This window comes from Pararge aegeria, chromosome Z (assembly GCF_905163445.1).
Source record: "Pararge aegeria chromosome Z, ilParAegt1.1, whole genome shotgun sequence".
In the NCBI taxonomy this organism is placed as follows: domain Eukaryota; kingdom Metazoa; phylum Arthropoda; class Insecta; order Lepidoptera; family Nymphalidae; genus Pararge; species Pararge aegeria.
This window is the reverse complement of record NC_053208.1, coordinates 26433842-26505930: the sequence shown is the minus strand read 5'-3', so window position 1 is coordinate 26505930 and position 72089 is coordinate 26433842. Positions and strand designations below refer to the sequence as shown.

General features: G+C 36.6%; 1 protein-coding gene across 1 annotated transcript; it reads left to right on the top strand.

The window, feature by feature from the left end:
* The first annotated feature begins 39809 nt into the window (after positions 1 to 39809).
* LOC120635971 (LIM/homeobox protein Awh) lies at positions 39810 to 71133 on the top strand. Its single transcript, XM_039907183.1, has 6 exons — positions 39810 to 39950; positions 43963 to 44144; positions 68586 to 68803; positions 69274 to 69516; positions 70078 to 70173; positions 71054 to 71133. Exons 1-6 carry the CDS (start codon positions 39810 to 39812, stop codon positions 71131 to 71133), a joined length of 960 nt encoding a protein of 319 aa, XP_039763117.1.
* Positions 71134 to 72089: the final 956 nt, after the last annotated feature.

The window sequence follows — 72089 nt, the reverse complement described above, 5'->3', positions numbered from 1 at the left end:
CGCAATTTCGTTAATATACAACGTGTGTCTGTGACTCATCTGTGAAACCGAAAACATAATAGTTTTTAAGCAAATCACTGCCATAGTTTTTACTGTAAGAAATCAGGTACAGCCCTCACATCCCAGTAGGTACTATGCGCGTGTCGGTCTATTATCTTTAATAGGGCTGTCATAAGTTAGACTATGTTAAATTCGTTTGTTTGGAAAAATAAATATGCTTCTTTGGATTTCATATTTTTACAGTGATTTCTTATAAAATATTCTTATGAATCCTTAAACGTTATTTCGTAATTCGGTTACACGTTGTATACTATTAACTAGCAGAACTCTGACACGCTCTGCTAAGGCTCAGCATGATATTAGTTAGTTTAGTACAAAGACACAAGACACATATAATAACTAACAAAAAGCAGTAAAAGAGACCTGTGTCTGTGTGCGAGTTGAACTACAGCATGCTTATTTCTGCCGCAAAGCTTCTTTGTTGCAATGCTGTGTTCCCGTCTGAAAGGTTGGTTTGCCGGTGTGATTGCAGGCAAATAAGGCTTAACATCGCGTTGCACGATGTGTTTCTATCATGCCCTGTTTAGTTTTGGCCTGTTTTATAGTCAATGGTTTTCCATTTACCATCAGGTGGGCCATCTGCCTGGGCATTTATGACTATAAAAAAAGTCAGTAATAACGAGAAATACCTATTAATGACAATTGACATTCAACTTTTTCATATTAAATTATATTTTCGACATAAGATGCTACTGTGGCTTAGGTAGAGAGATACGAGTAGGGGATGGTTTCAACATTTTTTTTTAAATCTAAAGATTAATTTAATTGGTGTTCATCTATTTTATACCTATCTAGTGGACGATATAGTCACAGCATATCGCTCGGTAGAGCTTTTTCTTCGAGGTTCATTTACAAAAAAATATTATATCAGACTGAAATTAAACTTTATAAAATAGTTAGTAAAAAGCTTGAGTTACTTCTAGATTAAGCTCACTGCGATTACTACAAACGGTTCAGTAGATTCGAATGTTAATTACAAACAAACAAACTAAACTGTGGACTAGTAGACCAATTTGGATTGTGTTAAACTGTATTAAATTACTTGTAACACATTATCTAAATTAAGCTTAATTTGCTATACTCCGCGAAAAGCAGGAGAATCTGTGTGGTGTAATTTATAATTTCTTCAATCCTTATACTCCACACCAAACAAAACGGCAATACACCCTCTACGCACGTTTCGCTCCGAAACCGGAGCATCATGGACGGATGTTGACTTTAAAATGAATAATTGTTATAAATTACACCACACAGATTCTCCTGCTTTTCGCGGAGTATAGCAAATTAAGCTTAATTTTGATAATATATCATGGATTTCCGCAAAGTAACGCCTGCTTCTATACAATACTTCTAACACAGTTTAACACAACTAGTTTGTTATAAACAAAAATATAAAGTTATAAATTTCACAATTCAAATAATGTTTCATAAATTAAAACATGGGTAATTAAATAAAACGGTCTTGACGCAATTAACTCTTTCTTCACGAAGTGACAAATGAAACCGTTTATTTCAAGATCATTGAAGCCTTCAAATGAATACATTTAAAAACTTAAATCATATTTCCTTACAGAATATATAAAACACCTAAATCAATTTCTGTCTTTAACTGTACCTATCAGTAATACTTGTAAATATTTAATGGCGGAAATATAAATTAGGTATCCATACCATAAACTTGTATGGACATTTCTAGTTCAAAAGCGAGTCTTTTTAAATAAATTAAAAAGAAAACTTGATCCCGTTTCATAACTCAAATTAATTGCTACGCGGCACGAACCTTTAAGAACATCGGTTAATAATTTGTCGTTAATTACTTTTCTATGTAAATAACCTTGTCTAAATGTGAATTTTTATCCTAGGGCCTCGTTACGTAATATAATAAATATAATTTAAAAAATAATTGCACGCTGTTTACGAAAATAGTAAAATTCACGTAATAAAAAAGTTTTATTTCTTATTGTTATTTCAAAAGATACACAAACTATGAAAATAACATTTCTTAAAGTATATTTAGAGGTTTCATTTCATTTAGGATTCACGATTATTTACCTGTTATTCAAACTGGGTAACATTTGAAATAACAGGTATTGTGTTATATATCTAATAATGATTTGATAAATGTAAGGGACATTTATCAGATCATTATTATATAAAACAGATATTCTAGGTACTACTACTCATAGATTTTGCATTATGTAGAGGTAGACGATGCGTTGTAGGTAAGTTTCATTTAAAAATACAAAAAGTTCAAAACAAAACATCAATAACACAAAAAAAAAACAAAAAACAGCCTCGCATATCATCTAGCGATATCTGCCAGATGACTTTGAGATTATGAAAACATGAGGAAAACAGACCGCAGGTGGTTTTTATTAACATGCATTTGAATAACTACATACATAAACCAGATTGCACACGATAGTATTATTGTAGGTACCTACAGAAGTATACTTCGACTTTCGTCATCTGCGAAAGAGGAGCTCAAAGGTATAAGAAGATATTTTCGAAGTTATACTTCTATTGGCGCGTTAGGGAAAAATGATGAGAGTAAATTTAACGATACGCGCGCACACCGTCACGAAAAACCAACACCCTGAACAAATTTTAAGGATGAAACTTGGTTTTCCTATGATGAGATTACTAGATAGCGAGATAACTAGATAATGCGTTGTAATAAATCTTTCAATGTATTCAATACCTGTTTCTATTGTTAGAGTAGTTTTTTCTACAAACGCAAAATAAGGCGAAAGATAAAATTTTGAAAAGATTTTTATCTTGTTTCGCCAAAGAAGTGTAACTTCTAACGCGTGTACATAAGTACACACACGTTATTTTAGAAACTAAGAAGGCCAACATACTTAACTAACTATATACTTAACGAGTTATTTACGGTTGGTTAAAAGGTATAAGAACAGGTTCATTTCTATGTTAATCATACCTTAATTGTAATTGTATCTGTATATTAGCAATGTTCTGTATTAATAACTAACTGTTTCATACGATAAGGTTCATTTTTGTTTCGATTCTTTACGATTCGCGATAGCGCGGAAACTATGCGTAGATATTTGTCAATATTATCATATGACCTTCCGCACGGTGCGATATGTTAACTAAATGTACTATATGGGAGCGATTTAAAGTTGTTTTTTGAGGTGTTAACAGTTGAAAATTATAGACATCTTAAGAAGATTTAGAATTACGGAGAGTGAGAGCTAAGCTATCTGAAGAATCAGAGTAACCGAGACAGCGCTAATAGTGCGAAACTTATTGACAAGGTTGGGAAGAATCGGCTTTGTTTTCGTCACACATATTATAAATAAAAGTTAGATAGCCATCTATGACAAAGTAATAACAAAAGTATTACCTCTTCCGGGTATGGTGACCGATCTGCCTCTTTATATTGCTGGACTAAACCGGTTACATAAGCGCCAGTTCTTGGGTAAGAATGAAGAAAGTTTCAGTTTGAGGGTGAGAGATGGACAGTGAACCAGGACAGGGGTCACTCCAGCCGCGCTCGAGTGTTGACCCGTCCGCGTCAAGAGATCGCTCGAACAAGACATTCGCACTCGTCCGCGCGGTGATACATGCGGATCATTAATATCGGCATTGAGCCGGTGGCAGCACTGCGGGACTCCGGCCCGACTCGCCGCTTTAAATAACATATTAGCCTATAAAGCGGCCGCCGCTATATTTCTCCATGTATCGAATATTTTTCGGTAAACCGGGACATAACGAATCGCTGACGACAGGCGGCGCGGGTGACGATTTATCGAGCGCACCCGATTCAAATGTAATCGGATTGCGCCGTTGCGGCGTGGATTACCGACCGACACTCCGGCCGCGTCCATCCCTCTTAGTGGCATTGTGTTTTACTAATGGGCGATGCTCAGGGCCAGCGTCGCACAGGCGATTGTATCGTATTCTTGAGGTATGATTTGTGATAGCTAGTGCGAAAGTCCTAGCATCCATTGACTTTTGATAAGTTCAGAAACCAACCGGCTAAGTTCGTTATGGAAGACCCAGACCAGGGAGCGTTTGGAATCGTAGATATTTGTTTTAGGTGTCACCAATGTAGTCACCAACAGCTAACTACCATGTGCACATTTTTTTTCGTAATGTACCAATAAAAAATGTCATCTGTGAGCCTCTTTGAATCAAGAACTATTTGATTTTGACTTTATAAGTTCTTGCGGCCTAATCAACATAAACATTTCAGTAACAGTGTTCTCATGTTTTATCTGGCAAAAAACAGTTAAATTGTTGTGATAAAGGATTTAGCAATGATTGTCCAGTCAATATCTGAATAACCTCCTTTGCAGTCATTTGGCTTTTACGATATTCCTAGCTGGTTTCCACCAGGTACCCATCGATAAGCGGATATTGAAATGAACAACGTTCTATATTTGTTCCATGTTCGCGGCCGCATCAATTAAACGCCTGAATGTTGAATGATGATGAATTAATTTCCTTATGACAGCGTTGGTTATGATGTTGAAGATCACAACAATTCTAGAAGTGTTATCGTCAACACCTTGTCGAAACTGATCTGATTCAGCAAGCACCGTTACGTCCTTAGGGCGACCGACTAAAAATAGGATTCGATTTATAAGCCATAAAATACCTGTACGACTAAAGGCATAAATTGATAAATTACCACGATCCCGACGTTTAATCTTTGAGAAATAAGTTCTTACACGAGGATTACAGAATAGGTATATTGCCTCCCTTCAAGGCTTCACTATCGGGGGGGTTATGATGTATGGAGTCCCATTGTTGAGACCTCGGGGCCATTTGTAAGCATACAGAGGTTCTGTGTTAGTCTAATAGGAAATTGGTAGTGAGAAATGTGTGATCAGCGTGTTGATAAGGTAGTTATGGTAATGAGGGATTTTTCTGTATCCCCTGGAACGTGGCGACGTTTCCATAATATTTTTCCCGCGCTATTAGTATGCGAGCCTTTCAATGATTATGTTAGAATAAAAAATGAAAACTTTTCATATTCAAATAAGCTTTATAGGTTCGTCGTTGTTTTTTCTATTGGTAATAAATCTACTTTTATGTTCGGATTGATGTGAGAGGTTACTACGTGGGAAAATGTTGTTGTACAATATATGTTTGTATGTACAGTATATATTTAATGACTTATCTCCAACTTTAGCCAAATTTTAGGGCAATTTCATCCTGAGTGTTTCGTTAGGAAAATGGGAAACTTTCCCGGAAAATATAGCTGGAAGTACAGCTGTAAAGGTGGTTGTAGTCGACTTTTAATGATGCTCTATTATCTATTACTTAAGAACAAGAGTGTACTATCGAAAACTTAAGAACTATAACTACAGACTGGTTCATCAGATGTATAATTTCTTTAATAACATTCACGGGAAAAAGTCCCGCAACCAGATCGTACATAAGTTTCAGCTTTTACAGTCGCGCGTTTTTTACCTGTCTTAAAAACACCCTCGACAGGCAAGGTATCTCTATGCCAAATTACATTCTGGTAAACTTACTATTTAATTATGGAGCCTAATAACTGTTACTATAACTATATTACCTAATCTATACTAATATTGTAAAGAGTCAACATTTTTATGTGTGTTTGCTTGTACCCGATAGGCTCCGAAAGTACTGCGCCGATTTTAACCATTTCTTCAGCTAAACTATCACAAAGTAACATAGGCTATAATTTATTAAAAAAAAAATAGCAGTCCCTTAAGGAAACTGCAATAATATAACCCAACATAGCAATTTTCTAGAAGATTCATTATTTGTCGTGCGCTGAGAAAACCACTGATGATACATAAAAATTATGTTCTACATAGTTAAAGTTTTTACCTACAATAAAATCTGGGAGAGATTATATCTAACTATCATAGTTAAGTAGCAATAGCAGATCGCGCATGGTATTTTATCTTGCTTGGTTTACTTGCATTTGTTATAACGTTAGTATAGAATTAAATATAAAAATATTAGTATGGGCGTTAACTCTATCCTATCCTACTTTTGCTACTATCCTACTAAAACATGTAAAAGCTTGTGATGATTTATGGACGTTTTTTATTCTTTCTAAAATAAATACCGACGGCTTTTACTGAAATTTGTAATGGAGATACCTTTATATAGACTGAATTGAAACAGGTTATTTTTGACCCGGAAATATTTACATAATGTTCGCGCGATTTGCGAAAAACTGAATTTCACGTCGACGAGCTAAAACCATAGCTATAATTTGTCGTTACAGATTTCCACAAAATTAGAATTATACTAGCGCGCCTCGGGGAGTTCTTCAAGAAATTACGTGTACACACTTATTCACCGCGGGTAACGCCACAGGGTGCAGCTAGTATTGAATAAATAGTATATACCTATTAGTTTTTTACTACATATTTTATATATAAGTTTCAATGTGGATTTTAGGTTCCTAGATCCGTTTCGATGTTCCTGTCGACTAATATCATATAGTAGGTACATTCTCAATACCAGTTTGGAATTAAAAATAGTTGGTTATATACAAGCCCCTCTCTCGGAGAACACGTTAAACCGTAGGATGCAGATATTAATAGGATCACTTAGATGTGATAATAGTTGTTAAAGCCCGCCAATTCGTTTTACAGCTGCATGGAGGGCTAGAGCTCTGATTGCCTCTTTCTTATGAAAGAGCTGGTGTTCTGCAATGGGATACTAATAGGCTGAGTGAATAAAGTAAGGGTAATTATCAGTTTTTCCCGCTGCAGCTTATGAAATGAACCTCCTTTAAAATCATCCGCGACAATGACGCCCGGGTTTTGTCGCCTCGTATAGAGTCGCAAGATTTATCGCCCATTTTATACGAATAACGTAACTCGAATACGGATAACACAACTTTAATAATACACTCTCCACTCCATTGGCGGTTAATAACGGAATATATTAAGGTTATAATGAAATTATTGGGCTATATTACCTTTTAATATAATAGAATTTATATATCATTGAAAACGCTACTAAATCAGGCCAGACTTAAGATTAGTGGTGTAAGTTATTTAAAACAGCCTGTAATTATGTATCTACTTGAACCCGTTTCCATTTTTTGAATGTTTCAGGTGTATGTAGTTAAAAATTAGCCAATAAAACCAATAGGCTATAAAATTGAAATATATTATAAGTGAGACATGAGTAAGAATGAAAACAAAGTAGACTTGGTCAGAATCCAATGGCGTAGTTACACCGTTCATGACTATAAGTTGTGCATAGCCTAAAGTAAATTTTAGTAAATGGTATGGGAAGATGATTTTTCAATTTAATACAATATGTCTGCTTTGCACGCCACCCGACATAAGTCTGTTATAATTCACACAGCCTCGCTTAGTATCCTCGCACACCTCAGAAAAAATAATACGGTTCGGCCGAAACACCGCAGTGAAAGATGACGAATGACTGACTGGTATTGATAATATTGTTAAAAAATTTACGCGCAACATTTATCTCCTATTATAACAGCGTTCGAATACGAAAAAAATATATAACCCGAACAAACGTCACAGGTCGCGGTCGACCAGTGTGCCCGGAGTGAAATATGTTATGTTTTCACTCCCTAACCGTCAAGAGAGTTTTTTTGTGACGTAACAAATGCTTTGTATCGGCAACTCGATGCTCCGTCAGTGTATTGAGGACTATTAATATCGGAGGCATCTGTTTGATGAAATATTAATGGGGTGAGATTCCTCGGGGCGAGTATAAAGGCGACTTTCCACCAGTACGACTAGCGTGGGCAGAAGACATTTTTCTTCCCTGGGAAAGGTTACAATAACACCGAACAAGGGATAAATCGGTTATTATCCTAATAATAAACGTGGTTAAACTCTTTTTATTCCGTAGTCCTATAAAAGCCGTGCAGGAAGATGCCACGTTCAAAATCTATTCGAAATTCACTAATAGCATCTGTAATACGGATATTATACTTTAGCCCTTAAAGATTTGCTCGCTCGTAATCGAGGAGTCATTTTCGAGTGTGGAAATACTTGAACATCGGAGTAAAATGGATTTCATTTGTATTATGCTAAAGCTCAAATTTGCCTACATTAAATAAACTAGAGCTTTTGCCAGAGCGTTTGTGAAACAAAAATCATAAGGACAGAAAGTTTTTTACTCTGAGGATACAGAGTAAACTCTGTATATGCGAAAATGACTTCTCGATTGCGAGCGAGCAAATATTTTACTAAGTGTCTGACAGGTCTTATATACTAGTCGCGAAGGGAAACTGAACCAGCTCAAAGAAAACACTTAACAATACAAAGATCTTTTATCAAACTAGCTTTAGGTCCTCACGAGGAAGCCGCACGTCTTCTGGCAAGGCCAAACTGTGGTGTCCAAGCTGGTCTGTAGTGACAAACAACCAATCAAAAGGTGTGCGCGCGCACGGCGCAAGTTTGGAAGCCGCTAGAGACTCAGTTTGGATGCGGCTGTGTGGCTCTGTTTTCCTCGCACCGCGCGGCTCTCTTTCTGGCTTCAGTGGACACGCGTCCTGACGTTCGGCGACCGCGCTCTAATTTATCACGCGGCCCATAAGACCCGGCGCAGCTCTCGAGGTGTTAATATTTACAAAGGTTCAAAATAAACCTCCTTCAAATATTAAATCCGATGATGCTGAGGCTGTTCAACTTATAAGTGGATATACATATGAAGTAACTTGAAGCGTAAGTAGCGTCAATCAATGCAACGAGAAGAGTCTTACTTAGGTATATTTTACTTTGCGGACACTCGCAACTGTAGTGGGACAGATCAAAGGTTTTTTTTCAAAGCACACCTTAAAGATTGTTGCAATGAAAATATAATTTTGAAAGTGGGATAAGTCTTGCAGAGTTAATAAACTCAATGATATTATTATTTAATATCACGCCTAGTTCGCCTTGTGGTTAGTATGTTCAGCTTCTGATTAGGAGGTCCCGAGTTCTATCCCGGACCTACACCTTTAGTTGATGGGCACAGGGCGGCACTTGGTGAAACGTTATCCTCGCATGTTCTGCTATTCATATGTTTCCCACTTACCATAATAATATCCATCCACCATCTGCGTAGTGCATTAATTATTACTGTGCAAATGAAACCTCTGAAAGTCCCATCAATATCGGTTGAGTCGTTTCTTAGATTGGACCAGAGATAACAGAAGCATTTTGAAAATATTAGGTCTTTTAAAGATTGAGTAATTTCGAAATCAAAGCCATACTTTTAATTTTATTTATTCGTTGAAATCGGACGAGCTCACGTAGCGTTGAAGTTTTTTGTTAGTAAAACTATAAATGGTTATTACTACGTATAGTGGGAATTATTTCCAGTCATGGAATACTATCATTACATACTATTTTATAGCAGACACAGCGAGGTGAGGTCTTACAACATATTTTGATGATATTTTGTATGAAGATATAACTAATAATAACTGGGCTGACATAATATAAGTAAAAAAGGGATTTTTATGCTTATCATGAACATTTTTGTGGGTAAAGCACTATGAAAAGACAGCAAAGAGAGCATAAAACTACTCTCTTAATTGGTTATTTCGAGGTTTATCAGTAACTGTATCAATGAACTAATATCAAATAGAAATAAAGAAACGTTAAACTAAACTTATTTAAAATTGAAAGGAGTGTATTTCTTGTGAACTCTGTACAACCTCTAGTAATTTTACTACAGGAGGTTTCCGCTGTGGCTAGTCCCTACCCTTCCTAGAAATCGTACCACCAGGTGTATTCCAGTACGATGTCGGATGGAAATCGATCGGGTGTCACATAACCTTAGCTTGTTGCATCACTTGCTATTAAGTGAGATCGCAGTCAAAATACTACCTTGCAAAATCAAAAAATATATATATCTAATCAATACTACTCGAAAATCGTTATATCTTTTTATTCAATTGTGTTCTCGCAATGGTTCTTTTAATTTTAATAAACGATTAGTCACGTCTGTCCATCTTCGGCCGATAATCTCAGATTACTATACCTACCGAACACCGATCATGTCCGTTTATAAATGCGAAGAACAATACACAGTATTATACAAATAATAAAATAAAAAGAAGTGAAAAACTTCTGTTGTACTAATATTTTGTCTGTTCAACTAAAGTTCAATACCTTTGAGTAACAATTATGGGCCCAATATAAAAAACAATATATATTTAGATAATTTTAAACCAATAATTTACAGATACACACACTGCTCCGATTATAGATGACGATTACAATATTTTGAACAAAACAAACCGCATTGAAATCAGTACATAGGCTTCTGGCTTTTCGTCTATATTGAATCAAATAGTTTGTTATGCCATTGGCCCCGGTTATTATAACCATGTGCTATAATAGTAAACACTTTGAGACACTCCTCGTTGGTGCTATGCTCCTATTGGTCTTAACATGAAATATGATATGTATCCCATAGCTTTCCTCGTTAAATGGGTATATCCAACACTTATTATTTTTTTTTAAATCGGACCAGTCATTCCTGAGATCTATACTATTACTATTACTATTATATCTATACGATTTATACTAATATAAATAGCTGAAGAGTTTCTTTAGCTATTTATATTAGTATAAAATAAGTAGGTAAATAGAAACATTATTACAAGATAAAAACACTATTCAATCACTTAGCTGCACGTCTCCGCTGGTAGAGTTGTAACTAGTATCGGCTGAAGCCGCAGACTAAAACTAGTGAGTCTACTGAACTAAGAATGAATGAATGAATGAATACACTTTTATTGTACACCAAAGAAAAAAAAGTAGTTACAAAGATATAAATACATAACAAGAGAGTACAATTTGGTGGCCTTATCGCTACATAGCAATTTCTCTAGGCAACCAATGGCGTAAAAGGAAAAAACATAGAAAAGAGGTGGTGCAATAAATAAGATTTAAAAATTATACAAATATATAAATACAAATAAAATATATATAAATATAACTATAATATATATATATATATATATATATATAAATATATTACATATAAATACAAATAAAATATATAACATAAATATCTATATAAATATATAACATATAACATCCTCAATTTGTATGAAATACATAAATAATTCAAATTACACACTTAAAATGATTCGCTTCAGCGATGTTCGGCTGAAAGATACAAATAATGATCCTTCACTAGTTTCTTGAAGGTCCCAGTCGATTGTGCCTCACGGATATCTAACGGCAAGGCGTTCCATAATTTAATAGCCTGAACCGTAAATGATCCGTAGAAGAAGGAGGTTTTGTGACCAGGCACCTTCAAGATTAACTTCCTCGTAAAACGAAGTTCATCTGGGAGTCCTACAAATTGAAACCTCTCTTTCAGGTAAAGAGGAGTAGAAGGATGAAATAAAACACAGTACAGAATAGAAACAATGTGCAAATTCCGGCGAAGTCTGATAGGTAACCACTTGAGACGAGACCGAAATTGAGAAATATGATCATATTTGCGCAACCCAAATATGAAACGAATGCTAGAATTGTGGAGTCTCTCAAGTTTATTTAACTGATCTTCAGTTAAGTTAACATAGCTTGCGTCAGCGTAGTCAAGAATGGGAAGGAGTAGAGTCTGTGCGAGCATAATTTTGGTAGGTATAGGAAGTAAATACCGAAGACGACGCAAAGAGCCTAGAGCTGCAAATGTCTTTCTGCTGATCTCATTAACATGGTACGTCCAACTTAAGGTTCGGTCAAAATAAATGCCCAAGTTTTTTACAATTTCACAGTATGGGACTGTGACACTATCAAACTCAATGGGGGGGAGGGAAAACCAGTCAATCCTTGAAATCTGCCTTCGACTGCCAATAACAATAGCTTGAGTTTTTTTCGGATTTACGTTAAGGCCATGCGCTTTACTCCAATTTGAAATAACGCGCAAGTCTTTGTTAATGCTAGCTATTGCGATTGGAAGATTATCAAAGGTTGACTGGGTGTAAATTTGGACATCGTCAGCATACATAAGAACTAATTGTTATAAGGAAAACATCTTTAAGTGAAGGGCCTTTCTTGTAAGAGTTCTCAAGGAAAAAACATTTACGTCTTACATTCTTAATTATTAATTTTCAAATAGACAACGACCAGGAATCGTATTCGATACCTATCACTTAAAATGCCAAAGTGCCCATACAGTATGATATAAATTATTAACCTATGAATAGTTTCCATAAGTCACTAAAATTATTGTTTTATATTGCATTCGTTCTTTACATAAATAGGTAAGTACGTAACTTAGGGCCTTGATATGGGTAAGCCTTTTGAAGGTTCCTCAATGAAATACTTTTTTTTATAATAACTAAAAAAATAGAGTTTTTTACATTTGGTTTCTTATACTAGCTACTGAGTACGCCATGAAGATAAAAAGTGTGTATGATGACACGCAGAAGAGGGTTCCGTAATGTAACCATAAAAATTATCGCGTTAATATCCAAATTCGATACAGTAACAAAGTACTCAAGACGGTAGGGACTTTCGGAAAATAATAGATTGAGGGCTGAAAAAAAATAAACAAGCGAGTCAATGTGGTAATCTTTAATATTATAGTAAGTTTTAAATAAATGTTTCAAATCTTTAAAGCTATAAAACAAAACATTAATCTTGATAAAAAAGAGATATCAGCATATCGTCTTACGAAGGCACAGAAACCCTTTGTAGGGCTGAGTATACGCTTTTATAACATGATACCGAAGGTAACATCAGATTTACCATTACATAAGTTTAAAGAATGTATAAAAAAGTGGATTGTAAATTTTTCAGTACAATACCACACTTTGAATGATCTTTCATTTAAGGTCCCCTGTTTTCGGAGCAGATACACAGATAGATACTTATAATACCCCTTATTTTGATTTGGGGATTAAACACTTCCATGATAGATAAACAGAAACCAAGGTAAATTTGGATTGTTTGTTAGTCAACGGAACCCTAGAAATGATAAAAAGGGTTGACAAGGGACAGACGTAGATGGGCAGGAGGGCAGGATGGGTGTTTATTAAATAAACAGAGAGATCCGTGCTGCGGGCGGCTGAGCTATTGTGAGATGATGACGGGTACTTTTTTACTCTCACCGAACGGGGATCCGCGATTGGATATAACGGACTACTTTTTTATTAATATCTAGCATCTACTTTCTGTTTTCCCGTTTCCCGCGGACATTAAGATAATTAATATAATCATTAATATATAATTAGCCTTAGAACATTCCCTGGAAAGCTCTATTCGCTTGACCTGACTAATAAAACTAGGAGTAATTTGTTTTCCTCCGAACGCCAGGTATATTTGACCCTTGCTAAAGGTCTATTTTAAAAGTCCCGTTAAAATGAGTTCAAGCCTTCCATATAATTGCTAAAACAAACAGAAAGATTATATTTTTCGGTTTCAAAAGGATATTATTATAAAAATAAATAGAGATCATCCTCATTATCACATCAACCCGTTACCGTCTGACGTCTGACGTCAGAGCACGGGTTTCCTCACGGGTATGGGCCCTAGTCCACCACGCTGGCCCAGTGCGGATTTGTGGACTTCACACACCTTTGAGAACATTATGTAGGACTCTCAGATATGTAAGTTCAAGTTATTGGTCGATACGTCCTTGGATACGATATCTTCCTGGGATTCGAACTCAGCCACCGAAAGTGAAGTCGGGTAGCCACTGGGCTATCACCGCTCTATATGCTAGTGCCTAGTATGTTTATTTAGTATTTAAAATAAATAATTATTAAATGTATGATTATAGCTTCGAAACTGACTAGGGTGAGTTATGTTTAGGTTTATAAAAACATCTCTCTTAAAATCTCTATCTTAAATGTTTTTTTTCAACCGTGCTACATTATTTATGATGCGTACGGACACATCTGAATGTAAGTGAATATAATACCTGTATATTTTATTAGTATTAGATGTGGAACTATCTCATCGCGGCGAACCAAAGTAAACCGATGTTGACTCAAGCTAAAGCGAATTCAAACCAACACAATATACTTGATCGCCACACAAACATACGTCGTTCAATATCCAGAAACCTTACGCCACTTGCACTCTAAATTATCCCTTATGACCTGTTAACAAAGCTCGTTATACCTTGAAGAGTTACGCCGCGTGTTACCTTAAGATAATGTTTCAATCACTGAAAGCATTGACACAAGTGAGTCAAGAATACAATCTGTGTATACAATTACTACTTTTGTTATTATAAGCTCTATTTCTTTTTTTTATTAAGTCGCAGTTTCTTTGATGGCTGCTAGATTTTATGATATTTCGAAGATGAGAGGATCTGTAATATAGATGTCAAAGGCCGCAGACGTTAGTTTGCATTTCACACGTTATCGTTTCGATTACCTACTTGACCGACCTAAATACCTCGAAAGCTTTACTTGACTTAAGTTAAAATTATAACCTATGTGTGTCAATCGTTTTTCTTGTACATTTCCCATTATCAAGGAACTCTAGGGCACTGAATCTCTTTTGGGATATAGATAGTCGCAGAAAGTACCAACTGGCACTCATTACTAAATATCTACATCATTCGTTAAGTAATATGACGATGGCTTATACATATCAATAATATAAAAGCGTGACTGCTTGTATATTTGTTCAGTTCCACAACTGTAGTACAACAACTGTATTGGGCCGGTAATCGGTGGATATGATGATGTTTACTATAATAGTACAATTGCCGTGTGGTGACAGCATACCAAATTACAGTTGCCACCAACTGGTCCCGCGAGTCTCGTACGAGGCGAGTAAGGCAATATAACAGAGAACGGACAGCAGCGTCCTCGGTGCTTCTGCTTCCAGTAGAAGCACCGAGGTCTTCAGGTTTGATTAGTCTACTGCGATAATTAACCCAACTACCCAGCTTTGTGATTATAGGCTAACCCTCTCGTCGTGAAATTCTTTAGACCAGCAGTGGAATGTTATAGGCAATTTGAAGATAATAATGATATTAGTTCAATGGGCTTAAATCAAATACATATTATGTGCCGCTTCAAATGGGGACAAAAGTTCAGGTGTCATTTGTAAAAAGTCACCCAGTCCAGTATTCAATAAAGGTCAGTGTATCGTACTAAGTTAGTATATCATATTACAAACAATTGAAACACAATGTAGAAATGCAAACATTTTAATTGTCTGACGTTAAAATTTATATCCTCTTTCACATTAACGTTCTCTGCGCTATAAATTATCTGGAGACTGCCGATATTGCTGTCAGTATTCGGTTTTAGTTTTTATAGTTATCAATAAAAGAGTATTATATTTGTTTTTTATCATGATTCCTAACCCGCAAGAGATTAGGACTTGTAAATTCTAAAATTTATGATTTGTAAATACTTACCAGCTGCATTTTGTAACATTTTGTACTAGAAGCTTTATTTTAATAACAGGTCCTTATATAACGTATGTTATAATTTAAACCTTTCAAGGAAAAAATCCTTTAATGACCACGTTTGGACACATGCTTCCTCTCTCATGCGTGATAGAGAATTACTATTAGATTAATAAATACATATGTTACTAACTATTACACTGAAAGCAAGTATTTGCGGTTGGTCGTTAAAAATAATTAAAGTTATACATTTAGATTTAAAAAAAGTATTAGCAATGATGTAAAGATAAGTAATTATAATAATAAGTTTTTCTCATTTAGCAGTTACACAGTAAATTAAAAGTAATACAAAATAAGGCAAACATAAGGTATCATTTAACACAAATTCGATATTACTGCTATAAAGTAATACTGCTGCATGATCTGTCTAGACTAGATTTAATTTAAGATTGTACTTAAAAGATGCGCGCGTGTGTGTAAGTATTTAGTGTGTGTGGTAAATGGATTTCAAATAAATATGAGGAGTAATATATCTTTTAAAATCTTCATCGAATATAACTGTGTTTCCTGCCACGTATAATTTAAGTACCTTCAAGGCTAGAGTGAATAGGCTTTTTCTAGGCAAGCGTGCTCCAACCTAGACCTCATCATTGCTTTCTAACGGGCATGATTGTCATCAAACGCTGGCCTATCGTTAATAAAAAAAAAAAAAAGACCTTAATAACAAAACAGTATGCCTCGTCGTTTCAATGTCGATATCGAAATACGTTTTTTTTATTTCGTTCAAAAATTGGCGGCGTCGCTTCGTTCCGCTCATTACGATTAACATGACGGGATATTAAATGACTATGGGTCTCATAAGAAGGCTTAGGATCACTCAGCGGGTGATGGAGAGAGCTGTGCTTAGAGTATCTCTACATGACCTAATCAGGAGATTCGCAGAAGTCCGACGTAGCTCAAAGAATCGCTAAGCTTAAGTGGCAGTGGGCGTGGATGGGTGAGTAGCAGAGAGCCGCTGGACCAAAGCGGTACCAGACTGTTAAATTCAGATTCAAAATTAATTTGTTTCTAGTAGGCACTTTTGACACGTCAAGTCCGTCTATTTGTAGTGACTCTACCACCGGTTCGGAACGCAAATTGTTTTATCTGGATCTCCAGTCCAGCAGTGGATGTCCATTGGTTGACTATGATGAAGATGATAATAAGCCTCGTTAAAATCAACCCGCATTGGGTTTATGCTTGGTGGGTTTATGCTCTAAAGCCCTCTCTTCTATAGGAGAGGAAGGAAAAGGATTGTAGGTAATAGATTAGTATGGCCCAAAGTAAACCTCACTTTACATAAAAGAAATGTTTATTGTATGGCAATAACAATTTATAACAAATTACCAAATACTTTAATTGACATACCTCTGCCTCAAGATTAAAGTTATTGAATGGCTCATGCTTCATCAATTTTATTCAGTAGACGAATATCTAAAATCAAAGGCTTAAATTATTGTATTTCTAGGTTTATATTTTGGTTTAGTTTACATTATTTAATTTTAAGTTGACATTGTAATTTAATTTCACAATTTTTGATACCTTAATTTTCTAACATTTTGTATAAATTGGAAAAATAATTATATAATTAAGGTGTTATTATAATTTGCATGCCATAGAATGGCAGATTATAGGACGTAACTTGTTATGTTTTATTATAAGACCAAATATGTTAACCTGCAATCACGCAAATAAAGATTTGAATTTGAGAGAGAGGTATGTGGCCAGCAGTGGGATATTAAAAGCCTGATGATGATTACAATATATTATTTTAACAGGAGATCAGTTTCTTGATGCTAGAGGTTTGGATATCAATCTCTTTGTAATTGCAATATCATACTTTAAAAAAAGTAAAGCCGAATTCACATTGGTCCTATGTATGGAGTCTTGACGCGTGGGTAGACATAACAACGCAGTTGGCATCAGCACGTCACGCAAGTCTAGTGTCTCCTCTATACGCGATGTATGACTCCAACCTACCCACGTGTCACGACACCACACTTAAGACTAATGCGGTTTGGGCTTAACCCAGTGCTTATATTGTATTTTGTTATTACTTAAAGTATTTACTTCAAAGATTTATGGGTAAAACCTTATTCATCATTAAAAGCCTATAACAGTGCTCTCAGTCCATCAGACTGAGAGCTTCACCCGACGGGAGGTTTCTTCCACAATCACATTTCTGAAATTGGTAATGCTGTGATGGTACGACACCCGCGGGAAGAGGGAGGGTAAAAGCTTTATTCCGATCTGCCGTCACCACTCCGAAGAAGATTACTTAACACATAATTAATTACCCTCATAATTAAAAGTCGCAACAATAACTAAGATATACTTCTTTTTCTAGCGCTTATCCCGCTTAACCCACTTTTCAACAACAACACAATTTTACTACTTAAAGAAAGACAGAACAAAGATAATGAAAAATTAAACTAAAATAGTGACTCAACCAAGTGATCATTGAATTTGTTTCAATAATTTTTTGTTTTATAGTTTTCATGAAAATGATAAGTTAATTAAACATGATATTGTATTTAAAATGAGATTGTATTATGAAGTATAGTCATGAATTCTACTTATCATTTAAATATGTCGTTGTAAGCCAGAAATTGTTGGATGCATGTCTAATGTAGTCACAACAAATAAATAAACAAATAATTATTATCTAAACTGTTGCGCACGTTTTTTCAAATTCTTCACAACTGTTTGATTTCCTGAAATAAAAAGTAGCCTATGTTACTCCCCGTCCTTTCAACTAACCAGGGCGTGAAAGAAGGACAAACAAAAACGAACACACTCTTACATATATACAATTAGTTAGGATTTGAGTTTGAAATATTTTACAGTTAAAATAGTAAGTATAACACATATAAACCCGAAACTCTAGAAAGCAAGAGAGGTTTAAGGTATCAATAATGGTAAGGATGATTTAAAACTTAATCATAGGGAACATATCGTTACCCACCACCGCTTATCGATTTATATTAAGCGTAGTACCGGAGTGCTAAATCACGTTACGCAATCCACCTCGATGATAAATAAATAAAAATTTAACATCTCTATAACAGCGCTTATCGCCAGATTTCATACGAAGTATTTAGACCGCTGAGCCTTTGAATAACCCACAAACTGTGGGGGCTCAGAATTCAGATCTATATCCCTCCCCGCTAAAACAGGGAGGGCCAGGGCCTCAGGAGTGGGGGGTACTCACGTAGGCAATGCCTGATAAAAGAATTATCATTTACATAGTAAGGTAGGGAAAATGAATGAATACACTATTGTATACCACAGCGAATATTCATAAAAATGCAAATACAATAGAGCGATAAGGTAGAAGGTACAACTTTACGCTACATAGCGATCTCTCCCTAGCGTAAAAATCTTTTTTAAATACACATATGTCTACATATTATTATTAAAAATATACATATAACATAGTCGTCAGCAACCATAAGTTATACAACAATATAATATAATAGATTCATTGTATACATATAAACATACAAATACACTACACACTACACATTAAAAATACATAAATAGAAAAGAATAAATAGATACGACAGAAAAAAAAAACAGTTATCTATTGTAACGATTCCCGGCCGATTCAGACACATACAAGAAGTCGTCCACGCCACAAAATTAAAATCATGGCGTAAATTATATAACTTGTGAATATCACATTGCTGCTATTCCAGTGGTTGTTACTGAATAAATATGTTATGGTACTATCGTTTTAATAGCGTACTCTGATCAATAAGTATTGCAAGTGTATTGTCGTGTGGAATCTTCGCCTGTAAAAAAGTGTTGTTATAAAAGCTTATAGTAAACGGTCACGATTTCTCAAATATAACGTTGTCAAATCAAGATGTTTCTAAACCCTTCTGCTTGATAAATCGGTAAAAATCATCGAGAAGTTATCGCCTATCCGTGAATATTATAGCGATCATCAATCCATCGACCACCGTGCAGGGGATCCCTTGTTCTCTACCAGCGGGGTGTTCGCCGGCCCAACAAACAATTGTAGGTATGTTTGTGTAGACAATGGGAGGCTTTTACGCGCAAATAGGTGTCTGCGGAGGGGGCGCGGGGGCGGGCGGGCGGGCGGCACGAGCGGCGCCCCGCGGCGTGTGACACCGATGCCCGTAGTGCTGCTAGTTCGGTTCGTGCTAGTTGTCGATAGCTCGATACAGTAGTATCGATATCACGAAGATGAAGTGTTTGGCGTGTGATAGAGTAATTTCATTTAAAATATTCAATTTGTTACCATTTTTACAAAACTTTGGTTCACTTTCATTGTCTCACGTTAGTGTTGTTTTTGAGCAGATTTTTAGAAAGGTCTATAAATTAAAATGAGGTTGCAATCGTCTTTTCAACTGTTTAATATATTATTACTTTCGTGTGCTATCTACTCTGAATATAAAATCAATTGCAATACGGTTATTTGCAAATGATTAGATATATAACGTTATAGGGTTAATAATGTAGAAAATATTTAATAACATCAACTTATTTTAAATTCAGCATTGTGTTTATAAAGTATGTCAATATAAACTCAATTCGAAGTTTATATAACGATAAAAGATAAAATGAATTGTATCAAGACAACTTAACTACACTCTATCTACATAAAAATGAACATTCCCAAACAGACTGAATCGAAATAAACTACGCTTATTTAATACAAACTTATATATATTCAAGTACCTAATGATGAAGTTTATCTTATGAAGCTTATAAAACATTTCGCTTTTAAATTTTTCATACAACGTATAAGTTACTTATTATACCGACAATTTAAAAGAACTTTTAGTGATATTGTTATCGATTAATATCAGCACATCACTAGTTATCATTTTGTTATAAGCTATTCACACCTGCCAGCACATCTTTTATTTTCATAAAATTAAGTATCGGACAAAATTAGCAAGAAATCTATCCAATATGATGAGATTAGTGGAATATTATGCTCTGGTAATATTATCGTGTCAATCTTTATGAGAGCCATTTAATTTCTCGTTTTATTTTGTTACTTTAATATTAATTCACTAGCTGCTGCCGCAAGCTCCTTCCATTTTCTGATTTCCTGCGACATTCGTTTTTTTCCTCCATAACATTCATATTATTTTCAATAGCCTACTTCATCCTTAAATTCAGCTCAAAATTCGGGCAAACAAATATTTTCGAAATATAATTTTTGGTTAATTTAATATTCATTAGAAGCTTATTGGCAGGTATTACATTTATTTATTTTAATAATATAACATCTATATAAATAAAACAATTTATTTATATTATATTTATGTGCATTTGTATTATATTTTTATATGCATTTTAAACTTATAAAATTATTTATATAGATGTTAAATTTATCTATAGATAAAAATAAACTAGTCTTGGTAATCTGTAGGTACGTGTATTTACTTGTTTTCGATCTGCTCCCCATGAATATTTTACCAGCTCACAAACAGTTTTTTCCGGTATTATCTTTCTCAGTAAATATTTTTGAGAAAGCTGATTAAAAGTCTCATCGTAATCTATGAAGTAAAATTAGTGAGTTTTGGCAATTATTATCATTTACTTCATTCGAGACCTCTATTTTCATCTTAACTGTTTCACTCAATAATTAATAACGTATAAAAATTTTATTTGTGATTGCTACTTTTGATAAGCACCATGTTGAATATGAGTTTTTTCTCTTACCTTTATCTCAAAACCGATAAAAGCCAATTACTATAGTTTAGTAGTAAACCCCGCTCCTCAATATTGCGGTCACTTGGTAGTCAGTTATAAAGAAGCATTTACCCAAGATTTGCTTACAAGGGACCGTAATGGTGGTCATAAAACGTCCAGCTCGCCCAGAGACGGGCGGGAACATCTGTCCGCGGGAACGCAAATAATTGGGGCTCCGAGCCCGGCCGCCGAGCGGCGCTCTGCCTCTGCCCACGTTAACTTTAATTAGTTTGAATTTTGTTTGAGAACCCCATGAATATTAAGAGCCGACCGTTTAATTTACTACTTTCCCGCTCGGAGCAATTAAATGCCCGAAAAACAGAATCAAACAGAACTAGCATTTATTAATATTGGGAAGCAACTAAGGCAACTGGCGCCTTGGGCTGTTTAAGAAAAAATATGTGAAGCGAGTCACGCCATCCTACGAAACAGGTTCCGTCTACCTAACCTGCTTAGTTTTTCGTCGAAACAAGAGGTCTTTTATGTAGCTTAAATAATCTAACTAAATCATTTACATCCTTGAAAATTGCATCCAAATTCTCGTACACGGTAGGCAAATACGCATCAAATTTGTGATATTCCCTTATGTTGGAAGTCTGTTTAAACAAAACGAATTGATGGTTTAAGATGTCTCTTAAATCTAGATAGATAGACGCGTTTGTTTTTAATGCATATTATTTTAATAAAAATACGATATTTCACAGTTTGACGCTAGTAGTACGAAGGGGTAAAGTCATTAAGAGGTAAGTCCCCGGATTGTGCTTCTCCAGTGAGGTTGAGTGAGTGAGGAGCGCTCTGAAGTTTGAGCATGAGCATTTGAGAACGCGGAACTCCTAAAAGTTGGAATTTATTCGTCAATATTCGTTTGTCGGACATTATCGTAAAAGTATTTAATAGTTGGCAAGACGCGCCGCTCCTATTAGCGTGTGAGTTATATGACAGACCGAACGACGACGGCGCGCCCCTCTGCCCCTTCCCCCCGGCGACCCGCCGACCCGCTCTCACACCATCACCTTAATGGACCTGTTCGGGATCTTTACTAACTCTACTTCTATGCCTATTTTACATTTGCCTCAAACCAATATACATTAAAAAAAATCAAAACAAATTGTGAAGAATTTGAAAATTAGAAGACGCACTTCATTTGTTAATCATATTGGCTCGAAATGGTCAATGTGGGAAGATATTAATAAGTGATTTAAAATAAAACCTCAATGGGCATCTTTAATTTTATGTTTATAAATAGATATATTTTAAAGTAAAAGTGAAATCCAAATTAAATATTTCTTTATTTAAATAGGCACATAGGTATTTAAATAAAGTATACGTACATAGTAGTGAGGTAAACGATAATAATTTTAATTAAGTTAAAACTAGAGCTACGAGGGTCTCAAAAGCGTCTTGGTTTATAAAGAAGCCCAAAACAATTTTTTTTGTAAAATTAATGCCCATTAAACAATAATATATACTTCTAAATAAATAAATATACTACGACAATACACACATCGCCATCTAGCCCCAAAGTAAGCGTAGCTTATGTTATGGGTACTAAGATGGCTGACAAATATTTTTTATGAATAATATACATAAATACTTATAATATGCAAATAAACACCCAGACACTGAAAAACATTCATGCTCATCACACAAACATTTTCCAGTTGTGGGATTCGAACCCACAGCCTTGACTCAGAAAGCAGGGTCGCTGCCCAATGGGCCAATCGGCCGTCAATAAAGACAAATAAAAAGCATCACATCACCGTCGTCGTGATCGATCGATCGACTACATTGCACGAGTCTCCTCTCAGAAATAGCGGTTTTAAGCCATAGTCCCGCTGGCCAAGTGCGTATTGCCAGACTTCACACACCTTTGGCAACATCAGGCATGCAGATTTCTGCTTAAGCAAGTGATAGTTGGAATATCTTGAATTTCCTTAATTGACATTCCCCTAATGGGTTGTACCCAGCGAGATATTATTTCCTCTGAAGTTCGTAGTCTCCCAAAAATGTTTCTGTCAACTCCTACTCATATAGACGATATGGTTTTTATTGAATAATAATCTTATGCTTTAGTAAATGAATGAATGAATCCACAGAGACAGTTCACAGAAATACAAATACAATAGAGCATTAAGGTAGAATTCATATATATGCTAGTATGAGTTTAAAAACCGAGCTACGGGCGACGGTTCCAATCGTATCACATGAGTGCGTAATAGCTATCGTCATACACAGTTTTATACTATTCACTCCTTCATTTAAACCTACCCATAGTCTTGTTTTAGTGCCATCTGCAGATAATGCGAAAAATCTTGTGTCGCAGGTCTGGGTTCTAGATACATATTTTCAGTCAGAAGTAGTTTTCAGTCTAACAGTTCCCCGTGCATATGAGTCGCAATAGAAAATTTACAAATGTAGAAAATTAAATATAATTTTTTTTTGAGATCTAAAGATATATTCTGTTTGAGTTTCATTTTGTAAAAAATGTAATGCATTATATTTTCACATTACTAATGTAGTTACTTGAATTAATTGTTTATCCTTGAAAATTACTCTTGATAAAATGAAATTATAAATATTTAACAATTGATAACCAAGTTCTTCTTCTTCTTCATTATCCCAATAAAAACTCTAGCAACATACATTAGATTTCAACGACAGTAAAGCGGTCACTTTATAAACTCGAAAATTAAATTTGATAATCTTCTTTACATTTATAAAGATTTGTATTTCTAGCATTGTACTTTCACAGTGTTCTTGACTTTGGCAATGGGGACAAAATTCACGTAAAAGAAAAAGAGCAGCGAAAGTCAAAGCCAAAATGAAATGATGCTTAATTCTTCCTATACTGTATAAGACAATAAACTTTCCTTCTATTCTCATATTCCTTAAACTTATGAGAAAACAATATGCGGGATTATATATAATATAGCGGACTTTGTTATCCCTATTATTTCAGTACAATTTATAGAGAGTTATAGGGTTACTTAGTTCTTTGCATAATTATTGACTTCACCGTGGCCGTTAAACGACTAGGCCAAGGATTATAAATACAAATTTAAGTATAACTAAAAACTATTTAAAATACCTTATAATACACACAGATCACCTTTTTGATATACTGTATTTGTTAAAGTTAATCATTCTTCAATTAATGAGAAACCAATTCATCTTGCCAAGTTGTAATGTTGGTTTCTTTATTTAATTCGTTATAGAGCAATGAACTCGCGTGCGGAGTCAGGTGTTACTTACAAATAAATTATTGTTAGCAGATCATTTTATGACGTCAGGTTTTATGTGTCAGCTCAGCGATGGCATTATATTTCTATATGCCAGTATAACGGTTTTGTTTGATTAACATTTTATTGCACCCCATATCATGGCATTGGAACTTTACTGCTTGTAGATCGCGGTAGTTTTTGTATAGTATAGTAGTGGAACTAGAACGCAGAAATATGCGATCTGTTACAAATATAATATAAGGCGTTGCGCAAACGCAGGCGCTTATTATATCAATAGGTATTTTCCGACTTTCCTAAGCTAACAACTTGTTGTTAGAACACCATCCCACGCAGGATATGAACCCACAAACTTTAAGAATTCAGTACAAAACCGTTGAGCCATGACGCTTTAATTTCCATACACAAAAACTAAGTAGATTCACTTTTCCAGTCGAATAACAATAACAGCTCTCTGGGGCCGCTCTTTTTGTTTCCAATATGCAATAAATAGGGTAATAACGCCGCGGCGCGCCGGGGGGCGCAACATGGCGTCTAATTGTTTGTAATTAGCGGCGGCCTGTCCCGGCAGATCGTGTTTATTGGCTGTTTATTGCTTAATACCTTATAGCTTATGAGGCCGATTGAGGAGTCTATTTTAGAGAAACACAGGGTGAGCTTTTTTGAACATGCTTCACACAAACAAACAGAATTTGCTTCGAGAAGCTTGTAAGAAAGGTTGATTCTTATTTGAATAAAACACAATATTGTCTCATCATATCAACCGACATACGTCCACTGCTGGACGTAGGTCTTTTGAAGGGAGTTCCAAATTCTACGGTTCTGTGCCGCTTGGATACGATATTGTCTATATAAATGCAAATAGGACTTTTGTAGTTGGGTCACATTTAACATTTTTGTCATTGTTCGAATAAGGAACCAGCTATTTGGCTATTTCTGATAAGTTAATTAGGTCATGCGACAACAAAAATGTATAAGGACAAATCTCCATAGCACTAGGTGCAAAAATTGTCTACTGCGCAGGTCGATCGTCAGAGTTCTATTTTACCAAATTGAATTATTCACTGCAGCGTCTGTATTAAAACTTAAAAATATCTTAGTGGTTGTTCGTTACTTGTTGTCTGTGCTTAATATTTAAAGCAGAAATGCATATTTTTGCTTTCCTGATCAGTTTATGATATGTCAGAACCAAAGACAAAACGTTATACCAAGCTTCTAAATAGCTAGTTGACTATAGAATCTAGCCCTATGTTCAAAAGGTGTCTTGTTAAGAAGAACATCTATAATCAGTAATTTTCTAATAATGGGTAAATATTTTACTTTACTGCACTGTCCAGTGTTTCGATCAACCTGTATAAGCTGCACCGTGCCGACAGACGAGCGAGCCGATGAGTTCAATGGCGATTAAATGCTCGCTTGTCTATCCTTGTTTGTATGACGACCACGGTCAGTGCACGATACGATATATATTTGTCGTGTACGATTTGTGGTTATCGTTAAAGCGATCTATCTTTGTTATAATCTGATACTAGAATTTATACATCTGATTGACGTTCGGAACTCTCGTGGTTTTACTTTTAAGTTTACGAATATAGTAATCACTACTACCATGTATAAATAGGCTAATTGATTATAGGATTTTCATTTGACTTGACAAAGTAAAATATATTTAATGAGATAGGTCTCAGTCTAAGAAGTGGCTCGTCAATAATTTATAAGGGTAGGTATTCTTTTTATTATAACCAATTCAATTACTTACGTCACTGTATACGCAGTGCCTTGTTAGTCTGAAATTTTACTAAAATCTTAAATCCAATTAAAACTTTGAACTGGAGAGACTATCTCAAGATATCTATCGGTATTTGATCGTAGAAATTATGAAATAAAAAAATATATATATAATATAATATTTTAGCTTCAGATGTTGTAGCCACACTGTTATCCATGGGAACGTAGAAGAATGTAAAATGTTCGTGAAATGTTCAATATTTTATGTCTATAAGCGCCGATGATGCAATAGTTAACCTATTATGTGAATCTCAATAAAGTCTCGGCTAATTAATTTTTGGTCTTATTCGATAACATTACGTTTTTATAACGCCGGCCGGCGCCTCGTACCATTATATATTTTTATAGTCTATGGCTATTATTGCCTGAGAGTTTGTGGGAATTTTTAAGGAGGCAAACACTTAATTTCTTTTATAAAAGCGGTCTTTTATAAGTATAACAGAGAAGACCTGGCAGTCATACATGGATTCGCGAGTGTAAAATCACGACCAACCTAACCTTACCTATGTTTTAAACGGAGCGGTAGTTCTACACATTATAGGTATTTATATTTCTCCCTTCTATTAGTAGGCTTGTGTGTGAAATATTTAATTGATGATCTACTGATAATTATTTTGTTCCTCATCGGTCATCATCATACTCAGACTTTAAATGCCAGGTATGCCAGGTATCAGGGTAGGAGAACGATATTTATAGTCATCATCATCAGAGCACGGGTCTCCTCCCAAAGTGCGAAGGGGTTATGGCCGTAGTCCTCCATGCTGGCCTTGTGCGGATTGGTGGACTCCACACACCTTTGAGAACATTATATGGATCTCTCAGGCGTGTTTTCCTTCACCGTTGAAGCAAGTTATATTTTAATTATTTAAAACGCACATAACTTAGAAAAGTTAGAGGGATATGCTGGGATTCGAACTCTGCCCTCGCGCTTTCCAATGCGTTATGACCGCTTTTTATTTATAGTGTTTTTTGTATAAATACTGTTACAGCATCTAAGTCGTAATACCTAACCACATATATGCTCTCCGGGCTTGGGGTTAAATATAACTATCTCCTGACTGGGTTAAATGTAAGCTACATATGTCAGACCTGACTCGGGTATCGAACTCAGAGCTCGTTATAAGTTATTAAGTAATCTTACGTGCAATACTCTACCTCAACAACGAGACAGTTTTTTGGGACAGTTTATTACCAACGAATTGGCAGGTATTAATTATTATTATAATTATTATTATTATTATTCCCTGCAACACTACTGGGATAGATAGCAAGTATAATTTGATTTTTATGAAAACTCGTTTAGACGGATACTTACTTATGCTGATCCATACCATTCAGTATTTATCAAATAGCTATGTCATATTTTCCGGCAGCTCTCCAGCTATCATTGAACGCTCGTAGCTATTCTATACTAATGCTTCAAACATTAAAGCCCGGATCGAATCAAGATGAGATTTTTATAGAATGGCTACATAATATACCCGCCTTGCCGGGTTTTACAAAGGATGTTTAATAGCGATTGTAATTTTTATTATTTGTAGGGTATTACTATGTCGAAATTAAAGCCGAAACTATAATTGTGTTTGACAGATCTTATAAGAATTAACTGATGTAGTGTTTTTATGTTTTTTAAAATAATCAGAGGATGAGGTCATTGTGATAGAATTAAAATACACGCTTTAATGTGCATATCTCTCAGACTCTTTTTCAACCAAACGTTTTATAGTAATTTCCCTATTTATTGCTGCAGATTCTATCATCATTACGTAGTCTCCTCTTAGAATGAGAAGGACTTAGGCCGTATTCCACCAAGGTAGCCAGTTGCAGATTGGTAGACTTTACATGCCTTTGAAAACATTAAAGAGTCCCCTTAGGCATGCAGGTTAACTCAAGATGTTTTGCTTCACTGTTAAAGTAACTGTCATTTTTATTGCTGAAATTAAAAACGCACATAACTCTGAAAAGTGAGATGTGCGTGACGGGGTGCGAACTCAGTCCCCCAGAAAGGGAGTCCGATGACATAACTACTAAGCTATCAGCGCTTCCACGATTGTTTGAATTCCCGCAATTCGCACTTACACCTTTCAGCAATAAAAGTATCCTATGTCATCAGGTTGGCTTAAAACGTTCATTAAGTACGTCCTAAAACTTAGAATTGCTTATTAATTTGCTTGCCAGGGACCGAGCTCGGTCTCCCTCTAAGAGAGCTGAAACTCTAAGGTTTCATACCAAATTGAAAAATTCAGAGAGTACATAAAACATTCAACCAAACACTATAGATAGGTTTAACCGTAAGAAGTTATTTTCAAATCAGACTGTTATAATCTGAGATCAATTTAAGCATACAAACTCTACAGATTCATACTTAAAATGAATAAATCCTCGTAAAATCCCATCAACCCAAATTGAAACATCGAGGTCCTGGTGGGTGCATGTTCTAAAACCCTCTCTCCTGCGAAAAGGTGATCGGTCGGACACATGCCCAGTAGGACGTTTTTTATACTAAATTGAATATTATATTGTTTTATGACCTATATTATATTCGTACAAAAACCGAACAGATATGTTTGTTCATGCTCAGAGCAGACGTTAAATCATACCGTTCCGCTTACATTGACGTGTGACGTATGGCAAAATACACACTCATACACATACAAACATACGCTGTGACGTCACTGGCCCCGCCCAGCCCCGCCTGCTGTCGGCGCCCGCGTACCCTCTTTACCCGCCTTACACGCAAAACTAAATTCTTGTTTCACCACACAAAGTTTAAAATCGTGTACAGCTGACTTCGTAGTTCGTAATACTTAAGCAATTTGGACGTAGATCTTTTTGAAACGTTGACTTGAATGTGCCAGGGTAGGAAATCACATGGGACACAAAACCAGTATTTTAGTAAGACTTGCTTGTTTTACTTATGTTTTAATGTAGGCTGCGGTTACAAAATGTAGAGACTGATAAATAGCTAAACTCGTAAGTTGAACCAAGCTGTTGTTTCTTTTAATAGAACCTTCCTTCTAAAGCGTATCCTTTTCATTTATCTCTAAATCTACTAATGGAATCACCAATGCTTATTTTAATAACCCAATTACAAAGAAATTATGGCTTTCTGTCTTAAATTTTCAGGGTTCTTGCAGCAGAATAAAGGTTTTTTTTATGTTAAGAACGATGAAAAATAGTTATGTAATATGACTTAAAACACTGTATTTAATTAGATAATAGAGAACTTCGCTTCTTCCGACACAAAATCGGTTTCCAACCAGTATGAATAGCTTCATATAAAATACTCTGCCACTGGAACCTCCGATTAATATACGGATCCGACACCCGACAAGTGAGAACGAGCTCTTAGGAGTCAGGAGATCTGTACAGGACCGGAGTTCCATCACAGGTTACGCAAATGTAATAGCAATAGACCACCATTTTGGGAAATCTTTGACCTACTTCGGTAACTCTGGTAGGTATATAACGGACAACGTAGAGATATTCCCGCCACGCAGAGAATCTGCTGAGTGACTGGGTCTTCTTATAAGACTTGCTTAGTTAGTTATGGAGAATTCTCAGGTATCCTTCACCGTTAAAGTAAGTGATATTTTTTTTATCTGAATTAAAAGCTGGAATTACCGTGGAATGTAGAATCGCACAAGAGACTTATGACTATCATCTAAGACGACGACGATGAAGAGTCCAAAAATTTGGGATAAAAATAAAATAAAATAAAATAAATATACTCAGCCACATCGCCATCTAATCCCAAAGTAAGTGTAGCTTGTGTTATGGGTAGTAAGATAACTGATGAATAGTTTTATGAATAATATAAATAAATACTTATAATATACAGATAAACACCCAGACACTGAAAAACAGTCATGTTCATCACACAAACATTGTCCAGTTGTCCACGGCAATAATATATTACAAAAAACTATTTCTTACTGCAAAGAGAATTATTAATTAATTACTTTGATAGAATTATAAACAATAGTGTACAAGCGTGTGTAACTTAACGAATGTATTTCTAAGCAAGCGCACTATGCACAGTCCCCCAACTTTTTTCACAGCTAATATATTTAAAACTAGCTGTTGTCCGTATCGTCGTCCGCATTTGTTAAGATTTTTGAAAATCCCACGGAAGCCCCAAGTATCTCCAGGATAAAAGGTATCTTCTGTCCTCTTGCAGTATACAAACATTATACTATGTGGTAAATTTCATCAAGATTATTGCTGTGGTTAAATCAAACAAAGGCAACGAACAAACAAACTAGCTTCAAGTAAACAAAAATATACCATGTAGTGCAGAAATCCCTATAACGCCTACCTCTGCGGTATACCGTTGCTATACAACGTCCCGTAACTCCCGACACAAAAACGTCTGGGTGCAAAAACGTCTGGGTATAAGTTTAATGTTGTGTGCCTGTGTCTGTCTATGGCATCGTAGCTCTCGAACAAATGAACCGATTTTGATTTAGTTTTTTTTGTTTGGTTGCGATTGTCACTCTTCTAAGCACTCGTCAACACGACGTTTATAAATAACCCAAAGGAAGCTTATACCTTATATCTCGTCGAAAACATGTGGTTATATTAGGTAAGATAGTCATATTCGAATACCAACACACCAGAATTAACAAGCACGATATGATGTGCGGCCGAAATTAATTATTCATACAATCAATCAGCATTAAATTATTAATCGCATGTTAATTTTAGTCCACTGTGATTAAGCACTTGTAGAAGATTAATGGCCGCCATGTATTTAATATTTGTCACAACAGGCATTTTTATTTTCGAGGTGTTGATATGTACTATTTAAACAAACACGACCTCACTTTGGCGCAGCGGTGTGAACGGGGTATCAACATGGAAGGTTGCAGGTTCGAATTTGGGCTTATTATTTAATGATGTCAAGTATCGTTTTGGGATTTTTTTATGACATCGCGATTTCTAGGCCCTTTTGTATTTTTTTTTCTAATTTATTTACAGATAGGCCTCATTACAAATTCATTTTTATTTTCTTCTGCAAGATACCGCATAATCTTCCTTGATGTTAGGTGAAGACGTAGTGTAAGAGGCAACTATATTTCTATCATAGAATCTTAAACAATTTCCATTTCATTTCCACTCGGACGTATAAATTGTATAAGGGACCTTTAATGAAAGTAGCAAATGAAAATTAATTTAAAAAGAGCCAAAAAATCTACCTGTTGGAAACTGTTCGAACATCTGAGCAATCAATTAACTAAGCTTGGAGTTCAAAAGAAAACTTTAACAAAAGAGTGCAAAAACTCTTGCAAAAGTTTTCCTTTGATTTGCATGAGGCCCACTGAGAAAGAAGCCGAGTGTTCTTTTAATTGAACTTGTATTGTGTACCTATACTTGGACAGTTTTGATATTTTAACACGTGTAAAAAATGTCGTTGGGAAAAAAAGTAAGATTCTTGTTTAAAACACATTTTTTTAAAAATTGGTTTAACAATTCCACTGTTTAATTTAGTTTCGTTGTGTCTTAAGTCTATTTACCTACTATTTTTATTAAAAAGGATAAAATAAAAGAATAACACCATTAGGAATAAATGACGGGCGACTATTCAGCTTTCGAAATAAATAAATATAACTTGTAAAAATTAGATTTTCTTATCATATTTTCATAGCATTTTTCAGTGTTGAGCAAACAATAGAAAGCAAACGAGGCGTAGTTTCCTCCTAAAATTTCCATAACAGTAGGCAGTCAATCTCGGAAATTGGTATCTTCAGACCGTTTTATATTCAGGCCGGAAGGGAAGCGACGGGTTTGGAAATATTTATAAATCAAAAAATTCCAGCCAAAGATACTTTGAGTGCTGGAGTTTTAGACTGTTTGTTTTCGCACGGACGGACTTTTTTTCTCTTTTCAATATCAAAAGTTGAAAACCAACGGCAACAAAGAAGGATCGGAAATAAATTACGTGTGTGTCAGCAGGCTCGGGTTGGATTAGATTGTGGAGGGGAGCGGGCAGGTAAGGGACGTGAGGGGGTGCGGGCTGCCTTTTGACCGGAGTTGTGTTACGATGTATGTGCGTAACTATAGCTTAGCTTAGCATCAATAAAATATACTTCAATGAAGCCAAGATAGATACACGAGCCCGAAATATCAGCTTGAATGGGCCAGGGATTTTTGACTTATCCTCTTTAAATATCGCATCGTTTTTTTCATAGCTTTCGACATAGTGGTAACGAAAAAATTTGTGTTAAGAATACTAATAGAATCGCTTCGCTTTCACAGCTTTCATCCAGGTTAGTTAACTTTGACAAAACAGGGTTAATTGATGCAACATTCACTACAATTAATACCTCATATTAATTCATCGAATTTATACGTCTCGTGCACTTGAATACTTACGTTATTATAAAGATGAGATCATCTTTATAATTTCGCCTTACTCGAAATGGACACAAGCGAAAGATGAAGAAGTCATTTGTGGGATTGAGTATACGCTTTTATAATATGATTCCTAAGGTAATTTTGGACCTATCAATGCATAAGTTTAAATAACGTGTTAAAACACATTTAATAAATCGAGGTTAGTATACGATTGATGAATTTCTTAACGACAAGGCCGCTTGGAAGCAGGCTCCTTTCATCTCTCACAAATTTACTTAATTTAAGCTTGTTCTTGTTAAACTGTAAAATTATGTTGAAAAAGAGCAATCTGCTGAGTGAACCGGCATGAACGGTCTCTTCTCGGTGGAATCTCAGGTTAAAGAATCATTTATTTCTCTTAAAGAATAATTTTACATATTCACTTACAGAGAAATCATATAGATCTTATATTACTTGATTAGCAATCATGTTAAACTTATTATTAGGTATACATATAAATTATTAAAAATCTACCCTCAGAAACTTCGAAATCCGTATGTTGCGAAATGCGAAGTCGTTGCCATGAAGTCGTTGAATCTGCCTTCCGACCGGTGATAGGTTCACTAAAAACAGACTGACTTGAACATGTGCAGTTTTAAAAGTTATAAGCACTTTTACTACCTACTTGATCTATTTTGAATTTATGAATTATGAATTTTAATTTGAAATATAAAAAAGTATAACTATTACTAAACAGTGGAACTTGAAATAAATAAGTTTTTCGTTATGTAGAATCAAAATTATCATGATGGCTTATAGCTCATTTTCACGTTCTCGCACCGCTTCGCTGTCCGCGCGTTCTCGGTGGAAGTACAGCCTAAGCTTAAGCACAAAGACGAGCTCTGGGCGCGACGGGGGTGCTGCAGGATAATAGAGAGAGTTTCACACCATTCACGCGTCGCTCTTGACTTTTTTCTCGGTGACGGGGGTCACAGCGACCATCCGTCATCCGCAGGGCTACCACCTTGAGATAGCCGCCTTCAATATGCGTAGTACATGAAAGTGATACTTATAAAGGGCCAAGGTGAAAACAATATTTTATCATACAAGGAAAACTTACATGTAAAAAAATGCTATATGCTAGAGCTGCGAGTTTACGTAATATCTTACAAGATAATGTACGAAAAAAAGAAGAATCATTTGAATGGTGAAAATGTGAGTCTGTGATTTTAAAACATTCACGATTAAAACATACTTTACCGATGTCTCCAGGGAGCTTACTACCAACATTTGGGCGAGGCTGGTAGCAAGCAGGCTGTTCCGCTCTCATAAGATAGAAAAATTCTACAGAATTCTAACTTTACAGGAAATATAGAATAATGTTAAAAAAGAGCAATCGGCTTAGTTTCTCGCTAGCTTCTTTTCGGTAGAATCTGGCTTCTGAACCGGTGGTAAAAAGAGTAGAGTCACTACGAACAGACTGCTGTGAAGTTTCAAAAGTGCTCATAAACTAGGCCTATTTGAAATATTTTTATATATTTCTAATTACACGTAGGCGTTATCATACCTTTACCGGCCCACTTCAGGGCGCGGGCCTTCCACAACGAGAAGGGGTTAAGGTCGCAGTCACACACACCTTGAAAATTATGGACCACTCCCAGGGATGCAGGTTTCCTCACGATGTTTTCGTTCACCGTTGAAGCAAGGTATGTTATAATTACCTAAAAAGGCATATCAATTCGAAAATTTAGAGGTGCTTACTGGGATTCGAACTCGGCCCCTCGAAGTCAAGCTCCTACCCACTGGGCTATCACCGCTTAAAATTTGGATATTGAATACTGATATAAAAAGCTGCAAAACTATTGTAACTAAAATTAAATTAAATTTTTCCGTTTAAATTAAAACCATAAATTCTTTGAAAACAACACCAAAACTATAACTTACAATTATTATTATGGTAAGTCGGAATACGAAACCAAAATTCTTTGAAAGCCGCGTATAGAAGGCGTGCGCGCGCACCCAGAATGCTTAATCTCCAAAATACATTTATCATGTTGAACCGATAAAAATGCCATTGAGATCAGGCGCACACAATGAGGAACAAGCTCTCCGTACCTGATATGAGGCCGAGAGTCAATTATATTCAAATATAAATCGGATTTGCGAACGTAAGTCCGTGACAATGGCGTAGCTCAAGCGCCGGTCGTGCCACCTTTGCGTTGACTCAGACTTTTTTTTTCTATGACAATTCAGCGCTTTGGTCCTGATCAGTGGCATGCACTTCATACATGCACAAAAGCACTGCATACCCAAATTATCTTATAGAACTCGTATTAGAGGGGAATTTTATGCCATGTACCTGCTTTATGCATACCCTGGTCACAAAATCTGTGTACGCCACTGGCCCTGATGGTAAGTGAACATGCCGTATCCGGAACGGTAAGTTGATTCGTATTTATTTTACTTATTTCATATTTGTTTGACGGCCGGCGCAGTGGGCAGCGACCAAGGCCGTGGGTTCGATTACCACAACTGGAAAATGTTTGTGTGATGAATATGAATGTTTTTCAGTGTCTAGGTGTTTATATGTATATTATAAGTATATATGTATATTATTCATAAAAATATTCATCAGTCATCTTAGTAGGTACTCATAACACAAGCTACGCTTTCATTTAGGGATAAATGGCGATTTGTGTATTGTCGTAGTAAATATATTCAATTCAGGCAATAACAGTTCGTAAAAAACAGGCCATTTACAGATTGTGTGCAGACATAGGATACTTTTATTGCTGAAAAACAAGGAGTAATTGCGTGACGTTAATCAAACATTGAAGCGTTGATAGCCTAGTGGTTAGGGCTTCGGACTTCCTCACGGAAGGATTGAGTTCGATGACCTCTAATTACCTCTAACTTTTCGGAGTTATGTGCGTTTTTAATTAAGGAAAACATCGTGTGGAAACCGGCATGCCTGAGAGTTCTCCATAATGTTCTCAACTGCGTGTAAAGTCTGCCAATCCTCACTTGGTCCATAAGACGCATGCCCTATGGGCCGGAATAGGGTCATTATGATGGTGACGATGACACAAACATTTGTTGTACTATTCATTGTACCTACACGGCATGTATGAGACACAAAATAAACATGCTCGAAGCGCTGCTTATTAAGATATGTTTTACAAACGCTGTACAATATTCGGCACATGTTTAACCATCCCGACATAACCATTCATAACCACAACGACAAGGCTGCTTAGAAGCAGGCTCCGCTTTAAGTCTATAGAAATACTCGTATAAAAACACACCGCCCTTTACTTCTTGTGTTTTATGTACCTATTATAACAGGACACGTCACACGATGAATCTATAAGGCTTATATTCTATGAATCTATAAGTCAATTTAAAATATTAGTTGCGATCTGGGTATCCAGAACACAAGACTTTAGAGACTATCACCACTACGCCACGGAGGGTAAACTATATACTGGACGGGGTCTATCATTTAGTTTACCCTGGTTCACTCTGACAATGCCGTGTCTCCGACACACCTAAACCTACCCTTATTATTAAACGATTTGTAGATTACAAAGTCACCTATTGTCAATTTTACAACCATTTATTGCACCGTGAAACTTTTGCGGTTTGTCGGTTGTGAAGCGATAGTCAAAATCTGTATTTATAAAATAAACTTGGAAGGAAAATTCTAATAAACTTAGTTATTAAACAAAGTACCTGTTTAAAAGTAAGAAGTCCTTCAAAGCGATTAAAAGACTGTGAAAGTTTGTAGGTATGTATTGTTTTTTCGTAGGATTTATAACTTAGTTGTATTCATAATTAAGATTGTACGGGATCCTCTGACCTCGATATAGTTTTTTTTTGTTTAGTTTTCTTTTATGATGGTATAAAGTAAATAAAGAGATTAGCTTTGTCGCATATTGCCTGTCGATCGATATATTTCAGGGATTGCGTTCAAGAATTTTATCAGAATCTAGTTCTCCCTTCATCTTCTAGGAAACTACGAGGCATTGTCAGGATCCCGTAGGCATATATATGCGCCGTATTTGTCTATACGCTATATACCGAACATTCAAAGGACAAATGCGAAGCTTCCTCGCTTCTAATTCGCAACGCAAAGATCACATTCCTGATGTTTGCTTGTAAAGGAAGAACGGAAGCCAGAAGAGCGAATGTGAAGCGAATACCGAAGGCAAACGTAGCCAAGCTGTGGTATATACAGAGCGAAGTCTTCTGACACAGGGGTAGTCATACTACTCTTAGAGAAGGCTTTAGCGATGTATTGATATCACTTTGTTTCTTACCAAAATAAACTTTTTTTTTTAAATACAAGCATTTAAAAGAATCCCTTATTGGTTTTTCCTCGAAGATGTTGTGATGGTTTAATGCTTGTCATTCTTACTGACACCAGTGTAACAATTTACTGACGCAAACAATTTCAGATTGTTAATGTACAAAAGTAGACGCAGCCGGTAGTTAGTAAAATGACTGTTGAGCCAAGTATTAAGATCCACTGTGCTGCAAGTTATTAGGACACAAGCGAGTTTGTGACGCTCGTTATCTCAAGTCATGCCATCTATAAATCAATAAGGCGTGTCTTTAGTGTAACGTAAAGACTTTATGTACGATAGGCGTATTTACCTTAGGGCCAAAAGGAACATAGTCCGGGGCGGAATTCTGTACGGAGGGCAGGGTTGAGGGCGAATTAACTTTTTATACCGGAAAATCATCATCAATCCAAACTTTTGACGTCCACTCCTTGACGGTAGGATGGATAGGTCTTTTGTAGGAAGTTCTTCAATCCACGGTCTTGAGCCGTTCTTATCCTGCGGCTCCCAGCGACTCGTTTGAATAACTCTGTGCCTTCTTATGAGGCCTATTTACAGTAAAATGCATAGTTCTTGTGGGATACAGCTGTAGAATAATTCTGTTTTAGTCACTCCACGCGTAAACGCTTTTGCATTTATAAGCTAGATTCGTCAAGCTTATATCACAGCCTGATGGATCTTACAGCTTATAAGTACTCTCATGTCTCTCTCAATAGTTTTTTCTCCTTCTAACTGACAATATAGTTTTGTATTTGCAAGTTGTGGCAGTCTTTAAGTGGGTCTACAATATGACATTTATGTTTTTTCATTTTTTGTTTAGTTTTTAAGAGTTTGTTTAGTAACCTGTTGATTGTCCTTTAAATAAATAAATAAATAAAACATTGGTGGGGAAATAAGGTTACCCACAGTCAAAGCGAGTACAATGGACGAAGCCTTTACTTCTGGTATTGAATAAATGGTGAAGCAGTTAGTTCTTCTATATGCTTTTTTAGTTTCGTTATTTACTATCATCATTATCACATGGATATTATTTTATAATATATATAATATTTCTTTTTTGCTTTTTTGGGCGGCCAATCTTACCGGCCAAGGGCGCTTCCACTACCACCCCACGAGACCATGCGCATGCGCATTCATTACGTAGGGCATGATTTGTTCTATATAGTAGCGTAAAGTATAATTATTCAACGCGAACAGATCGACGATCGATCAACGACACACCGGCTTTTAATTTGAACTAAATCACTCACGCTAAATTTATAGTGGCGGATGATTAAATCGAAAATAATTAAAACAAGTTTCGTTTATAATACAAGCGGGTAACATAAATTTTGTGATAAAGAATAAATTTGCATACAATTAAGTTTTAGCCGCGCGGCGTTTTTTATGTCGCTGTCGTGATATGGTTGTAGAGGCAAACTATTATTTTTTTATTTTATTATTTTGGCTTTAACTTCAGTCACTATCAGTACGATTTATTTATATGCGATATAAGATAACGCTACGACCCGCAGTTGCCGCAAGTGAAACCACGGGACAAGAATAGATTACAATAAAAGTTATAATAAACCGTGGTTAATGTGTTCAGCAACGGATTACGATTTTCAGGTCAGACCAAGAGTATTTAGGAATAGTTTTTTTTTCTGTACCAGTAGTAGTGTTGAGTAGGCGTACCCGGTTTTTTGTTATCACAAGTAGTTGAAAATAATCCTTAAAGTCAACTGATAAGCTGAGAGTTATCTTTATTTGTATCCAAATAGGCCTATCTTGTCCCTAAGGAAGAATTTCCGTATTTGCTTCCTATATTATGTTCGAAGCAGCTTGATGACATAAAAAGGATAATTTGATAATGTGAGTATTTTTTGAGAATAATATTGGTTACCCGTGGCGTGATTACGTGAGCTCCCGCTGGCCTCTTACTTTATTAATCCACTTCCGTCTCCAGAATGAAAGCTAGGTAACTCTATTAAAAAACAAATTAACAGCGATATGCATAGGAGAGTGGAGAAAAATGTCTTCTGCCCATGGTAGCCGTGCTGAAGAGAAAATCATGTAAAGAAGCTTTTTTAGTGATCTAGTGGTTTATCTTTAAGCTTTTTTCTTAACGTGTTGTGCCTACCTTCTCGGGTGGATGCTTAAAGTCTACCAAACTTCATAAAAGTTGGTGGATTAGTCAAGCCGAACCAAGGAACCGAACTACCAATAAGCAAACAGATTCACTCTCGCATTAGGCTCGCCACACACACGTCTATATTATTGATAATATTCTGCGCATTAACAACTTGACGGCCGATTAGCGCAGTTTGCAGCGACCCTGCTTTCTGAGTCATAGGCCTTGGCCTTGGCCTTTACTGGAAAATGTTTGTGTGATGAGCATGAATGTTTTTCAGTGTCTGGGTGTTTATATGAATATTCTAAGTATTCATGAAAATATTAATCAGTCATCTTAGTACCCATAAAACAAGCTACGCTTACATTGGGGCTAGATGGCGTCGTGTGTTTTGTCGTAGTTTATTTATTTATAAAAAAATGATGTTGCATGTGCGGGGCGTAATGAAAAGTTGAAGTGTCAGAAAATATTGTCGAGAATATTGACTGTATGCGGGCAGCCTTTAACTTTTACTATTCGATTAAATACCAACTTACAAATCACCGTTTCCCTCAATATTGCAATATCATACACTCGGCAAACAGCCCCGGGGGTTAATAAATTTCCACTCAATTCTGACTTTCACGCATAATGCTGTGACATCGTCGCACCCGGCCGATCGGGCGACAAACAATGCGCGAACACCGCTCATAGCCCCCCGAAACGTTCCAGCAATAAACGTTGCCACAAATGTACACCGCACATATGTAGCCAGCACCCCGAACCGGAACAAAAGAGCATGTCACCTATCCAAGTCTTCGTAACAAATTTCTTAAGGGGGCCATTCATAAGAGTATGGCGCCCCGGTGGCCATTGTCATTCACTTCAGCTGATGCGGTTTTTATGACAGTTTTTGTGGCGCACCCGGTCGGAAATGTACACGGCTACTCGGGTATAATAATGATGTTCCGCCGCTTTAACGCGTCACTTAGAAGGGTTTGTTCGTTTTACATTTCGCTTCATATTATGCAAATGTGGAGGCTTTTTTGCTCCTCTTAAGTTTTTAATTGTTTCGGTTTGCAACTTATAACGGGCGCTGACTGAAACTTTTTCGAAGATATTTGATGCAACAAAGACCAGCTTGTCTAAGGACAGTTTGGCTTTATTTATTACTAGCTAAGCAAACTAAATATTGTAGGGCAATGCACACATCGCCATCTAGCCCCAAAGTAAGTGTAGCTTGTGCTATGAGTACCGAGATGACTGATGAATATTTTTATAAATAATATACATACATACTTATGATATACAGATAAACACCCAGACAATGGAAAACATTCATGCACATCACACAAACTTTTTCTAGATGTGGGAATCGAACCCACAGCCTTGGACTCAGAAAGGACTGTCGCTGCCCACTGCGCCAATCGGCCGTCATTAATGTCACTAAATGTGCCTTGCGGCTTCGCCCGCGTAGGTTACGGGACACAGCGTACTGCTACATAGTCTGCACCGCAGTTAATCAGCTTTACTAGCTGAACAACTTAGGTAGGTAACGTTAAGTATATTCGTACTGGAAGTGCCAAATATATATCCTCCTTATAATATTATACAAGGCAAAATAAAGGACAAGCGTATGCCTGGTCGGAAGCGTATACCCTGCCTGAAAAGTCTACGCCAGTGGTATAATATTCACTATTTAGTCCTAATGTTTGCCAATCTCCGATAGGAGATGGCACTAGAAGAAGATAATATTATAAGTATAGATAAAGATAACAGTAAAGGACCTCTCCTAGCACTTAAACGGCTAGACTATCCGTGTATCGCGTCACTCATTAAACCCTACAATTAAAACATTGTTAAAAGCTTAAGGGCTTATAAACTCGCAGTTAAAGTAACAAAGGCCCGACAATCCGAAAATGATACTTCACTTTTAGTAGCTTCTGAAGCGTCATCGCTATCTAATGACGGTTGGCGTGACAAAGAGGCAGGCGACAGTGGAGGCCTGCGTGCGACGAGTGGCGTGGCAAAATGACTATTGTGCGGAGATTTGGCGGGCGTGACTTATAGACTTATGGACTATTGACTATTGTTTGGTGCACATGCCTCCTTGTTGCCGAAAAGCAACGAGGTAAACTTCAGAAATAATCTTTGTTCGTTTGTTATCCATGTTTGACTCTTCCGATGCACAGATCTTAGTGAAATTTTGCGTTGGTATACTTTGTATCCTAACACCGCGACGGTCGTAGAATACTTTTTATTTCGGGCAAACTAACGGTTCCCGCGAGACTATTTCCTAATAGTCTCGCGGGAACTGAGAGATCAAATGTAACAGCTAAAAGTATTAATAAACCTTATACTACGCTGACCTCCCTGGCGCAACGGTGAGCGCTGTGAACTTAAGTAGGAGTTCCCGGGATCGATTCTCGGCAAGGATTTTATAATTTCTAAATTTGCTCTGGTATGGTCTGATGGGCGATTTAGTGTTCCAGTGCGATGTCCCTTAGAAACCGATAAGGGGGACTACCATACTCCATACGGCGACCACCACGTGAGATTGTATTCAAGGGATAACTTGTAGAGCAATAAAAAAAAACTACTTGACTTTACTTTCAGTTTATTTTTACTTACTTAGATTGACAATAGACTAAGTAATGTCACACTGCTGAGCAAGTAGTATATAAATGTAATCGTGAATAAACAAAGTATAAACTATTGCACGCTACAGTCTGCTCGGGAGTTCAATTCTCCATATCAAAGTAACATCAGTTGGACTAACATGCGCGTCACATAATCATATAAAACGTATCAAATCCCTATCCCTACTTCCCTATCCCTACTTGTTTTATAAATGTAAATGTTAGTTTGTTTGTTACGCTTTCACGCAAAAACTACTAAACCGATCCTCATGAACCTTTGTACAGATATTCTTGGAAGTGTTAGAAGTAATATAGGATATTTTATATCCCGACATGAAGCTCGGTTCCTTTGGGAGAGGGGATGAATGTCTTTGACGATTTTACACCATAACTTCGACAAATTTTAAACGATTTAAATAATTATTTTTGTAATGTAGAGGTTATAATATGTGTTTAGTTTTGCCAAAACTTTGTGTAGATCTGATGAATGTGGTTGGACAGAACTCCTTAGCGGACAGCAGCAAACCCCTCATTCAAGGCTTAGCGCTACTGAATACTATAATTTTTTTTAAAACTACAACTAAATTGAATGCCCCATCAAAAAACAAAATCAAACGCAGACGAAGTCGCGGGCAATAGCTAGTAAAAAATATTTCTTCATATCAACAAATAATACTTATGCGCATATAAATATATACCGAATTTTTGAAAACAGAATGCTCTAAACGGCAAAGTGGCATGTCGGCAAAACAAAGCGTCATGCCGTTTGCCGCGACGGCATATGGATCAATTTCCTGCTAAGTCGCGACAATGAGTAGATGTTTCGCATCTATAAAATCACAACAATGGGCTCACTTGTTGGCAAAAATATGCATGATCTAGTTCAAAAGTTGAATTACAACGATTAGGTACAACCAACCACACATACGCATATATAAAGTGGTCAATAATAATAATAAAAAATAATAATAAAAGTAAATTGTTGTGCACTTGTGCAATTTATAATCAGCCACACAATGGCACGCAATGGTTTGCACAAAATTTTATTAAGTACAACTTAAACAAATAAAACAATGTTTTTTTATGTGATTCGTTAAATTATTTTTGAATTTTAATTTTTTTTTTGATACTAATTTAATTGAGGTTGAGCATCCAATTTTTGTCATCACAGAGCTATGTTTGGAGTATTTCTACGTCATCAAATCAGGAATCAGGAGATCCGTAGTAGAACCAGAGTTACCGATATAACTCAATGAGTTGCGAAGCTGAAGTGGCGATTGGCGAGGCACGAAGCTCGGAAAGTTAATGTACGTTGTGTCCCACTCCCAAGGTGATAAAGTGGCTACCTCGCCATTTGCGTGGCGTGAATGCAGCGTTGGTAGACGAAGTGGACGGATGACATCAGGCTGCTGGGGACCCATGCGGCACATATACGTGGTATTTGGAACTCCCTAAAATAGACCAATGTATAGCAGTGGACGTCAGTCGTTTGACATGATGATGATGACAAAAATTTTACAAATCAAGCCATCAAAAATTAAGTTTTAATTTTCAATCTTAAAACAGCTCTTTTTGTGTCGAAATAAACAATAGTAGGTGCAAAGCTTCGAACAATTGTAAAGTTTTATTTGAGTCACGTAGCAAATATTTGACTAAATCAATTTGTCCGTTTGATTATCTCAAAGCGAAGGGGTGTTGTATTTATGCAAGCCTCTATTGGATTACGAACACACCCCCCATACTCGGCAGCGGTGTATCCCGCCTTTGAACACATGTCGCGTTCGGAATTGTTGTCAATAAATGTTCCATTCTTACATTTACAGTTTATAATACAATCATATTGATGTTTTTGATTTAAATGCAGCCGAGGGATTTACAAATGTTTGTAAAGGAGTTTGTTTAAGAGAAAATATAATAGGGTACTAGTCGGACCAACCCCCACATTTGAAGTAAAAAAAAACTTTTAACTTTTAATACTAGGTGCAAGTAATAGTAGGTACTTAGCTGAACTTATACAAAAGGGAAAGCTTTTGAGGTAGACCCCGTAATAACATATCTCTAGATAATGTGGGCATCGTATAGATATAATACCACATTACCTCAAGGGGTATTATTTTGGGAGCAGTCAGAGCAAGTGAAAACTTCAAGTGAACAACGTAAACAGTATAGGTATATTGTATGAGAGATAAAACTAGTTCACCAAAAGCAGCGAAAAACTCATCGAGCCTGCTTGGAGCTTGATATCTTGCCCGTCACTTCTAAGCAATTATTTTCTAGTATTTCGCTGGATTCCATTGAACTCATTGTTCGCGTAGCGGTAGTAGTAGCAGCTGTAATGTATATGTTGACTTAGTGCCGGTGTCCCGCAGACGGAGCACCGCACGTGCTGCGCGTGCGGCGAGCCCATCGCGGACCGCTTCCTGCTGGAGGTGGGCGGCGGCGCGTGGCACACGGGCTGCCTACGTTGCTGCGTGTGCGCCGTGCAGCTCGACCGGCACCCCTCCTGCTTCCTGCGCGACCGCCAGGTCTACTGCAAACAGGACTACGCCAAGTGAGTAGCGTCCAGAAATTCCACCTTCCTCTCAGCCAGACAATAAAACTGCAGTAGGTATCACAGGAATCGTCCAATGGGTGGGATATGATCGATCGACTTTTCAGTTTTCAATTGCATTAACAGGTACTTACAGTAACCCACGTGTTTGTATCCATGAGGTTATCCGTTGCATACAGACAAATAAAGATACAAAAAAACAAAATTCTCTTTACAATAGAAGTTTAGATGTACAAATTGGTGTAGTAGAAACAAAGATATTTTGCAGTCAGAGACAGGTTCCCGCGCCGCAACTTATTTGAATAAATAACAATGCACTGCGTTGCTGGAAATGATGTCGAAATTGTATTAAGGTGTTCATGTAACAAAAGCAAAATCACAATCGTATGATAACTACATTATCGTTTCAAAAATGCTGGCAAGTGAAACCGATACGCGTAGGGCAACAAAAACTTACGGAAACAATTTTTCATAATCTCAAAGTTAATAATAATCGTTTATATTAATTCCTTAACAATACACTGCCCGAGTCCAATTAACCTTCGTAGAAGGCGATTTCCCAAGTCATCTACACAGAGCGAACCAAAAATGCAGACGGAGCATGTGTGAGACGTGCTGGAATTACTTATTATGTGCGCGCATGACAACGCGCAAACATTCATGTGGTTAGAACATCTTCTTAAACCACTATCAAAGCAAGATGAGGACATTAATTTGACTCACCTTTTAGTAAATTGACCGATTATTGATTTAATGGATTTATGGCTTTAACCATCTTCAAGATTTAAAAGACTTTATTCGATATGTCATGCGTAGTTTCATAATCTAATGGGTAACAATGACGATTATCAATCAACGTGAATTGATACTGCGGTATTGGTTTGACAGCGCCCACCGTTGCGCCAGAAGTAGTGCAGAGGTCTATCTATCTATTTCGTATAGTCTGAGTTGATACGATGTCATGTTGAGTTGGTCATTCCATCCGAGATGAATATTTGTTGTTGCCATCGATGTATATGTCAAGATCTGACGCTTCGGACGTTCGCCTGACGCGTCTAAAAATTGAATTATTTTATGTAGTTCGTCGTGTAATTCTATCTCTATCTTCTGAGATATTGATGAGATCGTCAATGCATAATTTTACATCTAATTAGATACACTTAATAAAATTAAATCAACGCAGTAGGATTCGATTTGTTAGAGTATATAATAAAGAGTGACATCGACTAAAATAATCTCCGTGTAAAAATGGGTTTTAAATAAGAATACTTTTAAGTATATCGATAGCAAGTTTTTAAATAGTGAATCTATAAGAATCATTCATTGTGTAATTAGACACATAAGTATAATTTTATAGATTGGAATTTCTTTAAACGCGATTATCACGATCGCCTCTGACATGTAACCCAGCACGCCTAGCTGTACTTGACTCCGAATCAAATACATCGGATACTTTCATATGGTGAAATTGACGACGGGTCCCTTTACAAATGGTTTGTCAATGGCGTGGGGTTTGTTTAGTGTCGGGCGGGCTATGGGCGCGGTATGCGAGGCGCGCGGTGTTGGCTGGCACTAGCTGACCCCTGACCCGCGCTGTGTGGCCGTGACGCAGCACTATCCGCTACCCCGGGTAGCGTGCTCGGTTACCGCGAATACCGGGTACAGGTTGATAAAATCTAATTACTATAGTCGAACATACAGACCATAGAGCAGTTCAAATATAAAACTAAGTCCGCATAAAATAAGGAGATATCTTTACCCGACAATTTATGCATTACTTCTTGTGACTGTGTGTAAGGAAAATTTCAAGGACGTGTCACGTTTAGGCACTTTGCGTTACATGGGAGATAAAAGTAGAGTTCACAATGAGAGCTACAAATTGTATATCTAATACAAAGCACCTCGTTAGTCTATTGGTTAGCATGTTCAACTACGGATCTCGTATCGGAAATCCTAGGTTCGAATCCCGATACGGGCCCAATTTTATAAGAGATTGTGTATTTTCTATTAAAGAATTTTCGGCTGACATTGCCAACTTCAACTGCCAAGTTGGCAATGTCAGCCTTCGTGTCTCGGAGAGCACGTAGAGCAGGTCTTGGTTATCATGACTTAATTTTGAAAATCATCGTTGAAGCCCACAAACCCGCATTGGGGCAGCGTGGTGGGTCAGTGCTCTAAACGAGGCCTGTGCCCAGCAGTGGGACATTAATAGGCAGCTGCTGGGGATAATGATGATAAATACAAATTGGGTTCACTCTTCGATTGCAGTACCTCCTGCTCTTAGTAAAATTTAAGTTAAACAGGTAACAAATTACCTCTAAACTGATGTCCAAAAACAGTACACAAGCCACGGAACCTCCCACTCATAAAGGCACACCGCTGGCCGCTGCGCCACAGAGGTCGTCGTCAACAGCTATTTAACATCGGCGCTGACCGTCAAAAGTTTATTGAAATCAATCACAAAGAGACTCTGGCTCAGAGCGACATCAAAAGGCTATCTTTCTCTTACAAGAAGCCGAAATATTTCATCGCCGGCTCCACCACATCACCGCAGGCCCGGTGGTCGGGTCACATCCGACTGCGTTCCAATTCAAACACGACTCAAATGTGATTCAAATGTATCGTTGCAGTCCGAATTATAATAGCCAGAGAGCTGGTGGTTGACATTTTTAAATCTCAGGCAAACATATTGGTGTTCGAAGTTTGATTTTGGCTTTATCTGTCTGTGTCATCGGGGAGTGTAAATATTACTTAGCTTAGCCAGGTTGTTATTTTAACTCACTGCAGTACCATATATAGGACCAACTGATTGTTGATGAACAAATTCTGGCAGCTGATGAGCTGTTAGCCCTAGGTACCTACAACATGGCTCGCTTTGAGTCTTTAGCAAATAAATGTAACTGTACTCATGAGATACCTATGACTAACCTAAAATTATGTGATACAGTATCTTCCAACCAATTAGAAACATGCCTGGAGCAGTGCACAACTGTCATACCAGACAGACCCTTCACCTTTATTAAAAAGTATGCCTAAAAAACAGACAATTATATTTTCCGACATGTACGGTAAAGGTTTTGGACCTATTATGAACCATTACCTTGATCACTCAGTGACTAATAGATGTTCACCGGGGGCTAGTTTAGATTATCTTATTAATAGTTTGAATAGTGACTATTTAGATGTAAATAAAAATGTTGTTCTCTTAATAGGAGACAGTTTGAATGTCAAAAAGCATCAAATTATAAGATGCATTGATAAATTACTAGCTTTACATAGTAAAACTCAATGTAAATTCGTTATGTGTGCCTTTCCTTACTGTGGCACATTTAGTTCAAAGCAGAATGAACATATTTATAATTTAAATTTATTAATTTATAACCTGACATGCCGTCATAGTGACGCAGTTTTTTATTTTGACATCAATAAATCCATGTCATCCCTATTGTCTAGAGATAGTTTAATTTTATCTAAGAAAAGTAAGCATCACTTGGCATCTTTACTAGCTTACAACTTAAATGATACTGTTACAAGTATTGTAACTAAGTCTATTGACACCTCTATGTATAGTACTTCAAGTACCACCAATATTTCTAATATTGACCCTAATACTTGATGTACTATAATTAATTCAAATAGTTATTTAAACTAGACAGTGAGAAAACGGGGAAGCTCTGTAATATGAACATTGTACATCAAAACATACAGAGCTTCACCGGCAAAGAATTAGAAATAGAACAGTTTGTTGAAAAATTCAATATACACATATTGTGTATAACTGAGCATTGGCTCACTGGAGCACAAATAGCAGTTAACATCAATAACTTCAAAATGTCAAGTGTGTTCTTTAGAAAGACTGCTATTCATGGTGGATCCTTAATTTTTGTACGCAATAATATAACATGTAAGGAGCGAAAAGATATAGTTAGTCTTTCTGTGGAGCGCATAATTGAACTGTCTTGTGTGGAGCTGGAGCGTTTTATAATAGTGTGTGTGTACCATCCCCCCTCAGGTGATTTCAACCAATTCGAGGATGTAATGGAAGATGTCCTTAAGCGATTGTGTATGTCTACTAAAAATGTAATAGTATGCGGGGATTTCAATGTTGATATCTTATTACATAATACTACTACGACTAGGTTGTTAAACTTATTTAAATGCTTTAATTTGAATAATGCTTTCGATGAAACTACTAGAATCACAGCAACTTCAGCATCTTGTTTAGATAATATTTTTTTTAACTGTGATATCTTAGGTAAATCGATATTAAACAATTTAAGGTCATATCATTGTGGCCAACAAATTACTGTTGTTGGTACAAATAGAAATAAACATATTGTTAAGTACAGGCCGATAACTCAGAGTAAACTGACGCGATTTGAAGGTGAAATATCAGCCAAAATTCCTGCTCTCTTTTTTGAAAACTGTCATCCCGACAATCTTTATCGTACGCTTTTCAATGAAATAGAAAGTGCATTTAATAAAGTATTTAATTTTAAATACATAGATTCTAATAAAAAAATGAGGTTTAGTGATTGGGCGACTATAGGCATTTACAAAAGCAGGGATAAGTTGTATGAGCTATATGATGAAAAACAATACAATCAGACTCCAACTTTCCTTGAATATGTAAAAAGTTACTCCAAAACATTTAAAAATGTTTGTAGACAAGCTAAGTCGCTATACATTAAAGATCGGATAGTAAAATCTGAAAACAAAATACAAACAACCTGGAAAATTGTTAATAATGAATCTGGGAAAACTAAATCTCGAGACGGAAATTTTGAATTAATTATTAATAATAATATGGTAACTACTGATACAGAAGTTGCTAGTACTTTTGAAAACCTTTTTCAGAATGTTCCTATTTTGTTAACAGATTCACTAAATTCCTCACCTACTGCAGCTCAGAATTTATTAAGAGGCAACATTAATGAGTGCAAAGTTTTATTTCATTTCAAACATATAGATGCATCGGATATCAGTAAAAACTTCAAGTTGTTAAAATTAAAGAAAACAGGTGATATATGGGGAATGTCGGTAAAGGTAATATCTCAAATTATTGACGTCATTGCTCCTCTTTTAGCCATAATTTTCAATGAATGTGTTGATTTAGGTACTTTCCCTATTCCCAATTTGATTCTTATTAGCTAAATGCCAGCTAAAGATACATGATTGAGGATATTAAAAAAATACATGGTACTTATTGCCTATCATAGCTTTCAACGACAAACTAATCATATACCATTCCCACCAGCTCCCTAACTATATCGTTGCCGTCGCATCGACTTATGACAATCAAAATAAATGACAAATGAAAACGCCGGTGTTGCAAGTCACGGCACTTCGGGGTATTTTTTATACTGGCAACATTCCCCGTCGTCGTTTTGTTGTGCCACACTCGAGGAGGTTTTCAATAAAACCACTCTTAGAAGTTAGGACATCAAAGTTGATTTTTTTATATGATAATGTATTCTCACGCACCTGTTGCACTATGCTTTAATGGTATAACATGCGTCAAAAACTATGAGCGCTGAAATTCTGTGCAAAGTGAAATCTGCATATCGTCTGCGAAAGGTACAGAAGTAAGTGTGGGATTGAGTATACGCTTTTATAATATGATCCTTAAGGTAGTTTTGGATCTACCTATGCATAAGTTTAAAGAATGTGTTAAAACACATTTATTACAGCGAGGTTACTATACAATTGATGAATTTCTTAATGACAAGGTTGCTTGGTAGCATTCGGCCCCGCTTTCATCTCTCACAAAATAGAAAAATGAATGCCAAAATGTAAATTGTAAATTGTTGACATTGTAAAAGAGCCACTGCTGAGTTTCTTGCCGGCTTCTTCTCTGCATTCCGAACCGATGGTAGAGTCACTACACACAGACAGACTTGACGTTTCAAAAGTGCTTATATTAGGCCTACTTGAAATAAATGAATTTGGAATTTTAAAATTTTGAAGAAAAAATTTTAAGAATTATTTGTTATTTATTTTAGCGCGATTGATTACTGGATGGATTTACTTATGGAGATCAGAATTATTGACCGTCTCTCCTCGCTATAAGGCCCTCTAGTATAAGTTCTTCTCAACCCAGCAGCGTTGAAAAAACTTTAGATTCATTTTGTTGCTAACCATAGCCCTGATAAGAAATCAGTGAAAGGACCAAAATATAACATAGTATGAAAAAAAAAAATAAAAAAACGGTCACACTAATGACAAATAATAAAAATAACAAATTTATTAAATGCTACCTACTCGTTTTTTTTTAAATTATTAGTCCCATTAACGAAAAATGCCAATTATTATATTTTATGAGTTTTTTAAGTAATTTATCTGGAGGGAGCGGCGCCAGGATCAAGTTTTTACCCGGTTTGAAAAAATCTTCTGGCACTTTGGTAAGTATATTATAATAGTAAGGTAGCGTACTAGAGGAAGCAGCTTACCTTAGCCGAAGTTTCATGCGGACGTTGTCTCGGAAAGCCGTTAGTAAATATTAAAATAACTGTCTGAACTAAAGTAGTTATTATCCCAAGTAAAAATCTGTTCACTATACAATACCACCTTCGGCGCAGTGTGACCACCTTGACATTAAGTGTGATGGTTGAACAAGTATTTATTTTTTATTTACTTTACCATCATTATGGCCTTTGTTGGATGGAGTCACGGGTCGGGCGAATCACGTCGCTTTGATCATTGATCATTGAGCAGTGATCGTAGTGAACTGCGCTAGGATTTCATGATACGAGTACTGTCAACATTCTTTGGTACGATATAAACATGTATGTGTGGAATGTATAATTTGTTTGATTCCGTGCCAACGATATGTGTAGATTCCAAAGTACCAGCGTAAAAGTTTCGACCGATTGCTATACCTATGATAAAAATAATATAAATTATTAATAATACGTACATAATATAATTGCCTACTGTTTCCTGTAAGTAAAGGTAATACTACTGAATCCAATCCGATTAGATTGCTTATTAAATTCGGGCGCAAATCGGTCAGATAGACAAACCGCATACGATTATGTATCTACAATCGTCTTGACTAATATCCTGAGAATCCTTGAGACAATCCTTCTAATATTATAAATGTGAAAGTGTAGATGTCAGTTACTCAATAACGCTTAAACGGCTGAACGGATTTAGATTAAATTTGGGATGCTACATGCATTTGACATGGAAAAGAACAAAGGCTACTTTTCATCACGATTGCTAAATAGTTCCCCGGGGAAAATTGTTAACAAGCTAAGTCGCGGGCAGACAGCTCTGAAATTCGGTGTGCATGTCACCTGTGCTTTGGGAAAAGAACATTCTATACCGATCTCTCAAATAGTTACCGTAGTAAGATTAAAAATTGTTAATGAGCTTTAGACCCAATTCTGAAGTCCATCCAGACGAAGTCGCGGACAGGAGCTAGTATTTTATATTTTTCAGAATACATCAACCATACTCAACAGAAAAGCGGTGAAAAGTTAAAATTTGTAGAATATGTTAACAAGACAAATAGTTGACAAATAGCCTTCCACCAAACGAGGTGTAGGCAGGGTACATTGACAAATAACATTTTTTTTTTCCAAGCTTGTTAGTAGTGAATCTATTTTAATCAAATTAATAAAGCGACAGAAGCCGCGGGGCCGGGTGTTAAATGTTAATGTTAGATGTTAACAAATGATTATCCATCTGACTCTGAGCCTGGAAACAAGTGTTAATTTTGAATAATTATTTCATGTTTGTAATCTTGGGAACATAAATATTTGAAGAGTCGTGGCCATTAATTAACAGATGGAATAGGGCAGGAAGAAGTCTTTAGAATCAAGTCTATTTATGAAGATGAAATACGAAATATACATACACTAGAAACAGATGTCTAGTAATACGATTTAGCAAAATTGTATACTTTCTAAGAATCCGACTTCATTGTAAGTATGTAATGCTATATTGTAATCTAAGTATTGGAAAAAAGAATGATCGATTATAAATACTCAATTTCGATATAATTTGATAGTATTTTTTTCTCATAGAATAAGTTTTTTTCAAATTTGTTCATAAGCATCCATTGCTTCTGATTGCGTTCTGATTAATTCTGACATAAAAAAAATATACAACCAAACTATAGAAGTTGATTTTTTTGTTGCCTAGTGTATTGGAAGACGTAACTCATCTTATTGCAAAGCCCAAATACTAAGTCCTCCTACCCAAGCCATTGCCTAGTTAAAGAATATCGCTCTGCCTGTATCGGATATATTTATCGAGTCAATTATTTATTTAGAGCAGATTAGAACCGGTCGGTGTATCTATCCATCTTACTGTTAAGATTAGCCCTCTTTTACTATGTAGGTACGTATTGGATTAAAGGACCATGCCCTACCCCAAGTTTATCTTGTAGTTAATATAAAACTACAAATAAAGCACGGATTTTAAAATAAACTAGTATAAAAATAATAAATAAATTTATAAATATATATGCAAAGTTGTAAATATCCAAGCCTCTATCTTTATCTTAATCAAAGGCAGACAAAAATCGTTGTTTCAGTAATTTTTTTAAAGTTCTCCTCTTACCACAGAGTAAGAAAGTTATTATATATAGGTCAAGAGATGTAATTTTTTCACTGATCTCTTCTGATGGGAGGCTTCAGTTTTTTTATTTAATCAGATATTTTCATTTCCTTTTTTTTTGTTTTTTACTTTTAACTAATTATTTAATAATGTGACGTAGAAAATTGATATAATCACTAACGAATAATTTTTGACGCCAATCTTGGCAGGATATGTGATACTTATAAAATTTAATTAACACCTATGTAAACATGTTGCATGTACCATATTCAAGCAAAATAAAAAATTGATCGATTGATTCAGCCGTGACTAGTGACCGACAATTAATACCGTACCACGTCAGCTTTCAAGATGCCGTGTAGAAACCGATTAGAGGTATGGGTCTAATATAACGCCTATACCCCCAACAGGTTAGCCCTTTAGTATCTAGAACTGCATCCTCACTTATCATCAGTTGAGATTGCAGGCAAGGGTTAAGTTGTGGTGGAATAAAAAAGCGCGAAACCTGTATCACGAAAGTATTACAACTTTGCGGCGTCTTCGAATCCAACGCACCGAATATGATATAATGTAAATTGGGTTTTCAAAGACCCATAATGAAGAACTGATTAAGTGGGTGCGGACACATTAGATAGGATTCCGTAGGCCAAAGATTTATAATTAATAAAATTAATAGAGATTTTCGTTTTAATATTTTCTCTTTCATACCTTGACGTATCTGAAAAGGAGAAAGGTTTTCTTTCCACCTTAGTCGGTAGGAGAAGGACAACGTATTTTAACTATACGGGTTCCGTAGCACAATTGCAGAACCCTAAAAATGCTTATTGACACCGGTCGTTAACAGGCTCTCGGAGTCACAGTATAAATAACGCAGTATAAACGAGTGTCGGCAGTAAATCCGGCGTCGCCGCCGGCTACTGCTGTAATTGCTTTTGTTGATATATCTCGCGCTTATTGTTTATTTAGCGCGCCTTTTTGTCAGGTAGCCGTGGCCCGAGCGCCTTTTGTTTTAACATCCTGCCAGAGTGTTCTGGTTGCTTCGAATGTGTACAAGTGTTTGTTAACTATTGTCGACCTCCGTGGCGCAGCGGTTAGAACTGCTGTCTCCAGGGAACGTTCCGAACGGGGACAGTCTCACAACCTTAACCTATTGGCAGAGTCCACCATGCTGGCCAAGTGCGCTGGGAAGTGGTAGATTTCACACAACTTTGAGAACGTTATGGAAAACTCTCAGGCATATAGGTTTCCTCAAGATGTTTCCCTTCACTGTTAAGTGAAGCGAGTGATAATTTAAATATGTTAAATTTAAAACCTACATAACTCCGAAAGGTAGAGGTGCGTGCCGGTGATCGAACTCTGTCACACCGAAAGGGAAGCCGAAGCTCTAATCACTAGGCTATCATATTATCCGTTCCGATAAGATGCGCGTGTTATATAACCGTTTTGGGCTAAGGGTTGAATACAACTGCCGTAGCCCACTTATCACCAGCTTAGTGGAAACTTGTAGTGGAATAAAACAAAAACAAATACTGAACTGATGGCGTTAATAACCCGTGAAACTCTTTAAGATTAATATACTCGTCAATTTAGAGATAACAATGTTAAGAAAAATAAAGGTAAAGGCTTTGTTTTCTACATATTTATTGTGTCGTGTTTTGTGGTAGTAGTTTTTATAACATGAAGTAGGTAGGTACTGATTACAATTTTTTATTTTATTCTATATATATCGCGACTGTTCCATGAAGTAATCGCGTTAAATATTCTTGGAAAATAACTAAACATAACTTCTAAATCATGACCATTATTACATTGTCGATCTGCATGGCATAGTAGCTCCCGAATGGATAAACTGATTTCGATTTTTATTAATGACAAAAAGCGGAAAATCAGTCTATGAAGGCCGCCGCCACAAAATGTTTATGCCATGGCACACAGTGCGGATTGGTGGAATCCGCAAACATGAGAGAACATTATGGAGAACTTTCAGGCATGCAGGTTTCCTCACGATGTTTTCCTTCCCTTAGTCATATCTATCAATTACTTTATAAATTACGAGTATCTTGGATTAATACGGGGCTACTTATATAGATTGGAGTTCCGACTCTTCCGACTCGTTGGATTTTAATAAAGAAGTCAAAGGTTTAAGGTAACTTTTCCAATATATAGATAGCACTTTTTATGCACTCTTTGGTGGTAATGACGCTTGGTATAGCCGTTAGCTTCATACTGTAAACTATTCATAACTTCGTATAAATATAAACAATTAAATAAAATATAACTATCATCAGTACAATTAGACTCTTCATTACCTATAGGCATTATCCTACTTGTTAGAAGTGCTATACAAGTGCCCGCGCTGTAACAAAATACTAAAACATTCCAACAAGGACATTGGAGGCTCTATTACAGAGATATAAACGAAGAGCGAACGACTTAGTTCACTCCAGATGTTATACATTAAATTATTAACAGCAGCCCGCGATACCACAGAACACAAAAATTGTTTTTCTAAGGTTACAAGTAAGTATTCTACGACAATCTGCAGCGTAAGCTACAAATGTGCCAATGTCGACGAGAGTAGTTGGCTTAATATGATAACTGTATATAAGAGTGATATCCAAATAATTGATATGATTATAATTCTGGATTGGTTCAGTATGGTAAGTCATAGTTTCTCCATCGGGATAGTAACAGGTGATATTTTGAAAACATTAAAAGGTTTTATTTCTATCTATATACAGCAGTATCAGGTATACAACGTGTAACCGAATTCCGAAATAATGTTGAAGGTAGAAATATTACATCAAACGAAGCATATTTATTTTTCCATACGAACGAATTCAAAACATTCTAAGTGTTTATTTATGACAATCATATAGAAGATAAAAGACCGACACGCGCATAGTACTTACACTACGCGACGCGTACCAAATAAAGAGTCACATGATTTTAATTTTGCATGTGCGGTTAGGGCTGTATCTGATTTTTTTTTATTAAAAACTAAGGCAGTGCTTTTAAGTCTAAGATACGGTAGATAATGTACCTCTAAAGCCTGTAAAGTATTATTTCCGTTTTCACTTTCACGTTATATATAATGACATATCATAATCATCAAAATTTACATTGATAAACGTCCATGTCACTTCGTGGTACTAGTAAGTGGACTCTGCAGGAGGTTGACATACAGACACGCTATTTAGGGCTGGGTGGCCACTCCAATACCTTGCGAGCCCAACGTGAAATGGTCCTCCGTACTGCATGCCTTGTCCATTACAATTTTAGCATAGTTACTCGTTCAGCTATGTCGGGAACATGTACTCTTCTACCTCTTCCTCTGTCCTTATTTCTTGTTCTATCACTTCATTGAAATGAATGTTCAAAGGAGTTAATTAATTATTTCATAAGCAAGTAAACCAGTGTAACTACAGTCTCATGAGGCTTAAAATCTACACCACAGGTTTATGTGCACAGGGTGACGCATTGCAGGACGAGTTATTTGCTGATCTGTATATAAGTGAAAGTTTTGCAGTACGGCTAGTATAGGCAGAAGAATGTTTCACCGTCTCTCGGACTACAGTGTATAGTTGCCCGCTCCCTCTCACGCAAAGTAGCGCCCACTCGCCTCCAAATGCGCGCACCATGTCTTATGTAAATGGCGCATGTCGCCTCTGGTTTAATTAATCCCTAGCCGCATAAATAAACCCGCCGTAATCGATTCACCCTGCATATTAAACAATGCGGCGCCGGCGCAATCATATTGGCTTGTACGCGAATGTCGATCGCTTGTACAAGAGCGCGTACAAGAGATTGCATCTCGTGTGCTTCGGACGAGAAACTGGCGCAGAACTATTATGTGCTGACGGGTGATATCAATTTGCACTTCACAAACACTTTTTACCGACTTGACTAATTCAAATTTAAAAATTCTCATACATATGTTTACATGGGGACGGTGATAACTTCGTTAGCCAACTTAAACCTAAAGCAACGAGGGTTCGAAACGCGCTCTGGTCTGAGAAAAGCCCAAAACAAACTTAGCCAGGTATTTTTTTTGTTAACACAGTAGATCAATAGTAAGCTATGAAGTTAGAGCAATTCGCACGTTAACGTTATAACATGATTTTTCTGTAAGCTTTCGTTTTATATAAACTTTGTACTTATTGAGAGAGAGAGAACTATATCAATTTGAATGTCTATTTTTATTTATGTTTATGCATTTTCGGGCATTTATAGTGGAAATTGGTTTATTCCGAAATGGTCCCATTTTAATAACTTATTGATATGATCGAGAAGTTTTGTAGACGGACAACGAATTCTTCAAGAAATTGACAGCAAATCAACGGCGATTGCTGCTAACATTGTTTACGCAATCACAAAACACAACGTTACGCCTGTACACTGGAAAAGGTTACGCAGGCGTATTCAGTTTACAGGGTACACCAACCTTTTCCGCCAAAGTTAGTAATAGTTGCAAATTTTTCGCAAACGAAAGCTAATTGTAGCACATAGTATTAATTTTTTTATGTTAAAACTTGTTTATTTGGCCGTGGCTAGTTAGCACCCTACCGACAAAGACGTGCCACTAAGCGATGAAGTGTTCCGATGCGATGTCGCGCAGTAATCGATTAGGGGTATGCCTACCATAATCTTTTACAGGTTAGCCCGCTACCATCTTAGACTGCATCATTACTTACCACCAGGAATGTTTGCAGTCAAGGGCTAACTTGTAGAGGAATAAGAAAAAAATTCAAAAAAATTGTTTAAGATTTTAGTATTATTATATAGTTACAAAAGAGCTACGTTGTAACGGTAGTATTTTTGCGATGTTAAAGATGATATAAAATATATAAACAAACATAAGTATACTACGACAATACACACATCGCCATCTAGCCCCAAAGTAAGCGTAGCTTGTGTTATGGGTACTAAGATAGCTGATGCCTCCCAAACAACTCAAAAAGGCTAAAGAGTATTTTTTTTTACATATTTAATTTTTGAACAGATCCCGGACAAGTTTGGGAATTTAGATTCTCAGAATTTTCTCGTCTGGGTGGAGCCTTCAGCTCAGTAAGCTTAAGTAACCACCACTTTTCATAAAAATTATTTATAAAAAAAAAATATTCATCTTAATACAAGCTACGCTTACTTTGGGGCTTAGGGCGATGTGTGTGTTGTCGTAATATATATTTTACTTGTACAAAAATATGATGTTATAGTATTGAGACTGTCCACCAATCCGCACTGGGTCAGGTTTATGTCATGATGGTGATTGAGACTGGCTAACTGATTCAAACTAAGCTGTTAAAGGACTATTGAAACAAATGAAGGTTTCACTGTTATGTCAAAGTAAAATCATATTAATTAATCCAATAAACCCAAATGAAAAAAAAACATAAACAAAATAAAACGTCGGAAAAACTCCACTGTTTTTGGAAGGTGGTTACAAAATCTAGCTGATGACGTAGCTTACACACCAATCTCTTGTCTTATTCTTCATAATATAACGGATCGAGGCCGTTAAAACAGATTTATTGATATCTATTAACATTCCTCGGCCGGCGGCCGGTCCGTTTGGCCCGTTGACAAAAACCGGGCTCTGGTGTCCGGTCGGCCGGAGGCGCGAAATAAATCCCAAACGCCTTGATTGCTTCACTCCTCTCCCTCTAGAAGGAACCATGACTTTAGGGCTCCTTCTAAAGCTACGAGTGATGACTCGTCTCAGATGTGCATTGGGTGTAATCTAGCCAAGCATAATTTGACTAATGTAATGATTCTTTTATAAATATAGTGTGTGGTGGAGTGGTAATAGCCCGATGGGTACATCACTGTCGAGGGACCGAGATCGAATCCCAGCACGCACCTCTAACTTTTCTCATCTAACCTCTAAGTTATGTGCGTTTTAAGAAATTAAAATATCACATATGTCGAGACCACCAATCAGCACTGGGCCAGCGTGGTGGACTACGGCCTCATTGAGACCGGTACCGGTACCCATAATTTTAAAAGTTCTTTTGAAAAAGCTGTCTTCGGAACCCATTCCATAATAAAAAATATATTTTTACTAAGACAAAAATATTTAAATAAACAAATAAATATACTAGGACAATACACACATCGCCATCTAGCCCCAAAGTAAGCGTAGCTTGTGTTATGGGTACTAAGACAACTGATGAATATTTTTATGAAAAACCTACATAAATACTTACTGACACTGAAAAATATACATGCTCATCACACAGACATTTTCCAGTTGTGGGAATCGAACCCACGGCCTGGGGCTCAGAAAGCAGGATCGCTGCAAACTGCGCCAATCGGCCGTCAATATTTATAGGACATTTAATATTTTCTTAATTCGTTTACTAAATTATTAGTTATTTACTTATTCCGCGATAATAGCAATCAGCCTTATATACCATCTCGTCTTAGACCAGTATTAATTTAATATAGTTAAGGTTTGTTTCAGCTTGACATCGACAAGCTACATTTAATTCTAATTAAGACTATTGAAACCGAGATACATTTTAGCCCGTTACAATATTAGAAGTTAGACTGAATTATTACCATCGGGTGAGATATTTTTCAGGTCAGGTTTCGGGCATGGCTAGTTACCACCCTACTGACAAAGACGTGCCGCTAAGCAATTTAGTGCACCGGTACAATGTCGCGTAAAGAAACCGATAAGGTTTAATAGAACTGCCGTACAGGATAGCCCGTTACCATCTTAGACTGCATCATCACTTACCACCAGGTGAGATTGCAGTCAAGGGCTACCTTGAATAAAAATAAAGTTCAGTAAACTAAGAGACTCAATCGACTATCTAGCGTCTGACCGCACCCTTAATGGGCGAAATGATTTAAGTTATTTGTTTTAGAAACACCAGCAAGATTCATTGCAATATTATGCGGTTATTTGAACGTAGCCGCGGGCCCCGCCGCCGGCCGCCCCGTCCACCTACTATGACCAACGACCTGACCATCGCCTGACTGATAGCTTTATATGTACGCCGTAATTACTTTTCTGTTATTGAGTTACAGCCAGCGAAATCGTTTTTTTAAACCGTTAAAGTTTGTTTTATTTAAACTTCGCAAGGCATGCAAGGAAGTCATAGAGAGTTCCTTCCAATAAACATAAATGTTTTTTTTTATAACACTACATGTTAGCCCTTGACTGCAATCTCACCTAGTGGTAAGTGATGATGCAGTCTAAGATGGTAGCGGGCTAACCTGTTAGGGAGTATGGTAGTCATATTCCTGACACGGTGTCCACGCGACATCGCACCGGAACACTAAATCGCTTAGTGACACGTCTTTGTCTGTAGGGTGGTAACCAGCCACGACCAAAGCCTCCCACAAGACGTATGTGAGGTGAAGGAGCCCGCTAACACAGCAATATAACAATGCTGCTTTGCGGCAGAAATAAATATGGCGTCAGTACTTCCTCGGACGAGATCTGCCACAAAAAACTCAACTACTTCTAGTTTTCATGTTAAGTTTTTCAGTCCTTTGCCCCTTTCCGTGCTGGTCCCATTTCAATTATATACGCTTCGCAGATTGAGACGGAAGTCTTTAACGGATAAGAGCGGGAAAGCAACTCGGTGTCAATACAACACACAGCAAATAAACATTTAACAGTTCAACTATTAGTCATGAAATTATATATTATTGTGTCGGATTTTTGAATATATACTTCTTTAGCAGCTTTAGGAAATAATCATGGGGGTAAAATTAAACGATGTAACGAAATGTGGGCGCACATGGTTACACGATTTGGACAGGTGGAAGGTAGATGCGAAACCGAGTGAGAGGGGAATACATCGTCCGCCAGCTCACAAAAAACCACACACGCGTTTTTCATTTTATGACGCTTGTTACCTTAGAGAATAAATCAACGCCGAGTCACAGAGGGTCTAGAATGTCAAGAACAGGAAACAGGAATGTGACGACAAGCGACAGTTCTGTGCAGCATCTCAATGTCAATTTCTCTAGAAGTTGACATTGCTTTTAATATGGAGCAACGGGGATACTGTCCATGTATGTATATGTATACCTGAAGAGTTTATTTTTGTGCGAATGCGCCAATCTCTGTTTATAAGAGGATATGATAAATCTTTTTTCATTTAGAAGCTCAATTAACGAGAAAAGTTATAGGGCATTTTTCATTACGCTACAAATCTTAGGTGTCGAGCAAACGAAATAGCAGCGTTTGCTGGCGAGGTGAGGTGCGGGCTGAATCAATGTTTACTGTGTTGATATCGATTGAAGTCGCAAACGTTGGCATAACATTTCTTCTTTAAGCGGTACAAGTGGGCCTGCACGTGAATTTTGTACAATGTGACTTTTGACTCGGCCTTATTAGAACATCAATAGTCAAAGTCAAAGTCAAAAATATCTTTATTCAAGTAGGCCCATAGGTGGCACTTTTGATGCGTACATAAGAATTACACGGTAGTGAGATGATCGCGATAACCACATTCGTAAACTTAAAACTAAAGCTACGAAGGTTCCAAACGCGTCCTGGTCTAAGAAGAAGCCCACAACAAACTTAGCCGGGTGTTTTTTTTTTTGTTATCACCATCTCATAAGAGCAACCTGGTTAGAGCAATAATTTACACCCAAGCTTTTTTATCGATTACGTAGTCCTTTATACTATAATAGGATTTTTTTACAAGCTTACGTTGAATACAGACTTTGAACTTTTTAAGAGACATCTCCAAGATGTCAATCGAGCCTTTAATCAGTTTTTAAATAAACGAGTACAGCTGAAAAGAAGTACAGAAAAAAGAGGAAAGAGGTACCTAATAGTGTTCTGTGAGGATTCTACGAGCATTTATGTCTGCAACATTATCATCATCACCTATTTAATTCAACCAATTGGCGTCCACTGCTATACATAGGTCTTTTGTAGGGAGTTCCACAATTAATTCGGTTTTCATTTACACGTTGTATATAACATCCTCTTTGATGATCACGTCTAGCATCACAATATACTTCTTGTAGATACTTCCAGTCAACATCGTATCCAATTGAAAAATAAATTATGTAACCTTGAGTAAAGCTGAATAGCCCTTAAATAGTCAAAATATACCCCAGACGCAATCGTTAATCAGCTTAAAGTTTCGAAGACAACACTTACAGCATTATTGTGCTACTTGCGCCAGACGGAGGCGGCGCGGGGCGCTGGTACCGGCTAGAGTGCGGATTCGCGTGTAGCACGAATATTAATTGTACCCAACGTATCAGCGGCTGCCTTATCCACGATTTGCATTTCTGAACAGCCTCCACAGACACGCCAACTCTCAAAGTTAAAGTGTTAGTAAATTTGAATGAAAACGTTGATAGCCTAGTTAGTGGGTGGGACTTCGGCTAAACTTTCAAGGGGCCAAGTTCGAACCTTGGCGCACACCTCTAACTTTTCTAAGTAAAAGAGACCCGAAGAAAGAAACCTGCATGCCTGAAATTTCACCAAAATGTTCAACAATACGCGCTTGGCTATCCTGGTGGAGTACGTCCTACACCCTTCTTGTTATGAGAAGAGACCCGAAGCGTATAGTGAGCTGGTAAAGTGTTGATGAGGCTAATGAAATTTGAATGAATCGCATGTTGGTTGCGTAAAATCCGGTAGTCTATCATAGGTGTGTTTTCCGGGACGGGATCAATGTATCTGCACTTTGGACCTCAAATGTCCACGTCGCGTCCCCCTGTGCCATGTGCCCAGCTCATTGCAACTGTCCACAACACACACACAACACACACACAGTTTTATTGCGACATAGTCCCTTTTAAATTGCATATCGATCTGATGAAGAGTTTTGGAGACGCACAACGTCAATTCTTCAAAAATTACAGCAAAACAACCGCGATTACCGCTGTCGCAATAACACAACTTAACTGTACAAGGTCGTTTTTTGGTTATTAAATTTTCTTCTCACAAGTCAGGTTTTTGTGTAGCAGGTCGGCTCATGTACATTGATCCTTAGATAGGTATCTATCTGCCTTATCCACAGCAATGTTTTTACGCGATTTGCATTTGAAAATGCGCTGTTTGCGGGGGCGAGGGGCGACTTCTCCGGGGAGGGGCAAGGGGAAGGGTTAGGTGGGAGAGGAAGGGGGGAGGCTGTGAGAGGAACGTTTCGCTACCGTTATCACACCTTATTAACATTTTGTCGCCGGCTGAATCAATTAAAGGCGGCTCTCGCATAGTAATTAACGCGGTGACAGATGAACAAGTCTTAACACTTGCGGTAATGAAGATGTCTGGTAGGCGAGATAAACGAGCGACGTTGACTATTCATGCGCTGTTTCGGGTGGTCCAGTGACCAGCTTCTTGCCTTTTTATGATGGAAGGGGTGTCCTAATATTATTGATGGTTGAATACTTTTCCTTGTAGGTATTTATTAACCGAGTTTTGTGATAACGTCTAAGACACCAAGAGGTATCTTTGCATTGTCTGTATCTCGAACAGGACTAAAGTTATATCTAAATACGAACCCACTGAAACGAATCAATTTCAGGTTATGAACCAAATCAAATATTATTTATTTCTTGAAAACGTTTGTTAAAATGCTAATAAAATTTAAAAAAAATTTACAACAAAAAACAACTTTTTTATACTACTAAAAAGCGAGAAAAATAACCAACCCGTTCCTATTCGAATTGCTTTAACCAAAGGCTGGGAAAGATCGATTTAGCGATAACACCTAAACTAGTTCGACTAGTTTTGAAGTAGAACTTCAAAAACCGACTAGGGAGTAACTCAATTTTTTTCTGACGGAAGTAACGCTCACGTCAGACGTCTGTGTAGTTTCCGCTATTTAAAAATAATAATTTGGATTGGTCGTAAGTATTTGACTTATAAGCCAGGTAGCGGCAAATATCATAATAATCTAGGATTATTTATTTCCAATAATTTCAAACGGATCAATTGTGAATAGCAAAATGAATAAAAATTCCACAGTTAAAAAAAAAATTAAGTTGCAAAGTTTTTTAAAAATCTCTAAATATAAATAAATCTCTGAATTATTAATAAATTTTCTGACGATTGCGACATTCTAGAATAGTCAATGACAAGGTTATATTATCATGTGCTGATCAAACCTTAAATTTTCTACTCTCAATTATTCTATTTAACAAATGAAAATATTTTTATAATGTGAAAGTTATATTAATGAATTTTAAATAGAATATAAAATGAAATAGTGAATATTAAATGAAAAGGCGGAGTCCCAGGAACATTTTACTCTTTCATCAATGAATTATAATAAAAGTTTTAATTCAATCGCGTATAAAGGTTCCACGCACACACTTTTTTTAAAGGTAATTCAGTGATACAGATTCTGCCGATAACTTAATCTTCTTGATCGTTCCATAGTGAACTGCCATCACCATCACAAAACATTATAAACATTGAAATCCATTAATCCGTCGACACACAAACCATTTTAAAAACACGGTCCGCTTTTATTACAAACCTCCACCTCCTATAATTATCTTCACTCCGAATACTAAGTATTGGCTTCAGATTCGAGCCGTACAGATAAGGGGCTGATTATTCATCTCCAATGATCCGGCAAAGTGGCTTCTGAAAAAGCAAAAACAAAAGTTACAACGGCCAAGAGCGAGTCGATGTCAACTAACAAGGGTCCCGTAGGTTGAAGCTGTTTATTGAGCACGGTCAGTTTCGTAGCACACGTTTCACTGCTACCATCTTCTTCTTCTGTTCCTGGGCCTGTTATTCTGTTGGTTGGTATGAAACTGTCCGTTGTACGTATGGCCACTGATGCGGCTCCCAACTGGATCACTCCAGCCAGTCGAGCTCACTCCAGAAGCCTAGCAGGCCGCCCAGGTCGCCGAGTGCTTCCTGGAGTGTTGCTGAGGAGCCAAGGTATGCTGCGCGTTGTTCTACTACTTCATTGCATTGGAGCATTACGTGTAGTTATACCTAAAATGGAAAGGTTTTTGTTTAGTAGGCAGTGCCCTGTTATCATACCTACAACTGTCCTTAGTTTAACCCGATTAAGTTGCAATAATTTGATTGTTAATCGTGGGTTGAGGTCTGGTAACCTGCTACCTATGATGTCACACAAGTTTTTGCATGAAAATTTTACAATATTGATGTCACAAAAATATGTGTCACATAAAGTTACGACAATATTGATATAGTTTGTTACTTGTAGTAGTAATAGTATGTTGACAACGTCATTCAATATCAAGAGCTTTTTGACATGAGTTGTGATTCCAAAGAAAATGGATAGTAAATTATGTTGAACAAATGGAATGCATATTCTGCACGAAATCCCTGCATATAATAGAATATCTTAACTTTCTGGAATTTAGTGCATATTGAACACGTTTGAGCTGTGAAACACTTAAAATAAAACATTGAAGAATATTACTGGATGTAGGATAGTAAAATTTCAATATGATTAAAAAAGTTTGTTGTTATCAATTTTCCCTTTAAATGTCAGTTTACCTAGTTTCAACCTTGGTAGGAAACTTTTACACGACACTGATTCATGGTAGAGTCCCAAATGCTGAAAGACCTTCCTGCGGAACCTTAACGGGAATAAAAAACGGAAATAAGAGAAAAAACAAAAGTGTTTTAATGTTGCGGCGCGGGTGATATGATACGGTGTTAATGGAGTGTTGCGCCGTGCACGCGTATCCTTAATTAATTAATTATTAAGGCTTGCGAAATGGCAGCCGCCTCCCGCAGATAAGGGACGTTTGACGACCTCTCAGGGACAACGCTGCTAAAGTACGAAAATTAATCGTGAAGTACCGAAATGCATCCTGTGTATTTCTTCATTTAGGTCACTCTCTTTGTACTCATTTCTAACAGCAATTTATTCGTTGTTCCTAGACTAATTCAGTTTGTAAATTACATTTAGGAAGTGGTGATAGCAGTGGCGTGAACATCATACATGTACAAAGGCACTTGCCAACTTAAAATTTTCGCTAACTATGGGCCTCATAAGAAGGCTCAGAGGCACTCAGCGAGCGATAGAAAGAGTTATACATTACATTTCATTCCATTTTGTTTATTTTCGACGACCTCGGTCCAGCGGCGACCCTGTGATCTCCTTTTAGAGCAGTTAAGCGTTTGTACATTCGCAACCGTAGAGACGGTTTCGAGTATCGTCTTAGTGACATTTTAGTGACAACATAAAATAGAACTTAAACAACCCTGCTTTAAAGCTCAAATTCGTCCAAGTTTCCTCAGTCAGCTCTCTGGGCAGAAGAAACTCAATTAGCGAATCTAAAATGAGTCGGATAAGGTCCGCTTTTCCGGCAAAGACAAGTGGACCTTACGTATTGATACACGAAACGAAGCGAACGAACGAAGCCACGATTGCGAGCGTACAAACTTATACTAGGGGTACTTGCTTTTCTCTTGTAAAAAAGATGAAACTACTGGTGCAAAAGTATTCACTTTTACTACTTGGTTAGATTGAAATTTAGTCATGTAGGTAGGCATTTTTATACGTTTAAAACGTATTTAGAAGAAATATATAACAGAGTATTAACAAATCAAACGTGATATGACCGGATTTGATTTCAGAACGATGTTAACTAAGACACGACCTTAAATGGTACGTGGCCGCTTTTTAGCTCGGAATAGTTATTCAGTGTTGATGTGTATCAAAACACTTTTTTGTAAAGGTCTTCTACGTTTTTAAGGGACAGCCGAAATGTAAAAAGTTTAAATCACACCTATCGAACAATTTAATACTAACCTAACCTATTAAACTTAGTTAGATGCATGTCGACCTCCCTGGCGAGCGCTGAGATCACCTAAGTGGGACATCCCGGGTTCTATCTCCGAACTAAGTCTAGTGGGAGAGTATAAATCTTAGCACCCCACCGTCAATGACCCCGCTTGTGATTTAGTGTTCCGAAATCACAAGGGTGTTATGGGTTTAAGACGCCTGCCTTACCCCTAACAGACTATAGGCTGCCAGCCAAAAGTGCATCAACACTTGCTACCAGGTTGATGAGATGGTAAAACTTTTTCTGCAGTCAAGGGAGTGGTATTTACTAAAATGTTTTGAAAAAGTTTTACCAGCCATGCACGTATCTTGAAGGATTTTTTTAATTTTGTTTTTTTTTATTCATAACCTCATGTTGCGAAATTTACGGTTGCTTAGCGAAAGTTCTAAATGCTAATAATTGCGTGTGAGTAGAGCCAGTGCGAATGTTGTTATCTGTAGAAAACATCTGCCCCAATTGCATGTTTATGTACAATTTGTACATAGTTATAATGTCATGAAATGAAAATGTAACAATTTTGCTTATAACGTAACATTTTTTAGCTTTGTAATAAGTTCATTCAGACAAAGTCGCGTGAAGGTACCTATGCTAATCAGCCAAGATTACCGTTCCCGACGTGTATTTTTACTAACATCCTGTAAAAATCGTGGGATAGTACAATGAAAATGTAACAATTTTGCTTATAACGTAACGTTTTTTAGCTTTGTAATAAGTTTATTCAGACAAAGTCTCGTGAAGGTACCTATTCGAATCAGCCAAGATTACCGTTCCCGACGTGTATTTTTACTAAGTACGAGGGTGTTTGAAAAGAGTGCAATACACAGATCAAAATTTTTATTGCCTTTTATTGGAGGGCTTAGGGTTACTTTTTTCTACGAGTTAGGAATCTGTACCTACCATTTTTTTACAGACGATAATTTGATCCACAGACGCTATTGTATGAAAAAGTTCCTACTGAAGTTTTCCATCGCCGGTGTTGCCTTCGCAGTGCTTCCTATTTAGAGACTCCATTGTACTTCCAATTTTAATTTCGATACAGCCTAAAGTTGAAGTCAACCCATTCAGCCTGTTTACAATGTACCTTGGCAGCTAGCAATTCAATATTGATAAACTGTTTTCAGTAATAACTTACAACTTACTAAATTACGTATTACACTTATTGTACATTTTCGAATTCTACTTAAGCTGAACATCTCCTAAGTTGAGCAGGTCGTATCTAAGAATGTTTGACAGTAAAACCCAATACTTTTATTAAAATTTGTTGTTATTAAATTCGGAAATAGCAAAAATAACAACAAAACTCTCAGCACCGGCGCGGTCAGTGAAAAGGGGTAGTTATATAAAATTTATCAAAAGATATAAAAAATACCCTTTTAGAATTATAAACAAACCAATCCCTGGCCAGAGGAACATCTTTCATCCGAAATTTTTATGTAAAATAAAAGTTAAATACCTAGATTATTTACAAACTCTAATTACCCAAAGTTCTCAATTTAACATTAAGTTCTGTTAAGAAAGACTCCTGCAAGTGTTATACATATAGGTACACTACATGAATAGTTGCTATCCCACGATCGTTAGAGTAAGTAAAACTGCTTAATTTTATACGCGACGGTAAAGCTGATTAACTTTTTAAATATTCCTTTCAACTTACAACTGCTACTAGACGAACGAAACCGTAATACTCTCGATTATTCGTCAAAGGCTATAAAACCTACTGGCCTCTCAACATTGAGTGCAGCAGAACGAGCAGACCTTGAATAATACTGGGAACATGTTTGTCCAAAGAAATGGATGGTTTTTTTCTTGTGGTAAATCCTACGATCAATTAAAATTTATTTATAAAGTTAATTAATTTTATCATCAAACCTTCCTTCCACTGTTTCATCAGCTGTTTGTACGAACAATTTCAAATTCTTCCACCTTTGACTGAATATTCATTCTTTTAATTATGTTATTAGGATTAAATTTTCCAAATGCATCTAGGTCATAGGTATATGCAGTACAAACCCATGCAATTTAAATTACACATTGTGCCGTTTTCATCGATCATATTGTACCTACAACTTTAAATTTACGAATCCGTCAATTTAAATACATTGTGCACAGGAGTTTCGGCGCCAAGTGCTCTAAATGCTGCCGAGGCATCTCCTCATCAGACTGGGTACGCAAGGCTCGGGAGCAGGTCTACCACCTCGCCTGCTTCGCCTGCGATGCCTGCGGTCGGCAGCTGTCTACTGGAGAACAGTTTGCACTGCATGAAGACAGGGTCCTATGCAAGCCGCATTACTTGGAAACCTTGGATGGAGGATCAATTTCTTCAGATGGTAATTTCTTATTATTTTTTGCTTTAAACTAAAAAATTTGGACGTTTTTACCAACTAAGTAATGATATAACTTTACTAATTTTATAACTGGTTTACTGTCCACCACAGTCTTGCAAACTGACGTAGCCTCAGTCAAAAATAAAATTAACCAAAGTAATCCAAAGTCATTGGATCAAATAATAAAGTCAGTCATAAGGATGTCTCATCGCCAGTAGTATAGTGTAGTAAATGAATTGCATTACTCAAATCAATATGGCAAGATTTTTGATTATCGGTTATTAATTTCGGGAGTTACTGTCCCATGAAATAACCAATGTTTTTTCCAACAACGAAGTCTTCTGAAGTTCTATCTGTTTTGCTCCAAGTATTGTATAATCAAATGGCCGCAAACGCCAATGCATTTTTATTAATAGATTTAAATCTAGACTTCTCTAGCTCTTTTCATGATACAATACGCATCTCAACTTCAGACGGCTGCGACTCCGAAGGTTACCACAAGAGCAAGGCGAAACGCGTTCGTACCACATTCACCGAGGAACAACTACAGGTCCTCCAGGCTAACTTCCAGCTGGACTCCAACCCGGACGGGCAGGACCTGGAGAGGATCGCACAGGTTACCGGGCTGAGCAAGAGAGTCACACAAGTCTGGTTCCAGAACAGTCGAGCGCGCCAGAAGAAGCATCAGCACACTGGAAAAGGGAAACAAAGCCAAGGTGAGACTTCCTGCGGGATTTGCTTTTTGATGCAGTTCTGAGTCTGTATCTGCAACGAAGCAAAACCAGCCCTAAACATTACTGCAGTCGATTTACATTGACACCACTGGACAATTTTACGATCGCAATTATCAAAACACAAACATATTTCATTTTTATGATATTTTTTTCATGCTTTTAGTGCACATTTATTAGCTTTGCTATTTAAAACATGCGTTTCTAAAGAAACAAGCTATGTAGCAAAGTCCAAAACACCAAAGAGATTGAAACATGAAATAAATCTTTTTGAGAGATCCATCTATAAGTAGATTCACGCAAATCTATCAAGTAGCCTTGGAGAAATTGGTGGGGCTAGATACATATGATATAACATAATCGAACATATTTACAATACGAATTTATTTCACCGTGTTTATTGTGCTTTTTTGTGCTTCCGCCATGCGACATTTGAGTTGAGTTTTTTGCGAATTCTGTATTACTTTCCTGCGAAATTTGTTTGTTGGCTGTGTTGTGATATAAGCCATATTAACACCATGGGTATAAGTGAAGTGTTGTCCGCAGCAATGTCCCGCGACGCTGACTCGGTGGGGTTTGGCCGGCCTATCAATCTCCACCTTACGTATTCCTTCCAGAACAAACCGCCTTTCGTCCCGATAGGTATGTAAATCTGTAATCTGTCAATCGTTTTGAAATCCTTAACCCATTATTATAGTTCAGTCATTTTAGCACCAACAACTCAGCTACGCTTACTTTGGGGCTAGATGGCGATGTGTGTATTGTCGTAGAGTATATTTATTTATTTATACTCGTAGTTATGTAAGTAACAGTTCCACTTCGTGCGCCGAATTTCCTAAAACCAGTCGCACAGGAAGGAAGCTGTGTTATTTTTGGAATATTTGGTTGGTATATTGGAATGTATTATATGCAGAGAATTAAGAAAATACAGAAATCTCATTCAGCCATTATAGCATGCAGTATATTGTGTCCAAAAGCGCCCCGCGTACGTCTCTTTTTACACCCGCGGAATGTGGCTAGCTCACATATTTTTCTCAGTTTCCCCATTTTATTACAAAATATAAAAAAAAAAAATTTCTGTCAACTACTAAGTGAAATGGAGTGCCTTTTTGAGAAACACTACTAAAGTGGAGTGCTTCAATATTAGTCGTGTAAACGGTTTCTATATGTTCTTCATTCTGTGATTGTATGAACGTTTCATGACTGCCTGTGATACGGCATAAACTATTTTTTAAGTTATTTCAAAATTTTGTTCATTTTGTGCTAAATCATTTTTTTTCATTAATATTTTTTTTTTCACAACGAATAGTAACACGATTCTGAATTATATTTGCTCTAGAGTCTAGGTTTTTGATTAACTAACACCATTTCATACAATTTGGAAAACATTCAGCTTTCCTGGAAAATTGTAATATTGAAAACAATAATTAACTTATGTGCTCATTCTACGTGGTAAAAAAGATATATCGAGAAATTTTATGCCGTTATTTCTGTATTCAATTTTTCCAATACTCATTTTCAGATGGCACTTCTTTCACGGACTCTTCAATGGATGAGCTGTCAGAAGACTCCTCGATCCACTGCATGCAGAGTGAGGTTTGAACGGATCGTATGCTCGACCTCTTGCCATTCATTCAATCACTCACCCTATACAGAGATTTGATTGTAAGCTTTCTAGCTAAAAAACTCGTAGGGATTTCAAACATCATGTTTGTTTAGTTTGGCCATACAAAGTGGCAGATATTTAAAGCCAAGTCTAAGATGTCACATTGTGTTTTTTGAACTTACCATGAACTCTCTGGAAACGATCAATTGCTTTGGTGCATACGTTTTTGGTAGCGTTGCCGCACCGTTTACCTACCTGAGAATGGAATTTATTGTCTAGAAGATTACTGTAAAAATTTAAATACTTAAATCCTTAATTGAACTCAGTTGTTGCTTACAATTAAGTCTCTAGGGCTTGGCGACAACCAGATTACCGTCAGTTTTAGTTTCCTATTTTTCAAGTATTGCCCAGTTATCAGGGGTTAAAATATTATAAACTAGCTGTTGCCCGTGACTTTATCAGCGTCAATTTCGGTATTTCACAAGTCCCGCGGAAACCGTTAGTTTTCCCGATGTTTGTTTTTATATTACCGAGTACTGTAATCATGTAGTTCATAGCTTTTATTTATTATATATTGGATAAAAGCAGATGTTACTTTGCGGAATTCCATGATATATTATGAAAATTAATCTTAATTTTCTATTTTATTTGCTTTATTATTCTCTTGCTTTTCGCGGAGTGTAGCAAATTAAGCTTAATTTTCATAATTCATTTATCATTAAAAGTATTATCAGCGCACGCCAAGTAACGTATTTTCTAGGCAAAATTTTGCTGCTTTAGGTTACATTATTGCAAATCACTATTTTTTTTTAAAGCTGTCGGTAAAAACTGGTTTTAATCGGCTAAGTAGTTCGGAGTATATTGTATACATCATAAAAACAAAAAAATCTTTTCACTATTTATCTTATTTGTGGCTTAACTATAATAGTTAGAGATATAGCTTACGCCAGTA

Bases quoted from the DNA above. Each gene is read 5' to 3' on its own strand.
- LOC120635971 (XM_039907183.1), top strand. From the start codon at position 39,810: ATGGCGCCCCGGTGGCCATTGTCATTCACTTCAGCTGATGCGGTTTTT. The intron at 39,951-43,962 runs GTTTGTTCGTTT...GGTGTCCCGCAG, and splicing joins TTAACGCGTCACTTAGAAGG to ACGGAGCACCGCACGTGCTG. The intron at 70,174-71,053 runs GTATGTAAATCT...ACTCATTTTCAG, and splicing joins ACCGCCTTTCGTCCCGATAG to ATGGCACTTCTTTCACGGAC.